This window comes from Helianthus annuus, chromosome 12 (genome assembly GCF_002127325.2).
Source record: "Helianthus annuus cultivar XRQ/B chromosome 12, HanXRQr2.0-SUNRISE, whole genome shotgun sequence".
Classification (NCBI taxonomy): domain Eukaryota; kingdom Viridiplantae; phylum Streptophyta; class Magnoliopsida; order Asterales; family Asteraceae; genus Helianthus; species Helianthus annuus.
In genome coordinates, this window is record NC_035444.2 from 4,514,492 (window position 1) to 4,586,580 (window position 72,089).

Below are 72,089 nucleotides of genomic sequence, written 5' to 3' on the forward strand. Positions count from 1 at the left end.
GGTGGAAGGCGCAAATTCAAATGCTTGGTTTGGAGACTGCTAACGCTACTGCGTGGGAAGATTTCAAGGATATGATCAAGGAAGAGTACTGTCACCGGGATGACATCCACAAGCTGGAGAATGAGTACTATGAACTCAAGATGGTTGGGTCAGAGATTGAGACCTACACCAAGCTGTCCAACGACTATGTTGCTCTTTGTCCAAACATGTCTCGACCTATGTATCGAAGAATCGAACTGTACATCAAGGGTCTGGCTCCAGAAATTCGAAGCCATGTAACTTCAGCCAACCACACTACCATTCAGCCGATCGTTCGACTTGCTCACAAACTCACTGATCAGGCTGTGGAAGAGGGCAGGTTGCCCAAAAGAATCAGTGCTACTGTCGGAACTTCTAGTGACAACAAGCGAAAGTGGGATGGAAATCAGGGCAAGGATGCTAACTCTACTCAGGCCCCAGCTCAGCAAAGGAAAACTGACAACAACAAAGGCACTCAGCAACAGGGTGGCTACCGGGGAAACTACCCTAAGTGCAACAAGTGTAACAGGCACCACAATGGGGCATGCAACAAGGGTCAGTGTCAGCGATGCCACAAGATGGGGCACGAAGCAAAGGATTGTAGAAGTCAGTTCCCGGCAAGACAGAATCAGCAACAACCCCAACAGCAACAGCAGCAGGGAAACAACCGGGCATGTTTTAAATGTGGGGCAACAGGGCACATGCGAAAGGATTGCCCTGAACTGAATCAGAATCGCAACAACAATCAGGGAGCTGGGAACAATGAGCAGAACAACAATGCTGGGAATGCAAGGGGAAGAGCTTTCGTGATTGGAGCTGGAGAAGCAAGGAACGATCCCAACGTCGTGGCGGGTAAGTTCCTACTTGACGATCGTTATGTTTCTGTGTTATTTGATTCCGGTGCCGATGCCAGTTATGTATCCCTTCGCATTAGTAAGAAACTTAAGCACTCGCCCGCATTATTAAGTTCTAAGCACATCGTCGAGATAGCTAATGGTAAGAACATCGAGGCCACGCACGTGATCTACGACTGCACACTAGAATTGTCTGGCCACACGTTTAGTATCGATCTTTTCCCCGTCAAACTTGGAAGCTTCGATGTTGTCATTGGTATGGATTGGTTATCCAAACATCGCGCTGAGATCCTCTGTCAAGAGAAAGCAGTTCGTATACCTCGCCGTTCTGGTCAACCCCTCATCGTCAAAGGCAACAAAGGTGGAGAAGTCACAGGCATTATCTCGCTCCTAAAAGCCCAGAAGTGTTTGCAGAAAGGGCACACCGCTATCCTAGCACTCGTCACCAACACCCACGATAAGGAAAAGAGGATTGAAGATTTTCCTGTAGTACGCGACTATCCCGAGGTATTTCCTGAGGAACTACCTGGACTCCCTCCCCACCGCCAGGTCGAATTCCAAATCGAGCTAGCTCCCGGAGCAACACCCATAGCTCGTGCACCGTACCGTTTAGCCCCTGCAGAACTGAAGGAACTCTCGACGCAACTACAAGAACTATTGGATAAAGGATTTATCCGTCCTAGTTCATCACCCTGGGGAGCACCAGTACTCTTTGTCAAAAAGAAAGATGGCACGTTCCGAATGTGCATCGACTATCGTGAGCTGAACAAGGTTACCATCAAGAATCGTTACCCTCTCCCACGCATCGACGACCTATTCGATCAGCTGCAAGGATCGGGCTACTATTCTAAGATTGACCTGCGATCAGGCTATCATCAGCTGAGAGTTCGTAATGAAGATATTTCCAAGACTGCATTCAGGACTCGTTATGGTCATTACGAGTTCCTCGTCATGCCTTTTGGGATGACCAACGCGCCGGCAGTGTTCATGGATCTTATGAACCGCGTATGTAAGCCTTACCTCGATAAATTCGTGATTGTGTTTATCGACGACATCCTGATTTATTCGAAAAGTCAAGAGGAGCATGAACGACACCTTCGCCTTATTCTGGAACTCCTTCGCAACGAGCAGCTGTACGCCAAATTCTCTAAATGTGACTTCTGGCTTCGAGAAGTCCATTTCCTCGGCCATGTAGTTAATAAGAACGGAATTCATGTTGACCCAGCTAAGATCGAATCGATAAAGAACTGGCCTACGCCTAAGACTCCCACTGAAGTTCGCCAATTTTTGGGTTTGGCGGGCTACTACCGCAGATTCATTCAGGGATTCTCAAAGATTGCACAACCCCTCACGACTCTTACTCAGAAAGGCGTCGCCTACAAGTGGAATGAAGCGCAGGAATTTGCTTTTCAGAGACTTAAGGATAACCTCTGTAGCGCTCCTATTCTCTCGTTACCTGAAGGCACTGACGACTTTGTGGTTTACTGCGATGCGTCTATTCATGGACTCGGTTGCGTGCTAATGCAACGCGAGAAAGTTATTGCCTACGCCTCTCGACAACTCAAGACGCATGAAAAGAACTACACGACGCATGACTTGGAACTGGGAGCAGTGATCTTTGCTCTTAAGATATGGAGACATTACCTGTACGGTACCAAGTGCACTATTTACACCGATCACAGGAGTCTCGAGCATATCTTTAGACAAAAGGAATTGAACATGAGACAACGTCGATGGGTCGAACTCTTGAATGACTACGAATGCGCCATCAAATACCATCCGGGCAAGGCCAATGTCGTGGCAGACGCCCTCAGCCGAAAGGACACTATACCAAAGCGCGTGCGAGCACTACAACTTACCATCCAGTCTAACCTCCCTACCCAGATTCGAAATGCTCAAGTTGAAGCATTGAAGTCGGAAAACATCAGGGCTGAGTCTCTGCGAGGGTCGAGGCAGCAACTAGAACAGAAAGAAGATGGTGCTTACTATGTAACAGGGCGTATTTGGGTTCCTCTCTTTGGAGATTTACGTGAACTCGTGATGGACGAAGCCCACAAGTCTCGCTACTCAGTACATCCTGGTTCGGACAAGATGTACCACGACTTGAAGACTACGTATTGGTGGCCTGGTATGAAGGCCCACATAGCAACATACGTCAGCAAATGCTTGACTTGCGCGAGAGTCAAGACAGAATACCAGAAGCCGGCAGGTCTACTCCAACAACCAGAAATCCCGAAATGGAAATGGGAGCAGATTTCCATGGATTTTGTTACAGGGCTACCTAGGTCTCAACGCGGAAATGACACTATTTGGGTAATAGTAGACCGATTGACCAAATCCGCGCACTTTCTGGCTATTAAGGAAACGGACAAGTTTTCTACCTTGGCAGAGATTTACTTAAAGGAAGTAGTTTCGAGGCACGGAGTGCCAACCTCAATTATTTCCGACCGAGACGCTCGTTTTACTTCGGAATTGTGGCAAGCTATGCACAAATGCTTTGGCTCACGTTTGGACATGAGCACTACTTATCACCCGCAAACGGATGGACAGTCTGAACGCACCATCCAGACTCTAGAAGACATGCTTAGAGCGTGTGTGATCGATTTTGGCAAGAACTGGGAGAAGCATCTACCGTTAGTAGAGTTCTCATACAACAACAGCTACCACACTAGTATTCAGGCAGCACCTTTTGAGGCATTGTACGGTCGTAAATGCCGGTCACCTCTCTGCTGGGCAGAAATCGGTGATAGTCAAATCACAGGCCCAGAGATGGTGATAGATACAACGGAAAAGATTGCCCAGATCAGACAACGCATGGCGGCAGCTCGTGACCGTCAGAAGAGTTACGCTGATAAGCGTAGGAAACCATTGGAATTCCAGGTCGGTGACCGGGTTCTACTTAAAGTCTCACCCTGGAAGGGTGTGGTCCGCTTTGGTAAACGGGGCAAGCTTAATCCACGATATATCGGACCATTCGAAATTACCGAGAAGATCGGTAAGGTTGCTTATAGATTGAACCTGCCTGAAGAACTGAGCGCGGTACACAACGTTTTTCACGTATCCAACCTGAAAAAGTGTTTGTCGGATGAAACACTTGTGATTCCTTTTAAGGAACTGACGATTGACGAACAGCTACACTTTACTGAGGAACCGATTGAGATCACGGATCGAGAGATCAAAATCCTCAAACGTAGCCAGATACCTCTCGTACGAGTCCGTTGGAACTCGCGACGTGGCCCAGAGTATACCTGGGAGCGGGAAGACCAGATGAAGCACAAGTATCCCCAGTTGTTCCCAAACGAAAACCCCAGCACTGAAGCTACGAACGAATTTCGGGACGAAATTCCAAACTAACGGGGGATGATGTGACACCCCGTTGAAACGCTTTCACTCACACTAGCTTGACAGTGGCTGCCTTAACTTTCGGGACGAAAGTTCCTAAAACTTGGGGATAATGTGACACTTCTGAATTTCCCGGACAATCTTTCGATGTAACATGTGTGTACGTATACTAGTAAATGAAAAAGTTGTGTATTGTTTTGATGTTCTATGTGATCCTTGCTTTGTGTGTATGTATGATATGTATATACATATATAGGTATGAGTGTGTTTTATATGTGTAGGCCGAGACCTCTAAGAACCCGACTCGAGACCACGGTCTCGAGTGAACAGTAGCAATGGGCCGGTTTGGGCCTTGTGACCGAGAAACCCAAGCCGGAATCCCCACTAGCCCAATTCGGAACTTTATATAAACCAACCCACCCCTCCCTTAACCATTTTTTTTACAACACTCATCACACTCTCCCTCATTCACTCTCTCCTTCACTAAAACCCCAAAACCCTAAGGTTCTAACATCACCCTCTCCTCCTCTCCTTCTCGGATCCAACCGGCTGCAAGAACACTTTCGGAATCGGCTCAAATTCATCACCCGGGACTCCACCTCATTGTTTTCTTGCACACCCTTTGGGTACACTATAACCGGTTAGTAGTTTTAGCTCTTTCTAGATGTTCATGTGTTAATAAGGTCACTAGGATAAATATATATTATGTGTTACTATGATTCTTGTGTATGGATGATGATTGTTCGCCATGTTTGTGTGGATCAGAATGTGTTAAATAGATAACCGGTTAGCATGTTTATGTTCGGAATGTTTAGATAGGATGGTTAGTCATGATTGTGGTTGATTAAATATAAGGTGTCTCGAATTGATTTGTTTACCTGTCACATGATGATAATTATTGAGGCTTGTTATTCGGATGATGTTACGTGAAGGAATGAAGGGTTTTATGCATAATCTCGGGGTTGGTTTGTTGATAAATGGGGTTGATTGTTCATAAGAAATTCTTGAATGTGTTTGAATATGGTAAGAACACTTTGAATGTCACTTAAATATTTTGAATATGCCTTGTTTGATCTAATTTAGACACAAAATAGACAAACAAACATGTTTAGTGGGCACAGTACTATGTTTCATGAAAATGCAATATCATTGGTTAGTACATGTCAGGTTCTAGAAGGATTTCTGTGCACGTAATCCCGGTTGCGAGTCGCAACCTCTGGTTGCTACTCGAGACCACAGCAGGATTTGTCGAGACCTCCTGGTTGCGAGTCGCAATCAATGCGTGTTGGATCCGGTTGCGAGTCGTAACCATTGCTGCTAAGCCGGAACTGCTGATTGCGAGTCGAAATCTCTGATTGCGAGTCGTAATCAAAACGTGACGAACCGAGACCTCGGTTGCGAGTCGCAACCTTGGTTGCGAGTCACCCTTGTCTCGACTGGGCTGTTATTGGGCCAAAGAACTTGTTGGATTATCTGTTAACTGGACTGCTTGTGTAACTGTTACTGTTTAGGCCCAATAACCCCACTGTTGTATGTTGGACTTTCTGTTGACTGGGCTGCATATATACCTGCTACTGTGGTTGTTTGCATTTATGTTAAGTGTGTTTTATACGTGTTTACTTGTACCCGACTTGACCCATACTTGGTAACCATGTTAGGACGTGGTGACCAACATACTTAATCGAGTAACGTATCACACCGAGCAACCCAAGGTGAGTTCACAACTTAAAAGCATGCGTCCCGGTGGTTTGGGACACGAGACTAAAACAACCCTATCCCCTTGTAAAGGGGATACCGTCTACATTCCTTCCCTAGTTATTGGGAACAAACTTACTTTATCTTCCCTTGTATTGGGAAACCCTTTTTAGTTAATTACTGTTTATACGGAATGCAACCAACGGCACTAAACGCAACTCTATCACTCAAGTCCCTACTACATAATACCGATTAGTCGTCGGTGCCAGGCGAACGGGTTATTAGTTGATAGCGCTATTTAGGTCTTACCAGCCTCACACCGTGCCATGGTATGGGATCGGTCGTGAACTAATGTACTCAGGCATCCGTCAATGATGATAGAACATTGACATCGGGGCATCCTGCGGAAACGCAAACGGTTACCTAGTGTTCGGTATTGGAAAAACAGTTTAGTCGCTAACTTTTGGGGTAGCTCCCCATGGCATGTATAAACGGGTAAATTAACTGGTGAAACGAGTTTTTGGTAATTAAAACTGGACAACTAGTGAACTCACTCAGCATTATTGTTGACCCCTTACTGCATGCTTGCAGGTGGCCAGTGACGGGAGCAGCTGCTTGGGACGTGTAGTGGTCGTCTGCCCGTGTGTTGGGCATTTATCATGTTTACCTTATGAACATTACTTAAAACTGTTTATTTATGCTTCCGCTACTTATTAATGTTTAAACTTAAAACATTGAACTCTAAACTTGATATTTGCTAATCTTACGGTTAGTAAGTATTACTTTTGTTATCAACTTAATTATTCAGTATAATTGGTGGCTGGATCCTGGTCAGTCACGCCCTCGAAGCGGGTGTTATCCGCAGGTGGATTTTGGGGGTGTGACAAAAATCTACTCAGATCATGTTTTTCCAATTAAAAATGTAAATAAATCTTTGATTGACAAAGTCTTTGAAGACAATACAAACAAATTTTTGGGAAAAACACTTCCGGGAATTGTGGTAACACAATGTGATCCAATTCCTAAGGCTGAGATTAGAAAACAGTTTGGTAATCAAAAATCTCCAACCACTCAACAACCTACTGCTTCTAAGGGTAAACAACAACAACGAGCTCCAAAGCCAAAGGCTAAGGTTGAATCAAAAGGAGCTCGTTACACGAAGAAAGGAAAAGATGTTAAATTTGTAGCATCAAGAGGTACAGATAAAATTGAGACTTTTGAAAACAAATCAAACACTGATTTTGTACAACAAGTCAAGATTTTGAAACGTAACAGTGATAAAAATTACACCCAACACACAAACGGGTGTGATGAAAGAGCAAGTACCTCAGGATCTACAGGTTCAACATCTGCTAGTCGATCAAGTTCTCCTAAGTCTGTTGAAAGGAGAACTTGTTTCAAATGTGGAGAAATTGGGCACATTATCAGAAACTGCCCAAATGCTCCAAAGAAGAAATTTGTTGAAAAAGCTCCACCTGAAACAGTTCACCCTCAACGTCGGTCAGTTTCACCTAAACATGATAAACGAACTGTAAAAGAACAAGAAACTAAACAACGACGTAAAAACATGAAAACTGTTGAAAAAGCTTTAAAATCTGAAGTTAAAACAGTTCAAAAGGAACCAAGTGTGTCACAACCTGTAAAACCAGAATCTTCAAAAACTGGTAGGCAAAAACGAACTTGGTTACCTAAGTCGGGTGACAATTCAGGGGGAGCAGTTGTACTTGAAAATCATCAAGAGATCGAGCTCACGTTTCGTGATGCTAAGGGACGACCCAAGACCACTAAGGCTTGGGTCCCCATTCTCAACTGATGTTTTTATGACATGTGCAGGATGTTCTAGGAGGAACTATTAATAGTCATTGGATTGTTGATAGTGGAGCATCCAGGCACATGACTGGCGACTTACGGCTCCTATACGACGTGAGAAATATTAGAGGAGGGTATGTTGCTTTTGCGGGTGACAAAGGCGGTTTTATCACTGGAGAGGGAAGTATCTCCAATGGCATCGTGTGCTTCGATAAGATCAATTATGTGAAGCAAATTGATCACAATCTTCTCAGTGTGTCGCAAATCTGCGATAAGAAATTCACCGTGCATTTTGATGATGCCGGCTGCTATGTGCTGAAACCTGGATTCAAAATTCCACAAGAATGGATTCTCTTATCGGCTCCGAGAGTTAATGATCTTTATATTCTCGACATGAGCCAAGCGATTACAACATCTGCACAAGTTACTTGCTTTGTCTCAAAAGCCACAGAAAAGGAGTCTATATCTTGGCACAGAAGAATGGGACACATTCACTTGAGAAAAATGAACCATTTGGTGAAAAATAATCTTGTGAATGGTGTGCCTGTAAGAAGTTTTCATCTACAAGATATCTGTGTCTCGTGCCAAAAGGGGAAGCAAACAAAGAAGTCTCACCCTTTGAAGAAAATCAACACTGTCAGCATGCCTCTCGAACGTCTTCATATGGACCTTTTTGGACCTATGAAGCACAAGACAACGTTTGGTGATGCCTATTGTTTAGTAGTTACTGATGACTACTCTAGATTTTCTTGGGTATCCTTTATGGCACACAAGAGTCAAACTCCTGGCATCCTCAAGGATCTTCTTACAATGTTGGAGAATCTCTATTCGTTGAAAGTAAAAAGGATCCGTAGCGACAATGGAACCGAATTCAAGAATCAAGTTATGGATGAGTTTTGTACTTCTAAAGGCATTCTTCATGAGTACAGTTCTCGTTATACTCCACAACAAAATGGTGTCGCTGAGAGGAAGAATCGGACGATTATTGAAACTGCAAGAACAATGTTAGTAGAGTCGGAACTCCCTATTCAATTCTGGGGGGAGGCTGTATCGGCTGCATGCTACACGTTGAACAGAGTTCTTACAGTAAAGAGACATGGCAAAACTTGCTTCGAACTCCTTCAGAAAAGGAAACCGGATCTTTCTTACCTTGAACCGTTTGGTGCTCCATGTACTATGATTGAGCCGGATGGAAAATTTGGTGCAAGAGCTATCGAGGGTTTCTTCCTTGGATATGCTACTCCAAATTTTCGTGTTTGGAATCTAGCTACCAAAAAGATTGAGCTATGGAGCGAAGTTAGGGTTCAAAGGTACACGAGTCCTGTTAGGGCTCCGGGTGATCCGTGGATGTTCGATTATGATGGGCTATTTGACTCCTTCAATCTGCCAACCTTTGACGAAGAATCAGCAGCGGCTCGGATGTTGTTGGAAAGTGACAACGCTGCTGTCTCGCCTTTGGTTAGACCTATTGTTGTTGACCCTCAAGCTTCTTCGTCAGTCAACAATATGGTTCAAAATGAGGTTTATGAAGATGCTGCTGATTATAATGACTCTTCTGAAGATGATGAATATCATGATGCAGCTGAAGGATCTTCGGCTCCAGCTGCTCCTGTTCAAGGTGCTTCTGTAGATACACCTCATACGCAGAATGTAGACACTGCTGAAGGGAATGCATCCACCTCTACCCACATTCCTGGTGTGGAGTTGGTTGTTGATCTTAATCTTACCAATTTGGGTATCAATGCTCGTGTGCCAGATAATCCTGAAATGAGGATTCATGATACCCATCCCCAGCAGAACATTATAGGAGATGTCCATCGCGGTGTGCAGACGCGTAATCAGCTGAGAAACAACCGAAATGCTGGTTTGTATTCAGCTATAAGAGAATCTGGTCAACAGAATGACTGGTCCTTCGCGTGTTACGTGTCACAAGAAGAACCAAAGTCGTGGAAAGAAGCGTTGAAAGATAGTGCTTGGGTTGAAGCCATGCAGGAAGAATTACAGCAATTTCACAAGCTTGGTGTTTGGAAGCTTGTTGAAAAGCCTGAGAACTACAAGAAGATTGGCACTCGATGGGTTTTCAAATGCAAGAAAGACGACCGTGGAGTGGTTATTCGGAACAAAGCTCGTTTAGTCGTTCAAGGTTTTCGTCAGATAGAAGGGATCGACTACAACGAAGTCTATGCACCAGTTGCACGTCTGGAAGCTATTCGGATCTTTCTGGCTTATGCCTCATTCAAAGGATTCAAGGTTTATCAGATGGACGTGAAGAGTGCATTTCTACATGGTGTGGTTGAAGAAGAGGTATATGTCGAACAGCCTCCAGGTTTTGAAGATCCTGTCCATCCCGATCGGGCTTGGTTGCTCAACAAAGCTCTATATGGTCTTCATCAAGCGCCACGAGCTTGGTATGCAACCTTATCTACATATCTGCTGGAGAACGGTTTTCGAAGAGGTCTTATCGATTGTACTCTCTTCGTCAAAGAACAAGATGGAGATCTTCTTCTGGTTCAGGTATACGTTGATGATATTATTTTTGGTTCTTCTAATGATGTTTTGTGTAGGAATTTCGAGCGCATCATGCAGGATAAGTTCGAGATGAGTGCTATGGGGGAAATGAATTTCTTCTTGGGCCTACAAGTGCAACAAACGGAGTCTGGGATATTCATCCATCAGACTAAATATGTTGGTGACATCTTGAGCCGGTTCCAGATGTCCGATGCAACGCCCATTGGTACCCCATTGCCAACTAATCACGGAATTACTCCTGACTTGAAGGGTGAACCTGTTAGCCCTTCATACTATCGCGCGATGATCGGATCCCTTATGTACCTCACAGCATCAAGGCCAGATATAATGTACCCAACGTGCCTGCTTGCCAGATATCAAGTTAACCCGAAGGCCTCACATCTTGCAGCTGTCAAAAGGACTTTTCGTTATTTGAAGGCGTACCCTGACACCGGTCTGTGGTACCCTAGGGATAATAACTTTGAATTGGTCGCATTTAGTGATTCTGATTTTGGCGGATGCAAAATCGACGGCAAATCCACAACGGCTGGATGTCAGTTTTTAGGAAATCGCCTAGTCACATGGCAGTGCAAGAAGCAGATATGTGTCGCTACATCAACATGCTAAGCTGAATACATTGCTGCCTCAAGTTGTTGCTCCCAAGTTCTTTGGATCCAACAACAATTGCGGGACTACGGTTTTGAATTCCTAACTACTCCTATTTACGTTGATAATTCTGCTGCTTTAGATATCACTAAAAATCCTGTGCAGCATTCAAAGACCAAACACATCGAAATCAAATATCACTTCATACGTGATTGCTTTGAGAAAAGGCTAATCGATGTTGTTAAGGTCCACACCGATGACCAACGTGCCGACTTATTTACCAAAGCTTTTGACAAATCTAGATTTGACTTCTTATTATTGGTAAATGGCATTAAGGTCAAGCAAGAGTAAACCAACATCGGAAAATCATTTTTGTAAATACCTTTGTGTGTTTTAAATTTGTCTTAGTTTATTGATTTTAGGGGGAGTAAATCCGAAAATCTGAAAATCCAAAAACATCGAAAAATTTCAAAAACACAAAAACAATAGAAAAACAAAAATGAGTTTCCTGGCGAGCAAAAGAGAAAATGATAGTACATCAATGGTCTATCCAAGCCTCTTTAAACCTTAAATGTAAAACGATAAGCAGCTCTATATAAGATGTATCGGTAGGCTCACAATCATTTTAAAGTGTGCAGGGTGATATAAATCTTAATCGACTGAAGACCAGGTGGGAACCATTCATTGGCATATGGTCTTAGTACCGAAATTTCGTTTGATAGATTGCCGAGGTTCTGAGATATTTGGTCTTTATGCTGCTTATCATCTGGGTATCATGGTTGTATCTTTTACCGAAAAATAACGGGGACGCAAGTCTAGATCTTCCATGATACTATACATACGTGTACATAATACATACTGCATTCGACCTCAATAAGTGATAAACAATCACATGTCCAAAACAAATAAGTGATAAAATATCACATTTATCCGGGTGTCAAGTTCGTCTCTCTGCTGTACGGAAGTACTGACCTGTTCACGGACTTGCACCTGTGCCCTCATGCATATGAAAATCAAGTTCCTCATCAATAAGTGATTATATCACATAGGGCTTGTTTTCAAATCAAAATAAGTGAGTATCTCACAATGTATACGGTCAAACAGATGATAATCGGTATACTCACCGGTAAGATGAACTCTCGTGCATACCTTGATACGGGAATGTGTCGTGATGTGGATGAACACCGGTCGGTAAGTATAAATCATACCTTAACGTATCCCCTCGCCATGATTACATCTGATAAGTTGAGCTTAAGTGGACAACAATACCGATAATTGTTATAGGATGCTTATCTTAATGTTAACTAACTGAACAACAAGAGTGTTTTGGCATGACCGTACACTGATATGATTCTCTTACCCTCGAAACTCGCAAAAAGAATGTTTGTATATATTTATTTATTTACTGCTTAACTTTTATTGTTTTTCTTTTAAACAGTTTCGTCGTTTGGTGCATATCAGCACGACATTAGCGGTGATGTCGTTTGATAACACTCAAAGGTTTCTAAATTGTTGTCTTTTAATTTCAAAAAAGCCAAAAAGATTTTCTTTCTACTTTATTTTCGATCGTACGATGTTGGAGCTCGAGTCTTCGTTACCTGAAACCTGACTGAAAACCGAACTGACTAAATCTTCATAAACGGTCGAAATTTGCAGATTTTGAAAGTTAGAATTTAAAATTGATAAATTTATTAAACTTTCAAACTGTCGGACGGTGTTTGATTATGACATGGTCATTCGTGTGTCATTTGTTTATACTATATTCCAAGCATTTGTTCTCATTACGCGTTTAGATTTCTTGCATGTGCAGATTCTAAAGGCTAGGAGAACATGGTCGATGACAAGCTTTGGAATGAAGACACGACGAGAAGGCGCTCAAAAGATGAAGATGATCGAGTTGCCGCTGGCCATCATCAACACCACAAGGATCTCACTTCATAAAGATCAAGTCATTCACGAGCATAACTCAAGGGGGAGCTTGTGTTAAGGGGGAGTTTGTCAACACACTTCCTACATAATACGGGTAGTTTGTTGATACACTCTCTGCTTTCAAGACGTGAAGACTTTGAAGATCCTCCGAAAATGAAGACTTGAAAGGACATCAGAGTTTTAGTAATTCGAAGACCAAAGACCGTCGAAGTTCAAGACGAGTCTACAACCATAGAAGATAAAGACAAAGCTACAGCCAAGGGGGAGTTTGTTGGTGCACTTGTGTCTGTACTTTGTCTGTATTCGGTCTGTATGTAAACGATGTCCTGAGTTAGTCTGTAAGTTGACCAAGTCAACTATCCTCCTAGTTTGACTTGGCCAATAAGTTGTAATATGTTTGTCTGTGTCGAAGGATAGCCTCGAAGGATACTGTTGATCCTTCGAGGTGCTCGAAAGATATGCTTCGAATGATTAGACCTCGAAAGGTGATCTTTCGAGGTCCCTGCTGATCCTTCGAGTGACTTGTCTTCGATAGATGATCCTTCGGACCATCTATCGGATCCTTCGGGATAGACAACATGAGCTGGGTATAAATACCCATGCAGTGTGTTGAGTGAAGATAGATGCACACAGACAAGAGACTTGAGAGCTGAGAGCATTCTGTCCGAAACACACACACACATAGTGAGAGTTTACAAGTTAGATTTGTAAACATTGTGCTTGTAACCGGAACCTTCATACGTATTAATACAGTGGTGTTAATCGGTGAACTCTTGTGTGTTTGTTTCTCTACTTGCTTCATCCCGGTTTGCTTACTAGCTTGGATTCCGCACTCGCTAGTAGGTTTGTATAACAAGGTTTAGGTTCGTAATCCTCCGCTAAAAGGGACCTACAGAGATCAAGGAGGAACTGCGTTTTATGATGAAATTGTCAAGAATGTCAATGATGGTGAATCTTCAGGAAATGATTGATGATAGTTCAGGATATAGTGGCAGTACTGATGAAGATGGCTCAGGTGTGAGTGATTATAGTTCAGAATCGGACGTCAAGGAGGGAATGGATTCTGAAGATGATAGTTTATCGAATGATGCCAAGGAGATGAAATGTCAAAAATCTGACTTAATCAAGAAAGTTGTTGTTGCGTCGAATGACATGGAGAAGTCCTTATCTGAAGATGGATCTCTCTCTTACTAGAATGACACTAAGGATAATGTCGCAGCTTCTACAAGTCAGGTAAAATCTGAAACTCCTAGCATATGTAGTGATTGTGCTGATATGAAACATGAATATGCAAAATTAAAATATGAATCCGAAACGGTTCATAGTCACAATCAAAGATTAGTTATTGAACTGTCAAAATGCAAAGAGGCAAACATGGCCTTAGCTCGCAATGAAAAGGATTTCAAATCAGTAATTGAAACTTTAAAGAAAAGTGTTTCCGAATTGACAAAAACTGTTTTTAACAAACAAATTGGTATTAATAACTACATTAATATCATTGAGGAAACAAAGAAAGAGCTAGCCGTGGCAAAGTGTGAGCATGATGCGATCAAGCTCAAATTGGTGAGTTATTCAAACTCCCGATATGTGCTTGATCACATCATAGACGTTCAAAAGCTGAAAGGGAATGTGAAAGGCGTTGGGTATAAGTCGTGTCCGCCTCCTTTGAGACACAACTATACCAGAATGCCCGATGAAGAGGAAATGCCTCGTTTTGAACCAAGTGTGCCTCTTGATTATGAGGAAGTTACTACAGGATTAGGGTTCAAACAGGACAATTCCTCAGGAAACTCATCTGATGGAACAGAAACTTCAACATCTATGAATCAAAGTGCTCCAATTATTGAGGACTATGACTCCCGTCGGATGATGAATCAGATGTGAATGATGAGGATAAATCTCTTGATGATAGGAAAGGAGTAGAAGTGCCTATTGAGAATCATATTCTGTGTGATCCTCCTACTCGTGTTGTGCACTCAACTGTTAAACAAGAGATAGATCCCATCAAGGAAACTATGTCTACTATTAAAAGTGATAACGTGTTGTATACTTTGGTCGGAGATGTTAAAATTTATTCAGACAACGATTTTCCAATTAAAAATGTCAATCCATTTTCGATTGATAAAGTTTTCGAGGATTCTACAAGTAAGTTTTTGGGAAAAGCGATCCCGAGAGTTTCTGTAACTCAGTGTGATCCTATTCCAAAAGCTAAAGTTAGAAGACAATTTGAAAATCAAAGATTACTGACAAAGCAACAACCTATCGCTTTTAAAGGTAAACAAAAGGAACAACGAGCTCAAAAGCCCAAGACTTCACAACCGAGGGTGGAAACAAAGGGAGCTCGTTACAAGAAAAAGGTTCAAAAGATCAACTTCGTGAAATCCAGAGGGACTGATAAAATTGAAACTTTTGAAAACAAATCCAACACGGATTTTATTAAACAAGTTAAAATTTTGAAAAGAAACAGTCAAAACAATTACACACAGCACACAAACGGTTGTGATATAGGACCAAGTACCTCAAGATCACGAAGTTCATCATCAAGCTCTTACAGTTATGATACTCCGAGGTTTGTTGAACGGAGATCATGCTTTGAATGCTGTGAGTATGGACACATTATCAAGAACTGTCCATATATCACAAAGGGAAAGGTAAAAGTTGATGCCCCCTGCAGTATCATTTACTATAAAAGATCTGTTTCACCAAAACAGGACCCTCGTCTTGTTAAACAATGAGAAGTGAATCAGAAAAAGAAACAACGAAAAGAAGTTGAAAAGGCGTTAAAACCGGAGGTTGTCCAAACAAAATCTGTTAAATCGGATGTTAAACATGAAAAACAGAAACAAATTTGGAAACCAAAAACAGTAACTGTTTCAGGGGGAGCTCAATCAATTCCAAATCATCAGGAAATCGAAGTCACAATCCTCGATGATGACGGACGACCCAACTAATCTCTAAGTGAGTGTGCAGGATGATCCAGGAGGAACTATTGATAGTCTTAGGATTGTTGATAGTGGAGCATCCATGCACAAGTTGGCGACTTAAGGCTCCGAAACATCATTACATCTAGGAGTTGTTGCCTTTGGTGGAGAGAATAAAAAGAAAAGAATATGATGGTGAAGGAATGTCTGGTGACAGAAATTAAAAGCTTCAACAAAATGAAAATCATTTCAAAGTTTGATTGTTAAAGGCTTTGATCGAGTCCCAGGATAGATTCAATCAAAATGTACGCACCTGCAGCATGTCTGATGTTCAAAATCAGCAAGATGAACGTGCAGTGTACATTTCTTCACGGTGTGATTGAAGAAAATGTGTTTGTTGAACAAACCAACCATGTGTGCGGATACCTTGGTGTGGATTGAACAACCGCACACTACTTCTGAAGGAGAAAGACAAAGACCATCGTTGGTGCAATGTGGAAGACCAGCCGGACCCAGAGGTTTATGATCTTTTTGTTGTGAAGAGATTTCTCGGTTAATTGAAGTAGCAACAAAAATCGAGTTTGAAGTCCACACCGGGTGGATATCCAGTTTGGGAGAGCACTCAAATTCATGGCAATGCACGAAGCAGTTGCAGGATACCATTTTGAATTTCTAATCTCTCCTATACTTGTCGATATTTTAACTGCTTTATGAATTATTATCATCTCGTACAGCACTCTTTGGCCAGACACGTTGATCTAAAATATCACCTCACAAGCGATTGTTTCAATATGAAACTCGTCAATGTTGTCATGGTCTACACCGATTACCAGCGTGCCAACTCATTTTCCCAAAAATTCTATAAATCATTTCTGATTAAAATTAATTTTGGTAAACAGCATTGAGGTAAAACATGAGTTAACCGACATCGGGAAATCGTTTTTGTAAATACCTTTGTGTTTTTAAAATTTATCATAGTTTGTTGATTTTAGGGGGAGTAAATCCAAAATTTAAAAATTCAAAAACATCGAAAAATTTCAAAAACACAAAAACAATAGAAAAACAAAAATGAGTTTCCTGGCGAGAAAAAGAGAAAATGATAGTATGTCAGTGGTCTGTCCAAACCTCTCTAAACTTAAAATGAAAAATGATAAGTAGCTCTATATAAGATGTATCGGTAGGCTCACAGTCATTTTAATCTGTGTAGGGTGATATAAACCTAAATCGACTAAAGACTGTGTGGGAACCGCTCATTGGCATATGGTCTTGGTACCGAAATTTCGTTTGAGAGATTGCCGAGGTTCTCAGATATGTGGTCTTTATGTTGTTTATCATCTGGGTATCATGGTTGTTTCTTTTACCGAAAAATAACGGAGACGAAGTCTAGATCTTCCATAATACTATACATACGTGTACATATTGCATTCGACCTCAATAAGTGATCAACAATCACATGTCCAATCAAAATAAGTGATAAAATATCACATTTATCTGGGATTCAAGTTCGTCTCTTTGCTGTATGATGTACTGACCTGTTCACGGACTTGCTCATGTGCCCTCATGCATATGAAAATCAAGTTCCTCATAAATAAGTGATTCTATTACATAGGGCTTGTTTTCAATCAAAATAAGTGAGTCTCTCACATATTTTTTATACGGTCAAACAGATGATAATCGGTATACTCACCGGTAAGATGAACTCTCTTGCATACCTTGATACGGGAATGTGTCATGTGTGGATGAACACCGATCGGTAAGTATAAATCACACCTTAATATATCCCCTTGCCATGATTACATCTGATAAGTTGAGCTTATGTGGACAAGAATACCGATAATCGTCATAGGATGCTTATCTGAATGTTAACTAATTGAACAACAAGAGCGTTTTGGCGTGACCGTACACTGATATGATTATCTTACCCTCGAAACTCGCAAAAAGAATGTTTGTAAATATTTATTCACAATTTTTTTGTTTCGTTTCTGCATCTCTGTATATATTTATTTATTGCTCTCCATCTTTACATTTGAAAAGTGAAAAGTACCAAAAAGATTTTAGGTGTGTTTTAATCTAAATTATATAAAAGCCAAAAAGATTTTGCTTCTAGTTTATTTTTGATTGACCGATGTTGGAACTCAAGTCTATCCTACCTAAAATCCTGATTGTAAGCTGGAAAACAATTGCATCTTCATAAACGGTGGAAGTTAACAAGTTTTGAAAGTTAAAGGATTAAAATTGATCAATTTTTAAACTTTCAAACTATTGCCGGTCGGTGTTTGATTGAGATTTGGTCTCATATGTGTCGTTTGTTAAATTTATCTATATTCCAAGCCGTTGTTCTCATTACGTTTTTAGCTCTGTTGCGTGTGTAGATGTTGCATTCGAACCAGCTAAAAGTGAAGAGAACGTGTCAGATGACAAGCCGTAAAGTGAAGACACAACATTGATGCAATCAGAAGATCAAGATGATCGAATTGCCGCTGATCACTGATCAACACCAAAAGTATTGAAGATCAAAAGATTCACGAGCATCATTCAAGGGGGAGTTTGTTGATACACTCCCTGATTGTGCCATGTGAAGACCTTTTAAAGATCTGACAATGTGAAGAACGAACCATCACGAGTAGCATCCAAGGGGGAGTTTGTTGATACACTTTATGTGGACGCGACTCGGTTCGGTTCGGTTCGACTCGGTTCGGTTCGACTAGGTTAGGCTCGGCTCAAACCCGATGTCACGACATTCCTCCGCCGTGTGCCCCAGAGTTCGACACGCGAAGCACGGAGAGCCGTGAACCAATTCCCGCCGACACATCACCATGACATCATCATGATGATGTCACATGATATCTGGAAATGAATGCATGATTTATAACCTGATTGAACTGCCATGCATTTAAATATCTCATACATTGGGCCAGCCTTAAATGATGATCAATCTATTGGGCCATTAGTTGGGTTCATACTGTTAGAAAATATAAACATAATTTCTTTATATATTTCGGATATTATGTATGTATGTTAGTTTAGGTTATGTGACTTATAATTATATGTAATCATGAACCGGTACATTAGAATGGTTATGTTGGTTAGGAGACACCGATTCAAAGGGTGGTTTCCCTCCATCTTAGCCGCTCATAACTGCCATTTATATGTTGATATTTATATGTCTTGCCGGGAACCATTTTCGGCACTAAGACAATTTTAACCGCCAAAATTGTCCCTCAATTCTATCACTGCAAACATAGAACAAACCAAGTTTATTGTCATGAATCCAATCTATCATAATGCTGCCGCTGATTATCAATCTGATGGCCAACAAAGTGGTATCAGAGCCGGTTATGTTAGCGATGATGATCGCAAGCCGTCTTCAACAATGATGCTGTGTAAACACTGCATTGAATAGAAGCGTGAACGGAAATGGATGCAGAGGCGGTGCTACTATTGCAATAAGCCTGGCCACCAGATTTCTACGTGTGCAATAAAAGAAAATGATGAGGAAACTCAATTGCTACGTCTGGCAGTAGACACAGGAACGCAGAAACTACACGACAAAGATCCTGAACATCAAAATTGTCAAAGGATGGAATACATAGTGGTTGGCACCGACAGAGGTCTCTGGTCAGAGATATGGTATGTTAGTAAAACTCTTAAACATCACTATTCTGGCAATATGGATATGTTCAAACGTATAAAAACATAATTTCCTCTGCAGTATTGGGCTTTGGCGGTATTTATCATGCACTTTTAGGACCTGAGACGCTTGAAGAATCTTTTCCATTCTTCGGTTATGTATGGAAAGATAGAAATAAAATGACCACAATTTTAGGTATTCATTTAATCTTGTTAGGTCTAGGTGCTTTTCTTCTAGTATTCAAGGCTCTTTATTTTGGGGGCGTATATGATACTTGGGCTCCGGGAGGAGGAGATGTAAGAAAAATCACCAACTTGACGCTTAGCCCAAGTATCATATTTGGTTATTTACTAAAATCGCCCTTTGGGGGGGAAGGATGGATTGTTAGTGTAGACGATTTGGAAGATATAATAGGAGGCCATGTGTGGTTAGGTTCCATTTGTATACTTGGTGGAATTTGGCATATCTTAACCAAACCCTTCGCATGGGCTCGACGTGCACTTGTATGGTCTGGAGAGGCTTACTTATCTTATAGTTTAGCGGCTATATCTGTCTTTGGTTTCATTGCTTGTTGTTTTGTCTGGTTCAATAATACGGCTTATCCTAGTGAGTTTTATGGACCCACTGGACCAGAAGCTTCTCAAGCTCAAGCATTTACTTTTCTAGTTAGAGACCAACGTCTTGGAGCTAACGTAGGATCCGCTCAAGGGCCTACCGGTTTAGGTAAATATTTAATGCGTTCCCCGACCGGAGAAGTCATTTTTGGAGGAGAAACTATGCGTTTTTGGGATTTGCGCGCTCCTTGGTTAGAACCTCTAAGGGGTCCAAATGGGTTGGACTTGAGTCGGCTGAAAAAAGACATACAACCTTGGCAAGAACGTCGTTCCGCAGAATATATGACTCATGCTCCTTTAGGTTCTTTAAATTCCGTGGGTGGAGTAGCTACCGAGATCAATGCAGTCAATTATGTGTCTCCTAGAAGTTGGTTAGCTACTTCTCATTTTGTTCTAGGATTCTTCTTCTTCGTAGGACATTTGTGGCACGCAGGAAGAGCTCGTGCAGCTGCAGCAGGATTTGAAAAAGGAATTGATCGTGATTTTGAACCTGTTCTTTCCATGACCCCTCTTAATTGAGACAGTTTATTGAGGCAGTTAATTGAGACAGGAGATCAAAGACTTGAAATAGGAGTCACTTCGGTTCCCTCATACATATAGGATCATGTCATAAAAAAAAGAATCTTTTTTCAACTCATTTATATTTAATCCATTTTTCTGGCTTGGCTAGGCGGGATAGCCGAGCCACTTCCCTTTCTTTATGATAATGAAACCGTCCGGTCAAAACCAATCCAATAAAGAAACAAATCTATTCAACAAGCAAAAAAGGAGAGAGAGGGATTCGAACCCTCGATAGTAAACTATACCGGTTTTCAAGACCGGGGCTTTCAACCACTCAGCCATCTCTCCGAAAGACAATTTTATTTTATTCCTCCGAATAGAACATCAAGTGTTGAGACGAACACTAGAGAAAATCATTTCTTCTTCATAAGGGGCATAGGGGTCACTGAAATCATATCAGGGATGGAAAAGATCCGTATTCAGAGTGTGTTTTACACTTCGGATATTGATAGAAACGTATTAAGTTTAGACCAACTGATTACTCAAGGTCTCACCGTTAAGTTTTTAGGAGACAAATGTAAATTGTTTCCCACATTTAGTATTCCATTGTTTAATAAGAAGAGTAACAAAACTGGAATGACTAAAGAAGAAGAAGTTGGTATGTTAGAGAAAGAATCAGTGATAAGCAAAGAAAAGGAACATGAAAGATTCAAAACTGAATTCTTAAATGATTACTTTGAAAGTTTGAATGTATCAACCAACGAACCAGACTGGAACGTTCTGATACTTCAAGCAATGTCTTTCAAAGAATTTAATGACTATAAGGCACTGTTAGACATGTTAGAGGACGAGGATTATGTTATAAAATACAGATATCATCTCGATATCAAGTTCAATGAAATGATAGATTGGTTTCTGAAAGTTAAGTTAGAAATCTTCACAAGGCCTTTGCCGGCATATGCTTCGGAAAACAGGAAGGTGTGTTTATTAGATTTATACATGAGTGTCAAACGAGAAGGGGGACATCGGATGGTCACTGAAAACAATCTATGGGCAAAGATTGCCAAAGAGATTGGTTATGACTATAGTGAAGGTGAATACATGAGGTTACTATATGCCATGTACTTGGATGTGGTGATCTACAATTACAATTACAAATCAATACAAGAAAACGCACATCAGAAAGAAGAGATCAAGACAGTGACCGATCCAAGGCAAAGCAAGAGTGATGAAGTCAAAATGGAGGGAACAGAAAGTGTACAAACGGATGGGAACTCAAGAACTAAAGTAGTTGCAGAAAATGATGCTGATCACTACGCATTCTTCGCTGGCAACGATTGGGACGGAATAAGGAGGCTGCACACAAGAAGAAGGTTCAACTTCAAAAGGGCAAAAGCTGCTGTGGATGATGCCAATATCAGCGTTTTAACACATTCTCGCAAACGTAATTATGTTTAGGGGAGTGTGTTAGAAAATATAAACATAATTTCTTTATATATTTCGGATATTATGTATGTATGTTAGTTTAGGTTATGTGACTTATAATTATATGTAATTATGAACCGGTACATTAGAGTGGTTATGTTGGTTAGGAGACACCGATTCAATGGGTGGTTTCCCTCCATCTTTAACCGCTCATAACTGCCATTTATATGTTGATATTTATATGTCTTGCCGGGAACCATTTTCGGCACCAAGACAATTTTAACCGCCAAAATTGTCCCTCAATTCTATCACTGCAAACATAGAACAAACCAAGTTTATTGTCATGAATCCAATCTATCATAATGCTTCCGCTGCTTATCAATCTGATGGCCAACACATACATGACGAAACCCCTCCTGCACACGAATGGCGAAACTTCTGCTGAGGAAACTCATGTTTCGTCGTGTATAAGGGTGTGATGAAAGTCCCCTTGTTTCGTCACTCTCAAAGTTTCGTCGGCTGTGACCTTTCGTCGGGTAATGATATGTTTCGTCGACCAGCAACACCTTTCGTCGACCTCCACATGTTTCGTCGGCTGATTGATGTTTCGTCGAGGGACTTTCGCCAGCTGAAACAGTTTCGTCGTGTTGTTGTGCTTATATAAACAGCAGTGGACTGAAGACAGAAGATAGGAGAGACAGACATAAGCACAAGAGAGTATTTATCAGAGAGTTTTAGTGTAGTTCATATTGTACCATCTTGTATCTATACTCTGCTGAATCAATACACATTTGTTTAAACGTTATATCCTTGTGTTGTGTTCATCTCTCGCTCGGTTTGTGTCGTAACAGGGATTCTGCACCTGTTCCGGCATCTGAAACAAGATCTCGTAGTTGTCCGGCGATCCGCAAACGGACCTACAGTGTTTTTTTTTCTGTTCATACTATTAATTTTTTAAACGGATCTTAAAGTCTTGTAAATATACCATTATTCTTATGAAAATGAGAAAAATAAAGCATGCGCTGAAATAAAATACAAAAAACACTTATACTTATAACTTTCTGCCAAAAATACATTTTTCATGAACTTGATCCCAGTTTAAGTGAGCAAGAAGCATGCTAAATGGACCGCAATAACACACACACGATCTCTAATATATTACTTTGTTAAGTTTTTGCAGAATATATTATGGTGTACAATTGGAAATCAAAAAGTAGGAAGTTAAAAGGGTGTCATTTCATATATTGATTGGGTGACACCAAAGTCTCAATGTATTTTCCTCTTCGACGGATACCCGTGCCCATGTCAGTAACAACCCTAGTGGAATTAAGTGGATCGTATGGATCTGTTATGCAAAGGCGCTCTCCATAACGCATGAGCCAATTTCCATCCGCCATCAAGTGCAGAGGTTGCACACGCCATCCACAAGCAGCATTGGTGCAAGTAACCACCTTCGTCCAACTATATATCCGTCCAACTATCCCCATCCCCATCCATCCTCCACAACTCAATCTTGCGCTGCCAAAAGTTTGAAGGGTGGAACATCCAAACGTGAATGCAGCCTCTTAGCACAGTGAAACCCATGCATATCGTTGAATCTCTAAAGAAGGGAGTTGTTACCTCTGTGAACTCTTCGGTCTTCAAATCGAGACTTATAACTGAATGCGACTTATTTATAGCCTCATCATATTTTAGGAAATAGAGTTTTCCATTCAACAATGCACAATGCTTAGAAATCCAGCGATGGAAGTTCTCGGTTGACTCAATCTTTCTCCACAAGTCAGATTTCAACGAGTATATATAAGCATCGCAAGAATTGGTTACACGTAGAAGCTTGTAGTCATCTTCAGAAGAGGTATAATACAACACAGACGCTCTCGTTATGGTCTCATAGCATTCTTTATGAGCATTGGTTTTTGACAAGATTCTATACTCACCTGTCAATGGATTCCATAAGACCAGATCAGAGTAGTATTCCTCCTCCACATTATCATCATGTTCAATTATGCCTACGCATACCAATCCATTGAAAGATGTTATGATTGACACGTTTCGAGGACTATCGAAAGGCAGACAGCGAGGGGCGGTTAAACCATCTTTGGGCGATTCACAGTCGATGGTGCGGAAGGTGCATGATGATGATGTTTTGGGTATGAAGAGTAGTTTGTGGCGATTTTGATGGTGCAGGTGCATGTTGGTAAACATCGGAGTGGTTAGGAAGGAGTGCCATCCTTTGGAAACACACTTGAAACGGACTACAGATTTGGCCGGAAGCCTTGCTAGTATGTGGAACAATACTATGTCTGGTGAAAGCTCTGCCGCCATGGCTTCTGCTGGTACGTCTTCTATGAGAATGATGTGTTTTTTTTTTTTTTTATGAACGATGTTATGGAAGATATTTAATAGGCTTCCCAAATCAAGATTTGGTTTTAAATTAAGTTTATCCGATACTTTAATTTTGATTTTGATCTTACAGAATTTTCGTTTTAGGATATAGATTTTTTTTTCTAATAATTTACTATAAGTTTATTTTATTAGGGTAACTAAACCGATTCTAATTGGTTCTGTTGATTTTATTCTTATTAGAAAATAACAATCAAATAACAATCAAAAAAAAAGAAAAAGGAAAATAACAATCAAATTATAAAGGCTATAGGGTGTGGTCATGACCCTCATGGTCACCATGATCCTCCACATCGGCGCCATGTCATTCACTTCTAATCCATCATCCAAAACCACTACCCTAAGGGTGTGGTCATGACCCAAACCACTATCTTCCTATTTTAATTTATTTTTGTAGAAAAGGAAAATGAATCATTGAAAAAGGAAAGTAGGCTCATGGTTGCCATGGTTTAATCCATGCCAACCATGGTGGATGAAAGAAGGGGATGGTATAACAATCCATTAATGATCCTATGTGGCATTAATGACCCAATTCATGCTCCCCATACCCTTTAGCCTAAGGGATAACATCAAATATATTAATTCGGATATCCTTGACTAATTTAAATCCCCTCTCATAATCATAAATCCCCTCAAATCTAGCCAATACTGGTTCATGTAGTCGTTTGTAACCATGATGATCACCATCATTGTCTCCATTTGCATGGCCCCTGTTACACCACCATCAGGGATGGATCTAGGTCACTTTTGTGAGTTTTCCGTAACCCATTCGGTTTAGAAAAAATTAAAAAAATTAGTGAGAACCTCGTATGATTTGGAAAAAAATAGTGAGAATCTATCAAAAGGAACCTAGTGAAAAAAAAATTTAGATCCGCCACTGACCACCATGGTCCAATTGTCTTACTTACCTCATGAGCCATTTGTTGGTGCGGGATTATGATGACACATACACTTGTTGTTCTGTGTATAAGGTTTAGTATCATATACAAACATGTATCTTTATAAACACTGTAAGAACCAACAGTTTAATGACATGTGTACTCAATTAAAAATTTGATTTAAAGGTATTTTAGACTTTTATACGTTTTTATTTATATCTAATTATATCTCTTATACAAAAAGCAACATGCACCCCTTTATTTAACACACACACCTTTGATTAACACATACCCCTTTGTTTAACACACACCCCTTTGATTAACTCTTGATTATTAGAAAATATCATGGTTGCAAAAATCGCGACTAGTCGGCGATTAATCGCTGACTAGTCGCTAGTCGCCCATCAACTGAGTAATTGCTAATCAGTAAAAAAATCGCTAGTCGGCCTAGTCGGCCCTAATCACGACTAGTCGGTCGGGAAAAATCGGAAAAACTCGGGAAAAAACAAAAGAAATTGGAAAAAATCAGAAAAAATCGGAAAAAATCAGAAAAAATCGAAAAAAAAACACATATTCCGGCCAAAACCTCCCAGATTCCCGTCAAAACTTGTCCACTTAAAAAAATTACGTATAAAAATATATGTATATATGTATAAAAAATTAAAATTATACATAAAAAGTCCGATCCGATTAATCCCGATTAATCCCGAGTAATCCCGAGTAGTCGCTAGTCCCTACCTCACCGACCCGCTAGCGACTAGCGAGTTCTCCAACCTTGGAAAATATAACTTCTTCTATTCACGCTTCTTGATTAACAAATGGGGCACCACCAGCTTAGCTTATGGGCGTGTCCATACAAAGACACCATTTCATATTTCCGATTGTGACTAACCGTCATTTAGAAACAATTTTCTATGTTTCCTTTCATGTTTGTTTTAAGGGTTGAGATCCTGTACAAACAGTGCTAATTATAAGAACCGTAAGAACAGATCTGAACCATTGTTAATTTAAATCAAGGGTTGATATTGATTATAAATAAAACTCTTATAATTAAAAATTACTACTAACAAATTAGGGGTAATTTTGTAAAATTGCTAGTCATTTGACCATTTTCTATTAAATACAAATTCCACCAAGGTTTTTTAAACTAAAATAACTTTTATATACTTCATTATTTTTTTTTAAAATATATACCATAAAATCAAGTATTTTGTTATCTTTAATATGAGTACCATATTGCTATATCTTTTTGTATTTATAAAAGTGTTTTTTTAAAAAAAGTTAACAAAAGGTGTTTTATATTTGTGCTAATAAGGTGCTGATTATGTGTTAATTACAAAATAATACAAACAAACACCAAAAGTAGATATAATCAGCACATCTGGTGTGCTGATAATGGAGAACGATTGAAGATGTTGTGCTAATGTCGTTTATGTTGTTTATGTTGATAATGGAGAACGATTCGAGGACGATGTGCTGATAATGAAGAACGATTAATGATGTTGTGCTAATTATATAGTTTGGTGCTGATTATATTTTTTGTAATTATTTTTAATTAGTTATAAATAAATATGGTCAAAAAGTCTAAATTACCCCTAAACTAATTTTTTATTGATGGACACTTGTCAATTATGTATTGGTTCTTATGGTTTTTACAAACTTAAGTGTTTGTATTTGATCCCATTCCTTTGTTTTAAATAAAATAATATATAACCTATTAAATAACTTAAAAAATCTGAATTCATTACGGAAACACGGAGAGGGCGTATTTTTGTTGATGCAGATTTTGTGTCCGATGCTTGTCGAATAGAATAGTTTTATTTTATGCTGAATTTGTAATAGTTAGTGAAACGGTCAAACAAACGTGTATAGACCCGCTCGTTTGAAGTGGTCAAACGAGAGGGTTGTTGGTTTGACTGTGTGTGTGTGTTGCTAGACAAAGTTGCTGTGTTGTTATTGGTGTCGAAGGATAAGGCATCGAAGGATTATGAATATCCTTCGATGAGCTCGAAAGATACCCATCGAAGGATGGACCTCGAAGGATATCGAAGGATATCATTCGAGGTATGTGAGTATCTTTCGAAGACTGTCTGATCGAAGGATGATGTTTCGACCAGTCAGTCTGATCCTTCGACCTGCAGCCTGTGTTTTGGTATAAATACCAACACTTTGTCATTTGCAACATAAGAGTGAGAGCACAAGTGTGTGCTAGAGAGAGAATGGAGGTCTGAGACCTCACCGGGAGAAATCACCACTTGGTTTCTCCCCGGATGTATACTTCTTTGGTATTAGTTCGGTTGTCATGTAACCGGGCCGACTTGTAATGTTTACTACCGGATTAATACAAAGTTTGTTTGTTATCATCTCTCTTATCTCTTCCATCTTTGAACATGAACATGAAAATCACGGTTTCGGTCCCGAAACCTGGACCTACAATTGGTATCAGAGCCATGGTGCCCGATTTAGTAAAACTAACCGTTTACTAAGTCACATGTGCTCTAGATCTGTGATTTTTATGGGTTTTTGTTCAAGATGTAAAAAGGTGAAAATGAGAAAAACCCAGATCTGGACCCGGATATCCAGATCTGTGCTAAACCGGGTGTTGGGTTTTATGTTTTTCTCCTAAATCTTCAAGTTTCCATCATCAAAAACTGTATACAAAGTGTTTTCGGTCAGATCTGCAGATGAACAGTCCTCCGTGTTCTTGATGTTCTTGACAGCTTCAAATTTCGAAAGATGCTGTTTGTCCTCGAAAGATTGAACAGTTTTTCGAAGGATGAAACAAAATTCAAAATTCAAATTTTCATGCTTCGAAATGTGCGAAAGTTGGTCACCTACCACATCAACTTTTCACCAACCTGTCGTACTTTCTGTCCTTGTGTCAGAACCATCGAAAGATATCTTTCGATCTCGAAAGATCATCCTTCGAACAAGGAGATTCGAAAGATGAACAGGAGTGCTCGAAAGATCATCAGTTCTTCGAAGGATCAAAAAGACTTCGAAGGATCAACTCTGAAGTGTACGAAGGATCAGCTATGTCCAACTTCGAAAGGTGTTCGAAAGATCTGTGACATGTGCTCGAAAGATGCTCGAAAGATAGGTGACATGCGCTCGAAAGACTTACGAAAGATCATCTTTCGAAGCTGTCTTGGGTTTATCTTTCGTTTGATGCAGATGTTTCGAAGGATCCAGATGTTGTGGAATTTTATGAGCTCAGACAGTGTGTTGGGGTTAATCATTTAATTCACTTGGAGTCGGGTCGGGTGCTCGCAAGGATTATTCAAACCGGGCTTCAAAGTTTCAACATCAAAATTCGTACGGGCTTTGGGAACACGCGGGGTGATGCAGCATGATGAACACAAGAGATGATGAAGACTTGATGTTTGAAAATGTGGGGTAGTCACGGTTACCGATGCAATGACAAATATGGTAACGCGACTATTATGGGCCAAAACCAACACGATATGTTCGCTTCCGCGCATCAGTATTTATGATTGTTACCGGTTATTCGGAAATGTTCGAAAGGATTTTGTTTATTGACATATTCTCGCATTTGAAGACGTACGTATGAACCTGGAACGTCTATACCGGTCCTAACGAGTTCACAAAGACCTTGGTCTTTGGGGGGATACAAGTCAGATCCTACGGGGTACCAGGGGACGTTCTTATTCAACTAGTCTATGCAAAGAAGAAAGTCATGTTCGTGAATTTTCGGAACCGAGAACATTCAATGAAGATTGATGACAGTTCCGCTCAGTGGAGGGAATTGGTGAACATTTGACGACAGTTTCTTTGAAGTGGAAAGAATCTGTTAAGGTTTAGAGATCTTACCAAAGAAATGGGGGGATAAAAATTTTCAAATGTTGAATTTCTTCGGTAAAATTCTAAACGCAATCACAGGTGGTAGAGGTTGTGATTTTCAGGTGTTACAAACGGTTATGCGTGGAATGTTTTGCACAGACGCTTGAAGATCAAGACTTGATGCAGCTGTTTAAGAATGGAACCTTTATCATATGCCGGTTGGAGTATTGGAAGATCAGCGGAAGATCGGTCAATTGATCCTTTTGAGGAAATTGCACAACACTCAACACGGATACGCGTACTTTGAGGGGGAAATCTTATACAATGAGCATCAGGATACTACTTACCTGGATCATCGGTCAAGGGGGAATTCGTCAACACAGAGAAGATGATTACTTGACTGAAGATCGATGATTGCAGTTGCATTTTCAGCATTCGACAGCAACGGACAAGGGGGAATTTGTTGATGCAGATTTTGTGTCCGATGCTTGTCGAATAGAATAGTTTTATTTTATGCTGAATTTGTAATAGTTAGTGAAACGGTCAAACAAACGTGTATAGACCCGCTCGTTTGAAGTGGTCAAACGAGAGGGTTGTTGGTTTGACTGTGTGTGTGTGTTGCTAGACAAAGTTGCTGTGTTGTTATTGGTGTCGAAGGATAAGGCATCGAAGGATTATGAATATCCTTCGATGAGCTCGAAAGATACCCATCGAAGGATGGACCTCGAAGGATATCGAAGGATATCATTCGAGGTATGTGAGTATCTTTCGAAGACTGTCTGATCGAAGGATGATGTTTCGACCAGTCAGTCTGATCCTTCGACCTGCAGCCTGTGTTTTGGTATAAATACCAACACTTTGTCATTTGCAACATAAGAGTGAGAGCACAAGTGTGTGCTAGAGAGAGAATGGAGGTCTGAGACCTCACCGGGAGAAATCACCACTTGGTTTCTCCCCGGATGTATACTTCTTTGGTATTAGTTCGGTTGTCATGTAACCGGGCCGACTTGTAATGTTTACTACCGGATTAATACAAAGTTTGTTTGTTATCATCTCTCTTATCTCTTCCATCTTTGAACATGAACATGAAAATCACGGTTTCGGTCCCGAAACCTGGACCTACAATTTTCTTAATCCCAAATCATCTTAAACAACCCCAAAATCCATTCTTAATCCTACAAATTCCATACGAAAAAAACCAAAGCAATTCGTAAAGGTAAACTTCATTCAATTTCCATATTTGTCTTCTTTATCCTTCTGCAAAAACTATTTTGAAGTGATTGATTCATAAAATCCTTTATTGAACTCAAACACCCAAAATCCCCTAAGTGATGTTGTGGGGTGGATGATTCTTCGTTACAAAAATCTAGAACATTGATTTGTTTGTGTTTTGAAAAGAAAAAACATTGTGCAAAACGATCCGTAAACGTCACCTCTTCAACTTCAGCGAATCGTAACCGCCGCTACTTCGGCTCCGACTATTCAAAACTGACGCCCCTTCGTCTCTGGCAATTTGTATTTTGTTTCGTCAAACGTTGTGGTTCTCACCGATTGGCACATCTATCTGATAAAATTTCTGTTCGGCAACCATCCAACACCATCATCTTTTCTAAAATACTTTTTCGGTCATTAACGATTAACGACGACTGCGACGATGGTAGGGATTCTTTAGTTATTGCATCCTTCCCGAATTTCCCATACAAAGTGATTTTGCAATTACATATTATAACATATTTTTGACTGTTAGACGTATAGCGAGATAAATATGCCTATATTTACAAGGTATTTTGCATTTTGAGAGACAGCAAGACCGACAGAGAAAGAAACGGCCATTGACGTTTTGGTGCAAAGGTATGCTTTTCTTAACTTTTTAATTCAAAATGTTTGAATTTGATATCATTATTTTGGATACTTATTGTTTCCTCTTAGAAAACTTGATTGTTTCATGCTCTTAATTTCTTATATGATTCTAGCGGAAATATCAGACATGATTATTTGGGTTACGAAGTTACCAAGATTTCTTCTATTTTTTTCTTTTGTGTTAACATTTTGTAACATTTTAGGTGTAATTTAACATTTTGTAGAAAAAGGCATATAATTGAATACATAATGATATATTCAACAAAATACAATTACATTATCTGTTTTATTGTTCGTACTACGGGTACTAATCGACGTCTAAAATATTCAAATGATATGCCTCTTGCTGGAAAGTTGCATGGACTCCCTCCTTTGTATTTAAAACATGTCTTTGTTTACATTAGAAGTATGAAGTATCACCAATGTTCGCTTATAAATGTGTTGATGATTTTCCTTTTTAGAGATTCTTTCACTTTATTTGGTAACTTAATACAAGGTCTAGGTCTGAATTCCGTTGATAAAAAGGTACGAATTTTATGATGATTTATGTATAGTTTTTTTATTTTTACTTTGCCAAGTTGGTTTACCTCGATCGGATTCACAACTATGCATTGACGATTTGCAACCAATTGTTGGTGAAGGCTGAACCACAACGGCGATTACACGGTTATTGAAAAGGTGATCAACAATGGTGTTGTGCGACAGAACAACGCAGTCGAAACAGAGGAGATGCTGGTGGTGTAGCTTGAATAGGCGAACAAATTAGAAGCCAACAGAGAAGTTAAAATGCGAGGTCACAAAGGCTTAAGAAGAGGTGATGATCGCGAACGTCATCGCTTTATTTAGAGTAAATAGCGATTCAAACTTTAAACGTCAAACGACTTTGACGGCTGTAGGGTGAGGAATTCAATCATACCGGACTTGAAGGAAATTAGTATCGGATAATGTCTTTTTATTCGGGTCCATTGATCTTGAATTCGGGTTTGCTGGGTAAGCAACTCTTATACGTGTTTCATCATTTATTTTCGGGTTTGCTGGGTAAGCAACTCTTATACATGTTTTCATCATTTATTTATTTTTCTTAAACAAGACATGGATTTAATATTTTTTCATTGGCAAAAAAAATCAATAGAAAGGACTTCAAAATATACAGTGCATTCATTTTTTTGGAAATCAAGCTTTTTTGTATAATAATAACAGTAAAAAAAACAAAACAAAAGACAAATAAAAATTTTCGTTACTCATGTAGTGATACTAAAGAAATTCATAATCAACTTCCTGCCGCAACGCGCGGGTTAACCTTAACTCGTTGAAAACAATAATTAAATTATCCATAAATTCATGCATGATTAATTCAATTCTTAATCTCCTAATCTATTCTTTATCATCGAATCAACACCATAATCTACATCATCATCAGCAGCACCGTAATCAGCATCATCGTCAATACCGTAATCAGCACATCATCAACATCAACACCATAATCAGCATAGCAACACCACCGTCAGCACATCCCGTAATCAGCATAACATTGTAATCAATACATTAATTAGCCTGTAATCAGCACAATTTCATGTTGTTTTTTTTTTTTTTTTTTTTTTTTTTGTAAATAAGAGACACTATTACATAACTAGCACAACTTCATTTTTTTTAATTTTATAAACAACACATACTCTTACATACTAGCACATTTCATGTTTTTATTTTAATTTTGTAAATAGCACATACATTTGCATAACTAGTAGAAAACAAGTTTATTTCCAAATAACCTCTCAAAAACAACACAAAAGAAAATATAGCAACACATAAGAATTATACAACAAAATAAGAACTTACGCATAGATTTAAAATCAACACACTACATTTTTTTTATACCAGCACATTTCAACTACATAACTAGCACAATTATAAAACATTTTTGTAACTTTTTTAAAAGTCACTTTTATAAATAAAAAAAATGTAGCAATATGGTAATCATATTAAAGATAAAAAATACTTCATTTTATGAAGTATATAAAAGTTATTTTAGTTTAAAAAGCTTGGTTGAGTTATTATTTAATATGAAATAGATGAATGACCAAAATACCCCTAACTTAATAGTATTAATTATTAATTCAATGGGTTCTATTTGTAATCAATACCAACCACTGATCTAAACTATCAATGGCTCAGGTATGTTCTTATGGTTTTTACAGCTAGCACTGTTTGTACAGGATCTCAACTCTTGTGTATAAATTGATAAAACCAGTTAACCAGAAGCCTTATTTATGACTAGTAAAGGAGATTAACGTACCCGATTCTTCACAACACGCCTATGTGGCGATATACACACCTATGTGGAGATATAGATATATGTAGGCATAAGTTGTTAGAATTTAATTTTTACTAAGTTTGAAAGAAAGTTAAACAGGTCAAAGTGTAAATAGTTATGAATGACGGAGGTTGACCAAAAGTTCCGGAGAGGGCGGAAAGTCATGGAACTAAAAAAATTTCCTATCCTTGTGTTTCGGGTTGTATGTTCGGAAGATACTCGATTCGGGTCGGGTAAACAATAATAACTACAAATAAAACTACATGATCTTCATTTATTCAAATGACGCGTTCTTACACATAAAACTAAAAAAGCTAAATATTATTTAACAAAAATAAAGAGCAAAATATTTATAATGATGCGAGATAAATGGTAAGTACCTAAACGAAGAATTACTACTTAGCCCAACGACCTTTAAGATAAATGGTAAATACCTTTAAGATAAAATAGAACCCTCAACTTTGATTTATATATAAAGTAGTAACAAAATTTACTTAAAGTATATAAACAATTATAGAAACTTACTAATAGCCCGTTCTTCACATTTTTTTAACTCAATATGAAAATATGTATAAATATTTTGTACAATAAACTTGGTAGGAGCAGGGGATTTTTAAGCAAAATAATTGGTTGATGCGGACCTAAATAATTTTAATTTTTTCGGACGAAAAAACAGGAAATATTACACTTCTAATCGAAACATTTAGGGGGCGGGTGCACTCCCGTCCCTTAAAAGCTACGTCTCCCTTAAAAGCTACATCCCTGGACTTAGGAGGCCGTAGTTTATATAATATACGTATTTTAGATTAGCTGAAGGGTCAAGTATGTAAACTCTCAATTGTGTATATTTGGTGTACTAGATTAGAACCTCGTGTGTTGTGTCTGTGTACTGGGTTAGAACCTCGTGTATAGTTTTAATAATAAAAATAAAAATAAATAGTATATCAATACAAAGTTTGGTTTTCGTGATAAATAATTTGTTTTTTTAAATACCTTAAATAACAATTTAAATTTGAGGATAATATTTTATTAGAAAAAATCTATTTGATATTTAAGGTAGGTTAACATTTGATATTAATTCACTATTTATTTAATTATTAATATTAATCTAACTTATAATAAAAGTCTTCAAATAATGTCACATGTCATTCTCTCCTCCAACCTTATAAATTTTATCTATATTTGTTTAATAAATTTCTTTTAATATTACCATATTGTAAATTAGGAAAATGTTTGTGCATTATGGCTTGTACTTCAAGCATGGGGAGCCTTTAAAAAAAAATTGATTTTTCATTTCTAACCCAAAGGTTTTATTTTTTGCATTTTAACCTTTTTGTTTTTTTTTTTTTTTTTTACTTTTAACACAAAAGTTTTCATCTTTTTCAATTTATGTAACACCCCGTGTTTTCGAATGTCAAAGTCAAAGTCAAAGTTCAAGTCAACTTTGACTTCTTGATTGTAAATAGTCTATTTTATGTTTTATTTGTATTATGTGGAGTAAGTGTTGTTAATCAGAATAAATCGAAGTAATCGAATGTTTAATCGACGCGAACCGATTTACGACTGTGAATAGTAGGAAGTAACAATGCGATAAAGTTAACTAATCAGTAATCAAACCGATCTAATCATCATCGAACTCGAATCCCGAATTACGCGAACTTTGGTTGTTGATATACGTGCGTGTGTGCCTTATGTGTTACCTGTGCATGTTTACTTTATGTTTTGTGCGGTGATCAATCGAAACTCGAATCGAAACTCGAATCTCAAATCGAATGCAATCAAAATCGAACTACGACGAATGATAACGTAAGGATAGGGTGAAATATAGATGATTGTATGTTAGATATAGTAGTTGGGACTGAAAGTAATTTGGATGGGAAACTCTATCGTACTCGTATCATCTTCAATCGAAATCGAAATATCAAAAATCGTCGCACCGAACACTCGAACCAGGCTGTGCATCGATCAGGCTGTCAGCCGATCGAGCAGGGTGCCCGATCGGGATGCCTGGCTGATCGGCCAGCCCTTTCCTCTTTTGGATCCTATAAATAGGGTTGTCATTGTCATTCTTTACCACTTTTGGAAAGCTCTGACCGACCAGCTCGTGCTCCCCCTTCGTTTCTCAGATTTCTTCCGATTCCGGTAAGTTTTCATCCTAAATCTTTTACTTTCTTGATCAAAACATGCTCCTACACCTTTCTATCTTTCAATTTTTGATTTTTAACCGTGAAATCACCAAGATCTAAGCATTCTTGGATGATGTCATCATGGTGTTCTTCAAGAACACCATGTTTTGGCTTCAATCCACCATGAACAGCTCGGATCTAACCGATTTCCACATAAACAAGCTAAGATCTATCAAAGATCTAAACATTTACATGATGTGAAGGATTGAAGGAAGGATTTCCAAGTTTCTTTCAACTCCTTTACACTCAATGCCTTCAAACCGGTAGAAACGAAGCTTGAGCCGGCTCACCAAATCATTCTAGTGGATGAGTGGTTCAAGATTCGGATTCTACCTACGAGGTTCACCGAGACTTCGGGATAAACATCAAACTACCGTTCCGAACAGTTTACCGGCCGGACTTGGGTGATTCCAGTCCGAGCAGGAGAAACAAGTATGAATGAAAGTTCCATGGTTTAGCTCGTTGACAAACTACCTCAGTATAACGTCACATACTCAGAACAGCCAAGTGTTAGACGAACAGGCCGACCAGGTCAGGATGCTGGCCGAACGGTTACGCTGTTCGAACTAACAGCCCAACCAATCGGACATGCCAGCCGATCGACCAGGCCAGCCGATCGGCTAGCATAGCGCCCCACACTTTGACAATTTCATGAAGTATAGTATTGAACGAGAAGATGTTCGATCGAACAGCCGTTTGTCAACATTACTCCTCGGATCATGAGATACTATGCTTCAACACTTAGTCTATTTTCAATTCGTTGGACGTATAGGAATGCTATTCGATCGAGTATGTTGTTCGATTGAGTGACATCCCGCTGAGGACTACTACTGAAATTCCTAACCGATCGGTTAAGCCGGCCGATCGAACAGACCGTTCGATCTATCGACCCGAAAGGTAAGAACACTTCAGTGTCCTTAAATACTACAACGAAAACTTTAAAAGTTCAAATCCTCGCACACAAACAGATCTCACCCAAAGGAAGAAACAATCCACTCGAACAGTCCAGCCGATCGAGCCTACCGGACTATCCGAACGGATTGTCTAGCCGAGCGAACAACCCGTTCGATCGAACCTACTGTTCGATCGACCAGGCTGTTCGACTCACTTACACTCATTTCCCTTCTACGTGTTACTCATCGTCATACTATCAAACTGTTCAGGCTAACCCTACTCTCAAGCGCTCCCTTCAATCCATCAATCAACCGCTGTGAGTATGCTCGAACCCCTTTTTGCTTTTAGCACTTTTGGGTGTTACATACGTTACTTATCAAAAACACAATCGATCACACTACTCAAACTATTTGAACGCTAACCAATATGCATGTATTACGTGACTAAATGAATGCTTGTTGATTGTGTTTACACGCGGAATGCTGTCTACCTGCCTTAACGACGTAGTACTATAGTTTGGACTCAGCACCCGTTCACACGGGGGGTTGTTAAGGACAATTACTTGCATGGATTACGGTGGTAATCATATATTGCGAACTGTCTCGGACAGTCAACCCGCAGTCACTGGTATCGATAGGTCCATGTCGATAATTAACATGCTTCGTTTTCCTCTGTGTACGTGCTGGTTATGCGTAAACTATTCGAACTCTATATGCTAATATCAAACTTGTATGCTCACCTTTACATTATATGTATTGACTTTATTTTAACGTATGTGACAGGTGTTTAAGATGTTTGCTTGCTAGAAAAGCGAGGCTAGAATAAAGCTCTAGAGCCCCCCAACAAATAGTTGTCTGTCAGGAAAGAGCAACTAAAGCATAGTTGTCTGTATATCTTGTCAGGCTGGGTCTTTAGGAGCATTTGAACAATATTTATTTGTCTTATTTAAATCTGAGTTGTCAGAACAGAATATTTGACTAGTTGTTATCTGTAATAATTTGTTTGTTATTTGGGACACGGTATGAGACGTGTTAATTTAAACTAAATAGTGATGATAATTGTTATGGAAACTTCTGGACAATCTGTTTCGCTCAGTGCCATGCCCCGATGATTCCGCCATCGGTTGGGTTGTGACAATTTAACCCCAACACATTTTTATTTTAACTTTGATCCATGTATATTTCATCGTTTTCAAATTTTTCGTTTTATGTTTTGTTCTACTTTTGCGAGTAAACATGCCGTAACGTACGTGTGGGTTTCAAAGTTTTTTCGACTATTTTTCCGGTTTGACAGGACCGTCACAACGCGTCTATTTTTTTCCTGTTTGACAGGTTCGTCGCAACGTGTGTGGTATTAGATCGACTTAGTTGTTCTTTTCTATTTTTACATTTCAGTCTTATTTCTTCGCATTAACATGTCGCAACTGGCATACGGGGGTTAACGATTTTACGTATGCTTTTCGTTCGGTGTTATTTTTTTTCTTTTTATTTATTTTATTTTAATGAGCTTTTCCGGTGTTGTTGGTCGCTGGTAGTTGTGTAGCACTAGTGCTACTTGGCACGGTGTATCCCCATCCCCCCCCCCCGGCAACGCGGAGGCCCTTAATACTAGTTAATTAATATACGATAAGTGTTAAATACAGTGTATGGCAAATGCTGGTGGTCGTTATTTCAGTTAGCATCTCAGTCAAATGGAAGGTCAATTTGGGACAATTAACTTTGGGCTAAATGTGACAACTTAGTAGTTTGTGTTTTAAGAATTTACTAAAGTACAGGGACTATTCCTGTAAACTTGAAAGATTAGGTTGTTAACATTCTGTTATATGTGTATTAGTAGAGATGCGTTAGACAATCTTCTTCAATTTGAATTCATGTTCATGTATTTCTCTATTTGATTTAATAAGATTTGACAATCCTAGGTTAGTTTCTTCGGTTTCTTTGATTTAATTTTTACGAGTTCAAAACAAGGTGAAGATACGACTTGGTTCCAAGGTTGTGCTAGTGGTTCTTTCCCCTTTTTTTGGATAAAGGGCAAAGCCCGGTAAACTATTCTTTCCATTATTTAGGACTCGCGGTGGGGGCTAACCAGAACCTCAGACTCTTGGAGTCCTGTGAGTTTGTTTATGTGGGTTTAGTGGTGGATCCATGTTTCTTTTCCAATGGGGTCCATTTTTCGGTGTTAAGATTTTTACAAACATTAGAATTTTCGAGCTAGTCGTCGTTTGGGTCCGGTTAAGGCAAAGAACATAATAAAATACAATATACAATACACAATATATCTTAATAAAATAATTTTTACTCAGTAATAAACACCTGACCTAATGGAAATGATTATTGAAACAAAACCACATTCAGTCATCATCTCAAACTTATATGATAATCAGTTAACTGTCCATCTAATGAACTTCAAATCAAAAGGTGTAAAAATTGTTTTACTCCCATCACATTTTTCATTCCAAACAACCAAACATATTCCACTAAAAACTAGTCACCCTGTTCAGACTCACCATGCGGTTAGAACCGTCACATAACCTCGCCTTTGTGGCCCGCTCATTACTCTCAGCAAGAGCCAATAGCTTGTCGGTTAACTGAAAAGCCAGAGCCTGCGACCGGCTATGCTCAACTTCATGGAAAACAATGCAACGTGTACACTGGTCCCAACTGGCATGAATCTCATCATTGAGCATCATCTTGCTAACAATACCATGGGTTTGACTTTCCGGGAGGTCAAACATCTTTGAAAGTTGCTCCAACTTTAATGTCTTGTATGATGATGAATAGGTGAGCAGGTGAGTTTGTAAGGCTGCTTCCTTGATCTTGTTTTTCAGCATTTCTTGAACCGATTCGTGGTTTTTAAGAAGCTTCCAGACATTGAGTGAGTTCAGTGGCGGACCCAGGAATTTTTCCATGGGGGTGCGGAACATTTTTAAAAATTTTAGGCCCCTAGGTATATGAGTAAAAAATCGGTTCGTATCGGGTCGGGTCGGGTCATGTAAAACAAACGATCATCAAACTAAATTTATATAATAATCAAAAACATGTAAACTCATAATTAAAACGTCGACGCCCTACGGGTTTCATTTTTTGAAATCTATCCAAAACATCATTTAAAACTAAATTTTTAAACAATTCTTTCTCTGTATAATATAAGTTCATCGCTCCATAACATAATGTTTCAATTTTAATTTTCAACTATTCAAGCCTAGAAATCATAACGTTAGTTGTAATCACCCTAAAAATATATAAACAACATAATCACCCTAAAAATCATCTAAAAAACCATAAACAACGTCAAAACATACAAAATTTCAAACCCATTTAACAACTTTATTACCTTTTTTTCTCCTATAATATCAACCAAAATCATCAAAATAACAAAGAAACTTACCCGTGTTAGGATTCCGGTTAGATTTGGTGTCAAACGACGGTGGTATGGTGGCTGATTACGGTGGTCGCCGGCTGCTGGACTGTTGTCGCTTGGTGATGTTGTTCGTTGGCAGTGCAGGGACGCAAGAGAGGGAGAGAGCGGGAGAGAATTTCTAAAGGTTTTGGGCTTGAATTATTTTATTATAGTTTGAAATATTGTTGGGTTTGGTTAATGAGCTAAGACTTAGTGGGCTAGCTAGTTGGGAATTATAAGTGGGTAAATGTATGGGTATTTGGGTTTAGTTAGTTAGGTATTAAAAGTTATATAATTTAGGCAGTATTTTTTTTAAATAAGAGTTTACCAAAAAAAATTAAAATATAAATTGATAACACTTTTTACCTAAGGGGTGCGTTCAAGGGTGTGGTCGAAAAATCCAAGGGGTGCGGACGAAAAATTCCAAGGGGTGCGGACGGGATTTTCGACGGAATTTAACACTAAATTTTTTTTCCCCGGGGGTGCACCCGCCCACCTTAAAGTGGGCTTGGGTCCGCCCCTGGAGTTGATAACATTAAAAGATGTTTGGAAATCACCTTTCCTAAGGGCTCGAGTGGCTGCCATGATGTTTTCATGGGTCCCAGCCCCGGTGAATGTTTGTTTCTAACTTGTTTCAAGTAACCGTCTTAGTGTCTTGCTTATGACATTGCGCCTTGCATCATAGCGGTTTGCTGCCATGTTGGGAACCTCTAGTAACATGGCGCATATTAAATGTACAGATTCTAGAAGTTCGAGGTTGATGTGCATATGGTATGGCATCTGGCTTCTACGTTCCAGCCGTTCCTGCAGAAAAGGCAGTAATTTCAGTAAACTAGGGCGGGTAAAGCAAGTGTCAAGCGGGTTAGGTAATGGGACAAAACATGTAATCTTTACATAATACAACGGGTCGGATAGGGCCAATCCAAAATATCTACTTCAAAATTTAATAAACTATTAAGATGTTGTGTACGATAACAAGCCTATAACAATCAAGCTTCTTCCAATAAACAATTTAGATGGTTTTTTGCATTTGAACTGAATTTCGAAGATTTTATTTATTCGCCATTTGAATGACTCCAACAATTTGACACTTTAGCTTAGCCTATTGACCCGTTACAAACAAAACTTAACCCAAATCGCCCCATTTGTATACAAATGGGTCAAAATGAACGGTTGAATCACATTCATGATTAATATATATATATTTGTGAATAGTTGCAACCGGACAATCTAATAAAAAAGATAAAGGAAGTCATAATACCTGTTCTGGAGTCTTCTCATGATAACGGCTTTGACAAACACTTTGTGCAAGAAGCTCTTTCACCCTGCCACCTGAATACAACTCCGAAAGAAAGCCATGTCCTTCGGAAACAAGCCCAGCCCTGAAAGCACACAAGCCAAGCTGAGCCATTGACCTATTAAAGAGTATCCGATTCGTAATATCCATATACTGAACACTATCCTTCAACTGACTCTTAAGCAACAAATCACGGGCCGTAAAAAAATCATCCAAGATTGCATGGTGGTAAATGTCACAAAGCATTGCACGGGCCTTGGTCCGTTCATCACCATGCTTGTATATATAAGAAACCAGCATATCCATCAGATTTCTACTACTTGCCGGAAAATTAGGTGTTCGAGACACAACTTCAGGTGTATTCACAAAAGCAGGTGATTCCGTTTCTTCTTCGTTTTCTTTAACTTCTGATCGGTCAGCCAAATTCCTCATAGCTATTGGTGTTTTAAACTAAATATAGGTATAGGGGTCGTTCTGTAATTAGTAGTTAGTTAGTTTTATGTTATAATTAGATTAGTTAGTAAGTGCGAGGACCGGAAGCGACAAGTTGAAAGTTTGTAACCTACAAACTTAATCAAGCGACATCTCTAGGAGACGTACCTGTTCAGTTCGACGCATAACATCACAGAAACAAAGAGACGTGATTTTTCACAAGGAGACACACCTCTTCAAGATCAATCTCAACCACAAGTTCAAGAGTCGCAACCGTTCGTGAAAAGATATGTCTCTACAATCGCACCTATTCGTATAGTATATATAGGGTTCATGTATGTCAATTGTAATCATAACTTTTCATTCAATACAAGCAAGTTTATTGTTCTTTGATTCTCAATTCGTAATATTCAAACCTGTGATTTGCATGTTCGATTACCAACAGTGGTATCAGAGCATCACGGTTAATCGATCCAGGAAGCAAGAAAGAAGAATCTTAGTGCAAGATTACGAGCAAGAAACGATAATCTGGGTACCGGGCGACGTGTTCGATTTCGTAGGTACGTTTTTTCTTTTTATTCAGTCGAACCACAAGAAAGGAATCATTCTTTCAAAATACGTTTTTGTTAGGTTTGATTCTTTTTTCAAAAATTAAGGTTTGAATTCTTCGAGATTGAAGGCAAAAGTCAAAGTTGATTTTTGATTCCAATTATATGCATCATATTTGTTGTACTGATTCGTTAACATATCACGAGTGTCTATCTTAATTGCAAGTCTGACTTTTTGCAAAGCCATATTGGAATCACAAACATAAAAAAAAGGGGTTGTCGTTTTATTTTTTGAGTAAAATTCAAACGATCAAATTTTTGTATGTTGAAAAAGGGGATCATTAGCATGTTTTTAAAGTAAGCAAGTCAATTTTTGAATCATAAACGATACGTATAGCAAGAAATCGAACCCGTATCGGTTCTAGCAAGTCAAACCGATTCTTGGTTCAAATAGCAAGTTCCGGATCGTTTGGTTCAAAGTAGCAAGTAGCACGTCGAATCTTCACGATTCAGTCTAGCAAGAAACGACCATTCTTGGTCAAAGCAAGAAAAGGCAAGTATAGCGGGTCGACTAAATTAAGTCCAATTAGCAAGTTGGTTGGATATTTTTTATCACTCGCAACAGCAAGTTAGCAAGAATCTGATCAGCAAGTCGGTCAGAACCTGATTAGCAAGTGGGTCAGGGTACATAAAAATCTGATTAGCAAGTCAGTCAGAAACGCAAGAACCTGGTTAGCAAGTTGGCCAGACGCAAGTACTAAGTAAGAAATTTGATCTACTCGGTCAAGAAAGGGATCATCCGATCATAAGCAAGATAGGCAAGAAAAGCAAGGCGAGAAAGAAAGGAGGCATGACAGAAAAAGAAGGAAGTGCATCAACGTCACTCCACGAGCAAGGGAATGTATCTCTTCAATGCCCAAAATTGAAAGAGACGAATTACACCCAATGGGCAGTTATGATGGAAACAATCTTGAAGGCATATAGTCTTTGGGAAACAGTTGTTTCAACGGAAGGGATAAATGAAAAGAAGGCGCACACAACGAAAGCACTTATCTTCCAAACGTTACCGGAAGATGTTTTGATGCAAGTTGCGCAATACGAAAAAGCAAAGGAAGTATGGGATGCAATCAAAGTTCGTTATCTCGGAGCAGATATGGTTCAGAAAGCACGTCTACAAACTTTGAGGAGCGAACTAGAAGTTCTAAAGATGGATGAGAACGAAACAGTAAGTAGTTTCGCAAGCAAGTTGAGTGGTATAAAAGCCAAATTTAAAACTCTCGGTACCACTATCAAAGACAAGAAACTCGTAAGGAAGTTACTCATTTCCGTTCCGAAGAAGTTCCTACCCATCGTGGCAAATATCGAACAATATTCGGAAATAGACAAAATGCCATTTGAAGAAGCAGTGGGAAGAATAATAGCTTTTGAAGAACGTCTCAAAAGTCAAGACAAGCAAGAAGATAATAATCAAGGAGGACTCATGATGGCACGTGCAGATAACCAATTTGAAAGTTTGCACCATGAAAAGGGTCGTAGTATTCAAAACTATGGCAGAAGTCAAGGACAAGGATCTTTCAAAGGAGGAAGAGGACGTGGAAAAGATATGGGTCCAAGAAACCAAGACAAGAGCAAGTTCAGATGTTATGATTGTGGAAAACTTGGTCATTTTGCAAGAGATTGCACCAAGTGGAAAGAAAAGGAGAAAGACACGCAACAAGAAGCCAATCTCGCATTGGAAGAGGAACCAATGCTACTGCAAGTCAAGCAAGTTGAAGACCTTTGTTAAACTATATTTAGTTTACGGGGGAGTATTGGTGTTTTAAACTAAATATAGGTATAGGGGTCGTTCTGTAATTAGTAGTTAGTTAGTTTTATGTTATAATTAGATTAGTTAGTAAGTGCGAGGACCGGAAGCGACAAGTTGAAAGTTTGTAACCTACAAACTTAATCAAGCGACATCTCTAGGAGACGTACCTGTTCAGTTCGACGCATAACATCACAGAAACAAAGAGACGTGATTTTTCACAAGGAGACACACCTCTTCAAGATCAATCTCAACCACAAGTTCAAGAGTCGCAACCGTTCGTGAAAAGATATGTCTCTACAATCGCACCTATTCGTATAGTATATATAGGGTTCATGTATGTCAATTGTAATCATAACTTTTCATTCAATACAAGCAAGTTTATTGTTCTTTGATTCTCAATTCGTAATATTCAAACCTGTGATTTGCATGTTCGATTACCAACAATAGCATCATAAACTTCTTGTGGTTTGTAACACACAAGTTCGACTAGCTTTAACGCTACCATCGCTGCAGCCTTGTGGTCCCCGCTACGTTCTAGATATGACTGAACATTCTGAGCAAGAACAAACAACAACTGTTCGTCTTGAAGCCTTTCTACATACTCACGAGTATGCGGATCAATAAACTGAAAACTCTTGAAGAATTCAACATCTATCTTCTCTAGAAAGGCTGCCAAGTCTCCCTTAATGTGTATAATACCATTGTAATCCGTTCCTTTTTGGGTTTCATTCTCATCAAGCTCCACAGTTTCATCAACCACAATGTTTGGATACTACTCAAGAACATCAAGAATGACAAGCATATTATGCACACACTTCTTCCACACGTGTATAGGCATGTTACCATGATTAACATCAAACTGTGCATAGACCACACTAAGCAAGATCTCAAGTTTCTGAGCAGGAGTTATAGCCGCCTTGGTTAAGAACGTAAGTTGTTCAACAAGGTCACGTCTTTTCGTCCCCTTTCTACCACGAGCAGCAACAAGCTCCTTAAACTTATTGTTGACTGTATCCCAAGTCATCTGGCTGGCCCGCTCGTTGATCCTCATTGCATTATTCATATGATCAACGGTAGTAGACAACTCTTGATCCTCAACGCTTTCAGGATTTTCTTTACGATTCTTGTTCTTCTTCAGTTCCCGTTTCATTGCCCTTGTCAATTTGCTACTGCTCGTTTTTTCCTTTGCCGCCTGATCACTAGTATCAAGATATATGTTTCCATCAGTTGCATCATCTTGCCTCTCATTCACATCATCTTGATCAATATCACTCACTTCAGATTCGGTATCGCTGTCAACCTATTGACATGTACAAAAAAAATCACATTAGTATGTTGATATCCGTTCAAGTTGATATGTATTTATCATTGAAAGCCGGACAAACCTGATTACTCCAAAATTTCGACGTCATCTCGCGGATTAAAGTAACGCAGTCTCCATAATCACCAAGCTGAATAATAATAATAATAACACATAACAATTCTTAAACTAGAATCAAGAAAACCATTGAGGTACTGAATAATAATAATAACACATATCATTGGATGCTTCAAACTTAAATATGCAAAACAATGGTGGTTTCTCCAAGTACTGAAGATCATGCAAGAATTTTAAACGTGGACCATGAAAATATATTAGTGGGTTCGTTGGTTTATATTTTGGAATAGATACAACTTTTCAAAGCGATACAATCATATTAAAGAACAATTTAGGGTGGCCCTAACTATCTGCACACCCAGTTTGCCTATCTGTACACTTAGGGTTTACATACGCTGCGTATTGGTCAATACGCAGCATATAGGGTTACCTCAATACGCTGCGTATAGAGCTATACTAAGCGTATATAAACCATGGATTTCAGAGCCTTATCAGCAATCATTGCACAGAAAACAAGGGTTATATACGCTGCGTATAGGTCTATACGCAGCGTATATAAACCATTAGATTTTTTTGGGTCATTTTGGTAGGTTTGAGGGATATTTTTTCACAGAGTTTAAATACGCTGCGTATTGACCTCTAAGGAGCATATATAAAGGTCTGAAAATGTCTTTTATACCCTTATTTTGAGGCTATACGAAGCCAAATACAAGGGTAGTTGTGTCATTTTTGTCTCATATGCTGCGTAGGGACCTCTAAGGAGCGTATATAAAGCTCCATTTTTGTATTTTTTATTGTGTATTCCTATGTTAATTGTGTGTATTTTGGGGTATTTCCATGTTTATTTATAAAAAAACAATATTATTAAAAATAATACAAATATTATGAATTATAAGAATTAAAAATAATACAAATATTAGGTCCCGTATTAACTTCGTATAAGCCCATAAGTGTGATATCGTATCGTATAGCGTCGTATAGGTCACGTATTGACCTCGTATAAGCCTATAAGTGTGATATCGTATCGTTTAGTTGTAGTATAGGTCACGTATTGACCTTGTATAAGCCTATAAGTGTGATATCGTATCGTATAATGTAGTATAGGTCACGTATTGACCTCGTATAAGCCTATAAGTGTGATATCGTATCGTATAGCGTCGTATAGGTCACGTATTGACCTCGTATAAGCCTATAAGTGTGATATCGTATCGTATAGGGGTAGTATAGGTCACGTATTGACCTCGTATAAGCCTATAAGTGTGATATCGTATCGTATAACGTAGTATAAGTCACGTATTGTTCTTGTATAAGCCTATAAGTGTGATATCGTATCATATAGCGTTGTATAGGTCACGTATTGACCTCGTATAAGCCTATAAGTGTGATATCGTATCGTATAGCGGCATATAGGTCAGGTATTGACCTCGTATAAGCCTATAAGTGTGATATCGTTTCATATAACGTAGTATAGGTCACGTATTTACCTCGTATAAGCCTATAAGTGTGATATCATATCGAATAGGTGTGGTTTAGGTCGTATAAGCCTATAAGTGTGATATCGTATCGTATAACGTAGTATAAGTCACGTATTGTTCTTGTATAAGCCTATAAGTGTGATATCGTATCATATAGCGTTGTATAGGTCACGTATTGACCTCGTATAAGCCTATAAGTGTGATATCGTATCGTAGTATAGCGGCGTATAGGTCAGGTATTGACCTCGTATAAGCCTATAAGTGTGATATCGTTTCATATAACGTAGTATAGGTCACGTATTTACCTCGTATAAGCCTATAAGTCTGATATCATATCGAATAGGTGTGGTTTAGGTCACGTATTGACCTCGTATTAGCCTATAAGTGTGATATCGTATCGTATAGGTGTGGTTTAGGTCATGTATTAACCTCGTATAAGCCTATAAGTGTGATATCGTATCGTATAGGTGTGGTTTAGGTCCCGTCTAATCCTATATGCATATACAAGACCTATAGGAAACCTATACGAGACTTATACTACACTATACGATACGATACGATACTATACAATAACACCCATATAGGCCTCTATACGAGACTTATATACTATACACTATACGATACGATATATGCAATACAATACGATACGATACGATGCAATACGATAAGATAATTTTATTTAAACGATAACAATAATATATTTGTATTATTTACGAATAATATTGTTTTTTATAAATAATTTTCTTTTTTTTATAAATAAACAAAGGAATACCATAATTTAATTTAAACGATAACAAAACAATATATTTGTATTATTTACCAATAATATTGTTTTTTTATTAATAGTTTTCTTTTTTAATTTTTATAATTCATAATATTTATATTATTTTTTATTTTTATAATTTATATTTGTATTATTTACCAATAATATTGTTTTTTTAAAAATAGTTTTCTTTTTTTTTATAAATAAACAAAGGAATACACAATAAAAAAAATACAAAAATGGAGCTTTATATACGCTCCTTAGTGGTCCCTACGCAGCGTATGAGACAAAAATGACACAACTAACCTTGTATTTGGCTTCGTATAGCCTCAAAACAAGGGTATAAAAGACATTTTCATACCTTTATATACGCTGCGTATAGGTCTATACGCAGCGTATATAAAGGGTAGTTTTTATTTTTAACCCCAAACATGTGGTTAAATTATCTTTTTAACCCTTATTGTTTAAATACGCTGCGTATTGACCTCTAAAGAGCGTATATAAAGGTCTGAAAATGTCTTTTCTACCCTTATTTTGAGGCTATACGAAGCCAAATACAAGGGTAGTTGTGTCATTTTTGTCTCATACGCTGCGTAGGGACCTCTTAGGAGCGTATATAAAGCTCCATTTTTGTACTTTTTATTGTGTATTCCTTTGTTTATTTATAAAGAAAAGTAAATTAATTGTGTGTATTTTGGGGTATTTCCATGTTTATTTATAAAAAAAACAATATTATTAAAAATAATACAAATATTATGAATTATAATAATTAAAAATAATACAAATATTAGGTCCCGTATTGACTTCGTATAAGGCTATAAGTGTGATATCGTATCGTATAGCGTCGTATAGGTCACGTATTGACCTCGTATAAGCCTATAAGTGTGATATCGTATCGTATAGGTGTAGTATAGGTCACGTATTGACCTCGTATAAGCCTATAAGTGTGATATCGTATCGTATAACGTAGTATAGGTCACGTATTGACCTCGTATAAGCCTATAGGTGTGATATCGTATCGTATAGCGTCGTATAGGTCACGTATTGACCTCGTATAAGCCTATAAGTGTGATATCGTATCGTATAGTATAGGGGTAGTATAGGTCACGTATTGACCTCGTATAAGCCTATAAGTGTGATATCGTATCGTATAACATAGTATAGGTCACGTATTGTTCTTGTATAAGCCTATAAGTGTGATATCGTATCATATAGCGTTGTATAGGTCACGTATTGACCTCGTATAAGCCTATAAGTGTGATATCGTATCGTATTGCGGCGTATAGGTCAGGTATTGACCTCGTATAAGCCTATAAGTGTGATATCGTTTCATATAACGTAGTATAGGTCACGTATTTACCTCGTATAAGCCAATAAGTGTGATATCGTATCGAATAGGTGTGGTTTAGGTCACGTATTGACCTCGTATAAGCCTATAAGTGTGATATCGTATCGTATAGGTGTGGTTTAGGTCATGTATTAACCTCGTATAAGCCTCTAAGTGTGATATCGTATAGGTGTGGTTTAGGTGCCGTCTAATCCTATATGCATATACAAGACCTATAGGAAACCTATACGAGACTTATACTACACTATACGATACCATACTATACTATACAATAACACCCGTATAGGCCTCTATACGAGACTTATATACTATACACTATACGATACGATATATGCAATACGATACGATACGATGCAATACGATAAGATAATTTTATTTAAACGAAAACAATAATATATTTGTATTATTTACTAATAATATTGTTTTTTTATAAATAATTTTCTTTTTTTTTATAAATAAACAAAGGAATACGATAATTTAATTTAAACGATAACAAAACAATATATTTGTATTATTTACCAATAATATTGTTTTTTTTATTAATAGTTTTCTTTTTTAATTTTTATAATTCATAATATTTATATTATTGTTTATTTTTATAATTTATATTTGTATTATTTACCAATAATATTGTTTTTTTATAAATAATTTTCTTTTTTTTTATAAATAAACAAAGGAATACACAATAAAAAAATAATAAAATGGAGCTTTATATACGCTCCTTAGAGGTCCCTACGCAGCGTATGAGACAAAAATGACACAACTAACCTTGTATTTGGCTTCGTATAGCCTCAAAACAAGGGTATAAAAGAAATTTTCATACCTTTATATACGCTGCGTATAGGTCTATACGCATCGTATATAAATGGTAGTTTTTATTTTAACCCCAAACATGTGGTTAAATTATCTTTTTAACCCTTATTGTTTAAATACGTTGCGTATTGACCTCTAAGGAGCGTATATAAAGGTCTGAAAATGTCTTTTATACCCTTATTTTGAGGCTATACGAAGCCAAATACAAGGGTAGTTGTGTCATTTTTGTCTCATACCCTGCGTAGGGACCTCTAAGGAGCGTATATAAAGCTCCATTTTTGTACTTTTTATTGTGTATTCCTTTGAGTATTTATAAAAAAAAAAAAAGTAAATTAATTGTGTGTATTTTGGGGTATTTCCATGTTTATTTATAAAAAAACAATATTATTAAAAATAATACAAATATTATGAATTATAATAATTAAAAATAATACAAATATTAGGTCCCGTATTGACTTCGTATAAGCCTATAAGTGTGATATCGTATCGTATAGCGTCGTATTGGTCACGTATTGACTTCGTATAAGCCTATAAGTGTGATATCGTATCGTATAACGTAGTATAGGTCACGTATTGACCTCGTATAAGCCTATAAGTGTGATATCGCATCGTATAGCGTCGTATAGGTCACGTATTGACCTCGTATAAGCCTATAAGTGTGATATCGTATCGTATAGGGATAGTATAGGTCACGTATTGACCTCGTATAAGCCTATAAGTGTGATATCGTATCGTATAACATAGTATAGGTCACGTATTGTTCTTGTATAAGCCTATAAGTGTGATATCGTATCATATAGCGTTGTATAGGTCACGTATTGACCTCGTATAAGCCTATAAGTGTGATATCGTATCGTATAGCGGCGTATAGGTCAGGTATTGACCTCGTATAAGCCTGTAAGTGTGATATCGTTTCATATAACGTAGTATAGGTCACGTATTGTAACACCCTTGAATTTATACTAGAATTAATTACTAATTTATACCAAAAGATGATAGTTTAACATAAGTTTCATAAGCATTATACGCCTTAGTCAATTAATGACTAAGGTAGAACGTACTAAGTTGTTTATTTATTTGTTACAACCCAAGAAACACTATTTAATAAGTTCAAAACATAGCGGAAGCTTCAACCAATCGTGTTCGGTTCTTCAGCATCGCTTGACCACCATCCGAACGATCCATCTAAATACCTAAAATCAAAATCGTTACAATATTAGTTTTGACATTTTGGACAACACATAAACATGAGGACCAACATCAAATAATAGTGAAAAAGAAATAAAAGTTTTGTTTTCTGGTTCCACCGTAAATTACATTACGGTGTCACCGTAATTTACGGTGAGTCCTGGAAATTTTTGGGGCCATCGTAACACAGTAGTGAACCACCATAAATCCCTGACCTCTACCGTAATTTACGGTACCACCGTAAAATACGGTACCACCGTAAAATACGGTAGCAGCTGGAAATTTATGTTTTTGTTTGGTTTGGTTATTACACCAAAACCCAAACTCTCGGATTTTAGTTTTCTAGGATGCCGATACGTTAAATCTCGAAATTTTAATATGTTATACAACATCCAACAGCAACAAATCAATCTATCACATTCCGGAGCATTAACCATGCCTTACTTGTTTATCCGACCCGTTTGGCTCGTCTACGGAATTTCTTCCTTTTGACGACTACCAACGAGTTCTAGCCAAGTTTTGACCAATTATTCAATATAACGACATCATCGCCTAAATTCATAGCAACCTTTATTCTGAAATTCAACTATGCATATTATGATGATTCAAACTTACTTAATGTAACGGGTCAAGTTACATACCTTAGTGCACGCTCTTCAACCGTGAGTCACCACAGACTTGTCCACTCGACGTTCCGGTATCTTTTCCTATAGGGTTCAATGCAAGACATGTTTAGAACTCTCTTCAAATCATAATTCGCATAATACACCGAACATCATGATTATGCGTTTAACTCGAAATTTCAGTTTTTAAGCCTTTATAGAGGCATTTCAACAAACACTTCATAGGCAGATTTTTACATGATTAAACTTCACATCTCTAGTTTATCATTTAACCCTATTTTCATATAATTCAACCAATTTATATGTATATTAGCTTCTAATTGCTGAATTCACTTCCAGATTGCTAAATTACACTAGGTTAACAATCTACCTTCTAGTGTTCATCCAATTACACATGACCCACTAATCACCTATCAAGGTGATCATGGATTCACCTAAAATTTCTTATGATTTCAACTTCTGTCGATCTAGGGTTTGTCCTTAGACACTATTGTTGTTCCTCAATCATCATAACATGCACATGCATCCCTAATTTCAGATTTTTCCCAATTCATGAAAATTTCAAGTTGAGAGAAATTCTTAAATTTTACATACCTTGAGATCCACTTGTGATGAGGGTCACGATTCTATGCTCGGATTTTCGTTTGGACCAGATTTAGACCTTCAATTTGATTGTTTTGTGAAGTTAGGGATTTTGGAATGGGGATGTCGCCCCCTGCTCCTTCCTGGTCGACCAACACTTCAAATTTTGGAGTGTTTGGTTTAATTCTAATTAAGTTTCAGATTTTAACAACAAGGGTCCCTCCATTTTGTTCCACATATAGTTTGGTAACTTATAATCACCTTATAAGCAAATTTTAGACTAGTTAACTAACTAGGTTAGATAACTAGGTTAGAATTACTTATTTAGTTCCACTAAAAATAAAATATATATTAGTGGAAATTGAGACTTTGTATTTTCTATTTTATGTTTAATAATGAATGTTTAAGTTTAAGTTTTGGATAAAGTGTATTTTTTATGTATTTTTTATTTAAAAAATAATTATAAAACAGGTGTTTTTACCGGTTTTACACCCGACCTAAACCGGTTTGGACTAGTTCGGGTCTCCCCTTTCTGAAACCAATTTGGTGAAAAACGGTTTTTGTTTGTGAAAAAAAAAGGTTCCGTTAAAAACCGATTTGTCGACCTCTATCTGGAAGGGTGTTTGTAGCAAGCCTTATCACTTTTTTTTTTTGGGTGGGGGGGTGGGGGGCTGCTTGCAGCTCCAAAAATATAAACCAAGACATAAGAGATGGAAAAAACATAAATAAGCACATAGTTACTAAAAACATGGTGTACTTAATTTTTTTAGTAAAACTACCACACCTATTGGTCAAAAGCTGACACATAGCACCTCATAAAAACAAAAACTGAAAGCTTAGCTCCTAAAACAAGAATTTAATACAAAAACCAAAAACATCCCGCCTCCTAGCCCAGTTGGGTATCCCCACGCTGGTTAAGTTGGGCCGGCTTCCTCCTTGGAGGTCACCGGTTCGACTCCCGGCTGCGGCATACGGGGGGTGGGAAGTCCCAATGATGGATCGTTCCTACCGAGGCATGGTGCGGTCCTGAGGGCAACCCGGTTTTACCCAGCTGTTACCCAGCGAGTCTCTCGTGTAGGGGCAGTATGGTTTCCGGGCGGAAGTCAGCTTGGGCAACGGCCGGGGCCGGATCGAACATCACGTCCGTAAGAGCGGGGCTGACGGGGAAATGTCTTTGACATGACCCCGGAGACCAATTCGGTTACAGAGAAAGTCTCCTTCATAAAAAAAAAAAATACAAGAACCAAAAACTAGGGCATCCTTCTAATAGTTATTAACTTTAATCATATGTCCCCATGAGGTTCTATATCAACCATGTCCTTAGAGAGGTAATAGATTTAGAAAGGTTTAAATAAAAGTAAATTATAGGAGTCATTTTCTACTTTTACTAAAATATATAACATGCAATAAAACCTTGTCAACTGAGCTTGTGGGTAGGTACCATCCAATTTTATGCACAAAGAAATTGAATAGTAACCATGTGAGAGAAACCATATTTGATAAATAATACATGCTTAATTTCTAAAAAAAAAAATCAAACATTTATGAATCCATGTGATGAATGTTAGAATATAAACTTAGCATATATTATTTATTAGTGTTATTTAGTTAGGATAACTAGATCATAAGTTAGCATTAGGAATTATATATTATTAAACGATTATGAAAGGGTGTGTCGGTTAACAACCGTCACCTCTACCCTATATATAGAATGTATTCTCAACATTTGTAATTCACCAAGATATTTTACATTATAATATCCTTATCTGTATGTTTATATGTTCTCTGCACAACACACGTTCATATCAAACACACACATGAATACGATGACGATGATGATGCTTACGATGATAGAAGTATCACCGACTTCCGCTGTCAAGAAAGTGGTATCAGAGCCATGGTGGGAAATCGATGAAGATCGATCGATATTATACGATTCCGGGCACAACCGTATGAAGAACAAAAACAGAGTATACGGAGACGGAGACGAATTCAACCCCGATCGCACAACTCCGCGATCACGAATGTTCGCAAGAATGAAGCGAGAGATTCTAATGAAATTAGAAATCGAAATCGCGTTACTGGAACAAGAGAAAGAAGAAAGACGAGAACAAACAACGGAAATGGGAGATTTCAATTCTCATGGTGATGTAAACAAGGAAGATCACCAAAATAAAGATATGAAAGAAAAGGAGATGTTCGATGATCAGAACATAGAAATGGAACGATCAGAATTACGATCAGAATTAAGCGATCCCGGTTATATGAGTCCCCGATTACATGTGAGAGAGAAAGAGAACCGAGATATCGAGAGAGGGACGAAGGATGAAGATATGAAAGGAATGGAAATAGAGGATCATCAAAATAGAGGAACATCATACGTTAAAATGAAGAAGAGAAGGATGCAGAAAAGGTGGGAACAAAAAGGAAAGAAAGGCTACCCAGATTTAGCGACGGCAGTTAGTGACAAGAGAAGAAAGATAACGACAGAAGACAAATTAGTGACAGAACGATTATTAGCGACAGAAGAACAAGAAAACAATCGGAGGCAATGGCATGATGGTCTGTTTTCTAAAGAAGTTTATACAAAAATTACTTCTGCAAATAAATCTGAAAAGATGACACAGAGAAGAAAGGATAATCTAGTGAAGACTTTAGCGACAGAAGAAGAATTTTTAACGACAGATCAAAGACTTTCAGCGACAAAATGGGTAATGAACAACAATATTACCGTACTCGGCATCACGAAACAAATCAAGGTGGATCTATGGACGAATCATGACAAGTTTAAAGAAAAAAAAATGCGTTTATCATCAAAGCCGACGTGACGAGCCATTACCGATGCTAAGTTTAGGGGATGGTGTTAGAATATAAACTTAGCATATATTATTTATTAGTGTTATTTAGTTAGGATAACTAGATCATAAGTTAGCATTAGGAATTATATATTATTAAACGATTATGAAAGGGTGTGTCGGTTAACAACCGTCACCTCTACCCTATATATAGAATGTATTCTCAACATTTGTAATTCACCAAGATATTTTACATTATAATATCCTTATCTGTATGTTTATATGTTCTCTGCACAACACACGTTCATATCAAACACACACATGAATACGATGACGATGATGATGCTTACGATGATAGAAGTATCACCGACTTCCGCTGTTAAGAATGAATGGGGGCAATACTATATCACCTTCTAAGGCACAATATATGATCATGACATAGCGGTCTATAATTCATACACATAGGATATATATAATACTAGGTCAACCAGTAAACACACATTTGAACACCAGTTCACATGTTATGCAGATAAAGAACATTTTGGGCATATATGTTGGAGTGTCGATCTATTGTTAATTTGATTAAATAATGCACATAATATCATTATCAAGACTATAATTGCATGGATGCTAACTTAGACATCATATAAAACTCACGTTATTGCTCTATTGCCCTTAATTAAGAAGATTGAAAGAAAATTGTTGGTGCACTTGTGTCTGTACTTTGTCTGTATTCGGTCTATATGTAAACGATGTCCAAGTTAGACTTGTAAGTTTGACCAAGTCAACTATCCTCCTAGTTTGACTTGGCCAAACAGTTGGTAAATATTGAAAGATGTTTGTCTGTATCGAAGGATAGCCTCGAAGGATACTGTTGATCCTTCGAGGTGCTCAAAAGATATGCTTCGAATGTTAGATCTCGAAGGATCATCCTTCGAGGTCAATGCTTATCTTTCGAATGAAGTGTACTCGATAGATGATCCTTCGGACCATCTATCGGATCCTTCGGACCAGATATCTTGGGCTGGGTATAAATACCCATGCAGTGTGTTGTGTTTCATTAGAGATGCACACAGACAAGAGATAGAGAGCTGAGAGCATTCTGTCCGAAACACACACACACATTGTGAGAGTTTGCAAGTTAGATTTGTAAACATTGTGCTTGTAACCGGAACCTTCATACGTATTAATACAGTGGTGTTAATCGGTGAATTCTTGTGTGTTTGTGTTTGTTCTTGCTTCATCCCGGTTTGCCTACTAGCTTGGATTCCGCACTTGCTAGTGGGTTAGTATAACAAGGTTTAGGTTTGTTCTCGATCCTTCGAGAAAAGGGACCTACAAGTGGTATCAGAGCTTGGCTCTTTACCTTGTTTAAAACCGGGTTGTTCAAGATCTTTGGTGTGTTTGAACACTTGGTTTAGCACCCGTTTTTGGTGGTTTTCTTGCTTGTTTAAACTGAAAAACGGTTTCTAAACCTTCGGGAGTGTTCAAGGTTGGGTTGGGTAACTTGAAAACTTGTTTTTAAGTGACTTTGATTTTTCCGGCCATATCTCCGGTGTGTTTCCGGTGACCAGATCTTGTTGATAAGGTTGCCATTTTGGGTAAACTTTTTGAAAGTCAAATAGTTGGTGGAAAAGTTGGTGGCAGAACATCCTTTCTGCCGAAAGTTGGCTCACCAACCACATCAACTTTTCACCAACCTGTCGTACTTTTGTCAGTGTGTCAGACCGTCGAAAGATAACTTTCGAGCTCGAAGGATCATCCTTCGATCAAGGAGATTCGAAAGATAAACATCCTTCGAACATCTTTCGAAGCCAGTGTGTTATCCTTCGAGTCAAGGAATCTTTTCGATAGATACATCCTTCGAGTTACTGTTCATTACGAAAGATAAGGATCCTTCGTGTTAGGTGAATCTTTCAAGGTTATCTTTCGAAGTTATTGTTCGAGCCATCAACAGTGATCCTTCGAACACTGTTGATTCTTCGAACAAGTGTCATCTTTCGAGGCCTGTGTTCGAAACATAAGGAGAATCTTTCGAAATCATCTTTCGAAAGATAAGGATCCTTCGTATAGTCAATCTTTCGAAGTCAATCCTTCGAAGTCTTTGTTTGAAACTCAACAAGGATCTTTCGAACCTTGTTGATCATTCGAACAAGTATTGATCTTTCGAACAGGTTGCATTTTTCAATCCTTATCTGTTTTACACTTAACAGTTTGTGGTGTGTAGGTTTGGTATTTATATTTGATCAAAATGAGCTGTACAAGTCCATGGGATTGGAGTTTGGACTCACGAACCAATCAAGAGTTAGTCACTGCTGCAGATTGGGCAAAGAGTATGATTCCACAGCCATCAATCAGTCCAAGTCAATGGGCTTTGGTATCCAATCAAAGTCAAAGTCTTCAGAACCTTCTGATTAGTGAGAGTGAAACTGGCAGCAACAATCGTCCACCTAAGTTGAACCATATGAACGATTTTCCATCATGGAAAAACCGTTTTCACACATATGTTCAAGGGCAAAGCACTGATCTTTGGACGTGTTTCATCAATGCGTTCAATACTAATCTTGAAACTGCTGCGTCAACTTCAGAGGGTTATGCCAATATGCTTGAAAATGACAAGAAGGCTTATGAATTGGAGAAAAAGGCCTTTGCCACACTTACTCAAGCACTCAACAAAGACATCTACCATCAGTTCTCATATTGCAAGACCACGAAAGCATTGTGGGATGCCTTAGTTGCTAGAGGAGAAGGCAATGCAGCTGCTCGAAAATCTCGGCATGATTTGTTGAAGAAAGAGTTTGAATCCTTTCAGTTTTTGGAAAACGAGACTCTGAATGATATGATCACACGTTTCTATCATTTGATTAGTGAGATGTGTGCTTATGGAGTTGTCTCTACTCAACAAGACATGGTGAGTAGATTTGCTGACGCCTTACCTCCAAAGTGGAGTTCTTTCATTGAACTATTGAAGCATACTGGAACTCTAGATCAAGTCAACATCTATGAGTTCATTCAAAAGCTGGAACATAAAAATGATGAAGAAATTAGGAAAGCAAGGCGTGCTCCAGCTCCTCAGAATACAGAAATGTATCTTCCAGGATTCGATGCTTTGGCAAGATCCGCTGCAGCTCAGCAACAGCAACCTAAGCTGCAGACTGCATTTGTGTCGAATACAAGTTCAAGTTCCTTTCCGTTTCCTCAGTCAACAGCTGCTCCACCACAACCTCAATTCGATCCCAGGTCTTACATTCCTGTTCCAACACAGCCACAACCACAACCTCAACAACAACAACAGCAAGCTCACTATACAAGCAATCCTCAACCTCAACCCCAAAGTCATCACACAATCCGAGTCGACAACTCAAATCTTTCACACCTTAGCATTGAAGTTGCTAAGGAACATATGGAGATCATCAACACCATGGTCAGTGCATACTGTGGTTTGGTAGCAGGTCAGCTTGGAAACATCAACATGACAAATGAAGATTATGATCAGATCGACAAGGAAGAAATGGAGTTGATGGATATTAAATGGGCTTTTGCTAGTGCGGTTAGAAGGGCAAAAGATTTCATGGCACGAACTGGAAGAACTTCGTTGGAAGGAAAGAAAAACACGAAGTATGGGTTTGATATTAATGCCGTCACGTGCTTTAACTGTGGCGAGAAAGGGCACTTTAAACGTGAGTGCACTCGACCAACAAAACACGGCAATCACAACCCTTTCAGAAACCAGACGAATGTGAATGCCCAACAAGAAAACCGTGAAAGGAGGATGGTGGCAGTGAATAACAATCAGGGACAGCCTGGAACTACCAATCACAATCGGGCTTTGGCTGTTCAAGCTGATGAAGGATGTGACTGGTCAGTGCAGTTTGGTGAAGGTGATCAGGGAAGTGGAACTGCTTTGTATGCTAAGGTCATCGAGCATGTTCATAAAGAAGAATCTTCTGGAAGCGATGACAGTTCTGGTTATTCGGGAAGTTCGGATGAAGAAGGCTCTGTTTCTGGGGATAATCACTCAGAGCCTGATGAGGAGGAAGAAGGTGAAGATATTCAGGATCTTCTGAATGAAGCTGATGAGCTTAAATGTCAGAAATCAATTCTGATTAGGAAGGCTGCTGCTACATCAACGGAAATGGAAAAGCTATTTTCTGAAGATGGAGCTTTTTCTTTTCAAACTGCCTTTATGGCAAATGGCTCAGCCTCTTCTAGTCAGGTAAATTCTGAACCTCCTGCCCCTAGTATTTGTAAATCATGTGCAGAGATGAAGCTTGAATCAGAAAAGCTTCATAGTCATAACCAGAATTTGGTTATTGAACTGTCGAAATGCAAAGAGGCAAACATGGCTTTAACTCGGAATGAAAAAGAATTTAAATCTGTCATAGAAACTTTAAAGAAAAATGTGTCCGAGGTTAACAAAGTAGTTTACCACAAGCAAGTGAGTATAAATGAATATATAAACATTGTGGAAGAAACTAAAAAGCAATTAGCCATTGCCCAATGCGAACATGATGCGATCAAACAGAAATTGGATAGTTATTCTAACTCCCAATTTGTGCTTGATCACATCATCGATGTTCAACAACTAAAGGGAAATCAGAAAGTCATAGGGTATAACAAATGTCCACCCCCTTTGATGAACAACTATACCAAGATGCCTGACGAGGAGGAAATGCCTCGGTATGAACCCAGTGTGCCTCTTGATGTTGAGGAGTTTACTACTGGCCTTGGGTTCAAACCGGACAATTCTTCAAACACAGCCTCTGAAGAACAGGAAACTTCACCATCCATGAAGCAAAGTCCTCCAATTATCGAGGACTATGAGACATCGGATGATGAATCAGATGTGGCTGTAAGTGATCAGGATAAATCACTTAGCAAGATGAAAGGAGTAGATATTCCACGAGAGAATCACATCCTTTGTGATCCTGATACTCCTGAGGTTCCATCTGTCAAAAAGCAAGTGATTGATCCTGTCAAGGTTGATAAGAAAGATGTGTCTACTGTTAAAAGCAGTAATGTGTTGTACACTTTGGTTGGAGATAATAAAATCTACTCAGATCATGTTTTTCCAATTAAAAATGTAAATAAATCTTTGATTGACAAAGTCTTTGAAGACAGTACAAACAAATTTTTGGGAAAAACACTTCCGGGAATTGTGGTAACACAATGTGATCCAATTCCTAAGGCTGAGATTAGGAAACAGTTTGGTAATCAAAAATCTCCAACCACTCAACAACCCACTGCTTCTAAGGGTAAACAACAACAACAACGAGCTCCAAAGCCAAAGGCTAAGGTTGAATCAAAAGGAGCTCGTTACACGAAGAAAGGAAAAGATGTTAAATTTGTAGCATCAAAAGGTACAGATAAAATTGAGACTTTTGAAAACAAATCAAACACTGATTTTGTACAACAAGTCAAGATTTTAAAACGTAACAGTGATAACAACTACACCCAACACACAAACGGGTGTGATGAAAGAGCAAGTACCTCAGGTTCTACAAGTTCAACATCTGGCAGTCGATCAAGTTCTCCTAAGTCTGTTGAAAGGAGAACTTGTTTCAAATGTGGAGAAATTGGGCACATTATCAGAAACTGCCCAAATGCTCCAAAGAAGAAATCGGTTGAAAAAGCTCCACCTGAATCAGTTCACCCTCAACGTCGATCAGTTTCACCTAAACATGATAAACGAACTGTAAAAGAACAAGAAACTAAACAACGACGTAAGAACATGAAAACTGTTGAAAAAGCTTTAAAATCTGAAGTTAAAACAGTGCAAAAGGAACCAAGTGTGTCACAACCTGTAAAACCAGAATCTTCAAAAACTGGTAGGCACAGACAAACATGGTTACCTAAATCGGATGACAATTCAGGGGGAGCAATTGTTCTTAAAAATCATCAAGAGATCGAGCTCACGTTTCGTGATGCCAAGGGACGACCCAAGACCACTAAGGCTTGGGTCCCCATTCTCAACTGATGTTTTAATTGACATGTGCAGGATGTTCTAGGAGGAACTATTAATAGTCATTGGATTGTTGATAGTGGAGCATCCAGGCACATGACTGGCGACTTACGGCTCCTATACGACGTGAGAAATATTAGAGGAGGGTATGTTGCTTTTGCGGGTGATAAAGGTGGGTACATCACTGGAGAAGGAAGTATCTCCAATGGTATCGTGTGCTTTGATAAGATCAATTATGTGAAGCAAATTGATCACAATCTTCTGAGTGTGTCACAAATCTGCGATAAAAAGTTCTCAGTGATTTTTGATGACGCTGGCTGCTATGTGCTGAAACCTGGATTCAAAATTCCACAAGAATGGATTCTCTTATCGGCTCCGAGAGTTAATGATCTTTATATTCTCGACATGAGCCAAGCGATTACTACATCTGCACAAGTCACTTGTTTTGTCTCAAAAGCCACGGAAAAGGAGTCTATATCTTGGCACAGAAGAATGGGACACATTCACTTGAGAAAGATGAACCATTTGGTGAAAAATAATCTTGTGAATGGTGTGCCTGTAAGAAGTTTTCATTTGCAAGATATCTGTGTCTCGTGCCAAAAGGGGAAGCAAACGAAGAAGTCTCACCCTTTGAAGAAAATCAACACTGTCAGTATGCCTCTTGAACGTCTTCACATGGACCTTTTTGGACCTATGAAGCACAAGACAACGTTTGGTGATGCCTATTGTTTAGTAGTTACTGATGACTACTCTAGATTTTCTTGGGTATCCTTTATGGCACACAAGAGTGAAACTCCTGGCATCCTCAAGGATCTTCTTACAATGTTGGAAAATCTCTATACGTTGAAAGTGAAAAGGATCCGAAGCGACAATGGAACTGAATTCAAGAATCAAGTGATGGATGAGTTTTGTACTTCTAAAGGCATTCTTCATGAGTACAGTTCTCGTTATACTCCACAACAAAATGGTGTCGCTGAGAGGAAGAATCGAACTATTATTGAAACTGCAAGAACAATGTTAGTAGAGTCGGAACTCCCTATTCAATTCTGGGGGGAGGCTGTATCGGCTGCTTGCTACACGTTGAACAGAGTTCTTACAGTAAAGAGACATGGCAAGACTTGCTTCGAACTCCTTCAGAAAAGGAAACCGGATCTTTCTTACCTTGAACCGTTTGGTGCTCCATGTACTATGATTGAGCCAGATGGAAAGTTTGGTGCAAGAGCTATCGAGGGTTTCTTCCTTGGATATGCTACTCCGAATTTTCGTGTTTGGAATCTAGCTACCAAAAAGATTGAGCTTTGGAGCGAAGTTAGGGTTCAAAGGTACACGAGTCCTGTTAGGGCTCCGGGTGATCCGTGGATGTTCGATTATGATGGGCTATTTGACTCCTTTAATCTGCCAACCTTTGACGAAGAATCAGCAGCGGCTCGAATGTTGTTGGAAAGTGACAACGCTGCTGTCTCGCCATTGGTTAGACCTATTGTTGTTGACCCTCAAGCTTCTTCGTCAGTCAACAATATGGTTCAAAATGAGGTTTATGAAGATGCTGCTGATTATAATGACTCTTCTGAAGATGATGAATATCATGATGCAGCCGAAGGATCTTCAGCTCCAGCTGCTCCTGTTCAAGGTGTTTCTGTAGATACACCTCATACGCAGAATGTAGATACTGCTGAAGGGAATGCATCCACCTCTACCCACATTCCAGGTGTGGAGTTGCTTGTTGATCTTAATCTGAATAATTTGGGTATCAATGCTCGTGTGCCAGATAATCCTGAAATGAGGATTCACGATACCCACCCCCAGCAGAACATAATAGGAGATGTCCATCGCGGTGTGCAGACGCGTAATCAACTGAGAAACAACCGGAATGTTGGTTTGTATTCAGCTATAAGAGAATCTGGCCAACAAAATGACTGGTCCTTCGCGTGTTACGTGTCACAAGAAGAACCAAAGTCGTGGAAAGAGGCATTGAAAGATAGTGCTTGGGTTGAAGCCATGCAGGAAGAATTACAGCAATTTCACAAGCTTGGTGTTTGGAAGCTTGTTGAAAAGCCTGAGAACTACAAGAAGATTGGCACTCGATGGGTCTTCAAATGCAAGAAAGACGACCGTGGAGTGGTTATTCGAAACAAAGCTCGTTTAGTCGTTCAAGGTTTTCGTCAGATAGAGGGGATCGACTACAACGAAGTCTATGCACCAGTTGCACGTCTGGAAGCTATTCGGATCTTTCTGGCTTATGCCTCATTCAAAGGATTCAAAGTTTACCAGATGGACGTCAAAAGTGCATTTCTACATGGTGTGGTTGAAGAAGAGGTATATGTCGAACAGCCTCCAGGTTTTGAAGATCCTGTCCATCCCGATCGGGTTTGGTTGCTCAACAAAGCTCTTTATGGTCTTCATCAAGCGCCACGAGCTTGGTATGCAACCTTATCTACATATCTGCTGGAGAACGGTTTTCGAAGAGGTCTTATCGATTGTACTCTCTTCATCAAAGAACAAGATGGAGATCTTCTTCTGGTACAGGTATATGTTGATGATATTATTTTTGGTTCTACTAATGATGTTTTGTGCAGGAATTTCGAGCGCATCATGCAGGATAAGTTCGAGATGAGTGCTATGGGGGAAATGAATTTCTTTTTGGGCCTACAAGTGCAACAAACGGAGTCTGGGATATTCATCCATCAGACTAAATATGTTGGAGACATCTTGAGCCGGTTCCAGATGTCCGATGCAACGCCCATTGGTACCCCATTGCCAACTAATCACGGAATAACTCCTGACTTGAAGGGTGAACCTGTTAGCCCTTCATACTATCGCGCGATGATCGGATCCCTTATGTACCTCACAGCATCAAGGCCAGATATAATGTACCCAACGTGCCTACTTGCCAGATATCAAGTTAATCCGAAGGCCTCACATCTTGCAGCTGTCAAAAGGATTTTTCGTTATTTGAAGGCTTACCCTGACACCGGTCTGTGGTATCCTAGGGATAATAACTTTGACTTGGTCGCATTCAGTGATTCTGATTTTGGCGGATGTAAAATCGACGGCAAATCCACAACGGCTGGATGTCAGTTTTTAGGAAATCGCCTAGTCACATGGCAGTGCAAGAAGCAGACGTGTGTCGCTACATCAACATGCGAAGCTGAATACATTGCTGCCTCAAGTTGTTGTTCACAAGTTCTTTGGATCCAACAACAATTGCGGGACTACGGTTTTGAATTCCTAACTACTCCTATTTACGTTGATAATTCTGCTGCTTTAGATATCACTAAAAATCCTGTGCAGCATTCAAAGACCAAACACATCGAAATCAAATATCACTTCATACGTGATTGCTTTGAGAAAAGGCTAATCGATGTTATTAAGGTCCACACCGATGACCAACGTGCCGACTTATTTACCAAAGCTTTTGACAAATCTAGATTTGACTTCTTATTATTGGTAAATGGCATTAAGGTCAAGCAAGAGTAAACCAACATCGGAAAATCATTTTTGTAAATACCTTTGTGTGTTTTTAAATTTGTCTTAGTTTATTGATTTTAGGGGGAGTAAATCCAAAAATCTGAAAATCCAAAAACATCGAAAAATTTCAAAAACACAAAAACAATAGAAAAACAAAAATGAGTTTCCTGGCGAGCAAAAGAGAAAATGATAGTACATCAGTGGTCTATCCAAACCTCTTTAAACCTTAAATGAAAAACGATAAGCAGCTCTATATAAGATGTATCGGTAGGCTCACAATCATTTTAAAGTGTGCAGGGTGATATAAATCTTAATCGACTGAAGACCAGGTGGGAACCATTCATTGGCATATGGTCTTAGTACCGAAATTTCGTTTGATAGATTGCCGAGGTTCTGAGATATTCGGTCTCTATGCTGCTTATCATCTGGGTATCATGGTTGTATCTTTTACCGAAAAAATAACGGGGACGCAAGTCTAGATCTTCCATGATACTATACATACGTGTACATAATTCATACTGCATTCGACCTCAATAAGTGATAAACAATCACATGTCCAAATCAAATAAGTGATAAAATATCACATTTATCCGGGTGTCAAGTTCGTCTCTCTGCTGTACGGAAGTACTGACCTGTTCACGGACTTGCACCTGTGCCCTCATGCATATGAAAATCAAGTTCCTCATCAATAAGTGATTATATCACATAGGGCTTGTTTTCAAATCAAAATAAGTGAGTATCTCACATTTTATACGGTCAAACAGATGATAATCGGTATACTCACCGGTAAGATGAACTCTCGTGCATACCTTGATACGGGAATGTGTCGTGATGTGGATGAACACCGGTCGGTAAGTATAAACCATACCTTAACGTATCCCCTCGCCATGATTACATCTGATAAGTTGAGCTTAAGTGGACAACAATACCGATAATTGTTATAGGATGCTTATCTTAATATTAACTAACTGAACAACAAGAGTGTTTTGGCATGACCGTACACTGATATGATTCTCTTACCCTCGAAACTCGCAAAAAGAATGTCTGTATATATTTATTTACTGCTTAACTTTTATTGTTTTTCTTTTAAACAGTTTCATCGTTTGGTGCATATCAGCACGACATTAGCGGTGATGTCGTTTGATAACACTCAAAGGATTTTAAATTGTTGTCTTTTAATTTCAAAAATACCAAAAAGATTTTAGGCTTGTTTTAATATAAACTTTATAAAAGCTAAAAAGATTTTATTTCTTCTTTATTTTCGATCGTACGATGTTGGAGCTCGAGTCTTCGTTACCTGAAACCTGAACGAAAACCGAATTGACTAAATCTTCATAAACGGTCGAAATTTGCATGTTTTGAAAGTAAAAGGCTAAAATTGACAAATTTATTAAACTTTCAAACTGTCGGACGGTGTTTGATTGTGACATGGTCATTCGTGTGTCATTTGTTTATGTTAACTATATTCCAAGCAGTGTTCTCATCACGCGTTTAGATTTCTTGCATGTGCAGATTCTAAAGGCTGGGAGAACATGGTCGATGACAAGCTTTGGAATGAAGACACGACGAGAAGGCGCTCAAGAGATGAAGATGATCGAGTAGCCGCTGACCATCATCAACACCACAGGGATCTCACTTCATAAAGTTAAAGTATTTCACGAGCATAACTCAAGGGGGAGCTTATGTTAAGGGGGAGTTTGTCAACACACTTCCTACATGATACGGGTAGTTTGTTGATACACTCTCTGCTTTCAAGACGTGAAGACTTTGAAGATCCTCCGACATTGAAGACTTGAAAGGACATCAGAGTTTTGGTAACTCGAAGACCAAAGACTGTCGAAGTTCGAAACGAGTCTACAACTATAGAAGATAAAGACAAAGCTACAGCCAAGGGGGAGTTTGTTGGTGCACTTGTGTCTGTACTTTGTCTGTATTCGGTCTATATGTAAACGATGTCCAAGTTAGACTTGTAAGTTTGACCAAGTCAACTATCCTCCTAGTTTGACTTGGCCAAACAGTTGGTAAATATTGAAAGATGTTTGTCTGTATCGAAGGATAGCCTCGAAGGATACTGTTGATCCTTCGAGGTGCTCAAAAGATATGCTTTGAATGTTAGATCTCGAAGGATCATCCTTCGAGGTCAATGCTTATCTTTCGAATGAAGTGTACTCGATAGATGATCCTTCGGACCATCTATCGGATCCTTCGGACCAGATATCTTGGGCTGGGTATAAATACCCATGCAGTGTGTTGTGTTTCATTAGAGATGCACACAGACAAGAGATAGAGAGCTGAGAGCATTCTGTCCGAAACACACACACACATTGTGAGAGTTTGCAAGTTAGATTTGTAAACATTGTGCTTGTAACCGGAACCTTCATACGTATTAATACAGTGGTGTTAATCGGTGAATTCTTGTGTGTTTGTGTTTGTTCTTGCTTCATCCCGGTTTGCCTACTAGCTTGGATTCCGCACTTGCTAGTGGGTTAGTATAACAAGGTTTAGGTTTGTTCTCGATCCTTCGAGAAAAGGGACCTACAAAAATAACAATCATATCTGAAGGGATAACTCCAACCATCAATTTATTAATATATTAAAACATACACTAAAACATTGAACCTAATCCTTAACTAATTTCAATCCTCTCACAACAAGAAACTAGGTTCCTTGAAAACTCAATGCTAGTCAACACATCCTCAAAGTTAGAGTCAATGCTATTCATTCACTAAACAATTAACTCATGCTGCTGGAGCATAATCATAATCTCCATCATCGTCATCACCGTTTCCCTCTAAGCTAGCCAATATTGGTTCTTGTAGTCGTTTGTTGCCACAATCATCACCAACGTTGTCTCCATTTGCATGGTTCATGCCGCACCACCATGGTTCAGTTGTCTTGCGTATCTCATGAGCCATTTGTTGGAGTGGGCTTATGATGAAACTTAGAATTGTGTATGAAAATGAGAAAACCATACCCATATTTATGGTAAGTAAAGGAGATCAAAGTAGTACCGGATTCCTTGAAAATACACCTATATAGATATACAAACGTATAAGTGTGGTCTTATAAGTATAGGGTGTGTGTAACATGGTTACAACCATGTGAAAAACAATTCAGGTGACATGTCAGCAGAATAAGCACAATCAGACCAACTGCAAACGTGTGGTGAACATGAGTATGTCTGTGTGACTACCTGGTGCATGAGTGGGTCACAAAGGGAAAATGTGGGATTCCCCCACTTAGTGGCTGAACAGGAAAGGAACACTAGGAAAAGTGATAGTGCCTTTTTTTCATCAATTGTAAATATATAATGAGCATATCTTTTTGTAAGAAAGATTAACTTATCTATCACAACCAAAAAAATAACTACCACCAATTGTTTGACCTTTCAGTACTATTATATATTAACATGTGCACAAATCCGGTTTTTAGTCCAAACAGGTTCGTGTTGGATACAGGCCCCAATATACACACTTAAACTCACGAGATATATGCAGAGAAGAAAGGAAAATGTAAAACTTCTGTTTTGATAATCAAATAAAGGGGTACAATTAATAAACTACTACTAAATCCCTATTTATAATAAATAAACACAACAAAAGATGCAACGTCATTCTCCATATAATTCGGTCAACACGTTCCCATAATTCACTTCCTTGAAGCTCGGTCAAACAAAGACTAAATCTTCCATAACCAAAATAACCATGTGATTAATATTGTTCTAACCGATCTGAATCCAGCTCCAATCTTTTTACCTATGACCGGAGACCCGTGTGACCCGTAAACGAATAACCGGCCATTTGAACTGTGACCCGATTACGTGCCGACTCGTGACCCGTAAACAAACCCGATTAACCCAACATTCACCCCCTTAATCGGTGTTTGTTTACGCCTTCACCGCAGCACCAAATCACCTCGTTTCGAACCACTATGACATCTAACGGACACCCGATCTTCACCTCGATCACATCCAATGTCTCGGTTCAACCCGAATAAAAAAACACCACTCCCGTAACATGTAACATGGCATCACGCTGGAAACGTTCACTAACATCTTGACTCATCACGGATCAACGACCCACCCGGTCACATCCGAGTCACCCGATTTGAACTCCAACACCATAATGTTAACACCGTGTAATTTTTTTCTTTACCTTTTTCCAATCACCCTTGTTCAAGAGGCTCTCCACCGACAAAGAAAACAAGCCACCCGCTTCTTCCGTTTTCTCAACTTGCCAAACGAGACGAATCCAAAGCCACCTGCTTTGACGGATCCATTCTGCCCGCTTTTCACGCACTACGCCGGTCTCCTCTTATCACGAACAACCGATCAAGGCAACCGTTCTCACCGTCTACCGTTATCACCGGTTGAATAGCAACTGCGCAAACCCGCAACTAACAACCGAACAACCCTTTCAACGCCTTTAATCATTACTATTAACAGCCCCGGAAACCAAGTGTTTATCACCGGTCACCCCCGTCGTCTTAACCGGTACGTCTACCACAACAACGGCCTACCGAAAACACCATAACGCTTCCGTCTTCTGCTGTATAACAGTCCCGCACCCTTCTTTTACGCCTGCCCTCCACCGACCGACACACCCGCCGGCGGCGGAGGCTTCCTCCGATCTTCAAACCCGCTTCTCAACGAGCCTAGGCTCTGATACCAAATGTTGGATACAGGCCCCAATATACACACTTAAACTCACGAGATATATGCAGAGAAGAAAGGAAAATGTAAAACTTCTGTTTTGATAATCAAATAAAGGGGTACAATTAATAAACTACTACTAAATCCCTATTTATAATAAATAAACACAACAAAAGATGCAACGTCATTCTCCATATAATTCGGTCAACACGTTCCCATAATTCACTTCCTTGAAGCTCGGTCAAACAAAGACTAAATCTTCCATAACCAAAATAACCATGTGATTAATATTGTTCTAACCGATCTGAATCCAGCTCCAATCTTTTTACCTATGACCGGAGACCCGTGTGACCCGTAAACGAATAACCGGCCATTTGAACTGTGACCCGATTACGTGCCGACTCGTGACCCGTAAACAAACCCGATTAACCCAACAGTTCGGTTAAAGTCGGGTTGGGATGGGTTAGGGGAAGTCAAACCGGGTCAGGTTCCAACCTGGTTTTTAGTGTGAAAGGATCGGGTTCCATCTGTTTGAAACCGCTTTTCAAGCGACTTGGATCAGGTGGTTTCAAAGTATAAGGTTACAAACCATTTTCAACCCTAGGGTTCGGTTCGGGTCCAAACAAACCACGTTCAGTGTTCCTAACCCAGTTTTTTATGCAACTCTAGTTCTCGGTGCCATCAAGAATGAAAACCCAATTATCCGATCCACCGCTCAAGCCAAGATTACACTACCCAAAAGCTCATCTGGTGATGGGCCTGGCCTTGTGAGCGGCCACCAAGCCCACCTGGTTACAACAGAAATGTGTTCGATCGGTCAAACTTCTGATGCATCAAAGTATATCACAAGGGACACAGTTCATGTTATGATATTCAATTAGAACTATTGGACTGCATTCTTAGACTGGGTTTATTAGTGTAGGCCCACGGGCTCGATTAGGTTTCTAGGGTACGTTCCTTGTGATCTCTATATATTGTAATTAAACATATCAATAATATCAATCAAGTCTTTCATATTCTTACATGGTATCAGAGCCCGCGCTCTATACCGTTTCCGCCGCGCCACACAAAAATAATAAAACCCTAGCCGTCACCACTTAAGAAAAACCCTAGACAGGGCGGCGTGCCGCCATTACCGCCGCCCTGTCCTGCCCCCGTTCGTTTCCTATCATTCTTTTTTTTCTTATTTCACGTTCTAAATAAAGTCTCAGTTACGGTTCCAAACAATATCCCCTGTCCGCCAAACTGATCTGAAAATTGAGCCGCTACGCCGCGCCGTTCTTTTGTAGGACTACGGTCCTCTGGCGCCGCCGTTTAGTTGAGCTGCTCTTTCTAGCAGGACTACGGTCCACTAGCCTCCAGCCGTGTTGCCGCATCACATGCTGTACTACGGTCCGCAACCGTGTCGTTCATTGTCACCGTGGCCATCAATCTTAGACCACGGTTTGATCACTTAGATCTACGGATCTATATTCTCTCTCTTGTTGCCTCTTGACCATGATCACCGGCCTTCGCCATCTATCTTTCTTGGGTCTACGGATCTCACTTCTTTTCGAAGTCCTCGCCTGACTACGGTCATCGGTGCTCGGTTCGACACACAGCTACATGACCACGGTCGCCAGATGTCTATTTGTGTCTTTTCTTTCTTTCGTTCACCGGTCCACGGTCCGCCGCCACCGATCTCAGCCTATCAAACCACGCAGATCTCTTTCTTTGATCTACGGATCTCACTTCTTTTTGAAGCCGTGCCTGACCACAGTCACCGGCCTTCGCCATCTCTCTTAGACACGCCGTGCTCGACCATGGTCGCCGATTGTCTTCTACAGTCTTTCTTCCTTGTTCGTCTTGCCATGGCCGACTGTCTTGTGTTATTATTCCAGGAACTAAGAAACTAAAGCAGTGGAAGTCGTACACCGATTTAATGTGAAGTAGAATACGGATTGTTATTTCTTTTGGCAAAACCAGGTTTTTTTTTTTTTGGCAGAAATTTGGACCTACGAGTCAAGAACCGAGATTGAGACTAGTTTATTTTTATTGTTTTGTTTTTTCTTTTTTCAGTCTAAGCGTTCGATTTTCTACCGCTCAGACTGCGGGGGAGTACTGGACTGCATTCTTAGACTGGATTTATTAGTGTAGGCCCACGGGCTCGATTAGGTTTCCAGGGTTCCTTGTGATCTCTATATATTGTAATCAAACATATCAATAATATCAATCAACTCTTTCATATTCTTACAAGAACATCGACATATGACTAGGAATTGTTAGATCAGATACCATGGCTAAAATGAACTTTAGAACACAATATAAGTTTACTGCAATATATTATGCAAAATCAATATAAGGTTTAATATATTGAAGCAGTATCTTGATGCAAACGAATTTCCTAGACTGATTCGAACCAAACTTCTTCGTCATATTATTACTATAATTTCTTGTATACATGTTAATAGGTTATTTGTTTGATTTATTGATGTACCTGAAACTGATTGTTTTTTGGTGATCAATATAGTCTCCACAATGGCAGGATCACATGACATTGTATGGTAGAATCTCGGGGTTGTTTGGTAGCCTCTGAATGGTCATTAAGAGGCTACCTAATGGAACCATTAAAAATTTTACCAATGAGAAGGTAGAAGAATGTGACATGTGATGATTTACCATTCAGAGGTTACCTCTTAACCATTCAGACTTGAGGTTACCTCTTATTCATTCAGAGGTTTTAAACCATTAAGAGGTAGCATCTCAATGGTCATTAAGAGGCTACCAAACATAATCAACAATGTCTATACCTAAAGTTGTGTTTTATTTTTTTTTTCTGTTCATACTATTAATTTTTTTAAACGGACTTTAAAGTGTTGTGAATATACCATTATTCTTACGAAAATGAGAAAAATAAAGCATGTACAACACTTATTGATGGGTTAATTTGGTTACAAAAATCATAACTTTCTGCCAAAAGGCCCAAAAATATTAGATAATATAAGCTAGATAATATTTAGTTAGATTATGTTATTATGTTATGTTAGTATAAGTTTAGAGATGGTTATAAGTTTAGAGACGGTTATGGTCTTCCAACCGCTCGAGTATATATGTATCATATGTCATATTTTATCATTTACCAATTCTTAATAAAAGAACACATTCATATTTTCTCTCAAACCCTAATTTTCAATCACAGAAAACAGATTCAGATTCAATAAAGTGGTATCAGAGCCACATCGAATCCATAATTCCCAGATCGTTTTAAAGGATTACGAATATAATCACAATCTGAAACAAGTTCCTGTATGGCGACAACGAATGGAAATTTTCAAGCACGGATTCCGAAACTGCAAGGGCAAAATTATTATCACTGGCACATTCAAATGAAGGTG

At 38.8% G+C, this 72,089-nt stretch overlaps 1 protein-coding gene, 1 non-coding gene and 1 pseudogene across 2 annotated transcripts; 1 reads left to right on the plus strand and 2 right to left on the minus strand.

Moving 5' to 3' along the window:
- Positions 1-19,378: 19,378 nt before the first annotated feature.
- On the plus strand, positions 19,379-20,678 carry LOC110896250 (photosystem II CP43 reaction center protein). The gene has a single exon (XM_022143713.2). It carries the CDS (start codon positions 19,493-19,495, stop codon positions 20,444-20,446), a length of 954 nt encoding a protein of 317 aa, XP_021999405.2. The 5' UTR covers positions 19,379-19,492; the 3' UTR covers positions 20,447-20,678.
- Positions 20,679-20,693: 15 nt separating this feature from the next.
- Positions 20,694-20,776, minus strand: TRNAS-UGA. The gene has a single exon. It is a non-coding gene; the product is annotated as a tRNA-Ser (tRNA).
- A 2,538-nt stretch (positions 20,777-23,314) lies between these two features.
- On the minus strand, positions 23,315-45,081 carry LOC110896248 (annotated as a pseudogene).
- Positions 45,082-72,089: the final 27,008 nt, after the last annotated feature.

Excerpts from the sequence above, each read along its gene's own strand:
- LOC110896250 (XM_022143713.2), top strand. The coding sequence starts at position 19,493 with ATGACCACAATTTTAGGTATTCATTTAATCTTGTTAGGTCTAGGTGCT.